Below are 71312 nucleotides of genomic sequence, written 5' to 3' on the forward strand. Positions count from 1 at the left end.
TTTGGGTCCTCACAGATCTTCATTTCTTGTTACTGAGTATGTTTTTAAGAGCATAGATGTCTAGGAATACCTCCTGAAGTACTCAATCACCAGACAAGGCTGCTTTGTAACTACCCTGTGAGATTGATTAATGGTAAGCCAGTTCTCTTATTTCAACCTAAGTACAAGGATGAATGGGGGGAATCCTCAGGGATGAATTGAACTGGACACCTTCAGAGGGCCTTTCCCCCCTGTATTACTCAGCCTACAGAAGAAAGGAGGGAGGGAATTCTGATACTTCAGTGGTGTATTGGGGTGGAGTATATTTTTGTTGGTGGGTGGATGGTTTTGGGGTTTCTCTGGTTGGTTTTAGGGTTCTATTTGTGCATTTGGGGGTTGGCTCCTGTGCTTTGTTTTGGTGGGGTGGGTTTTTTGAAGCTGTTTCAACCATACTGAAACCCCAAAGATCTGGATGTAAGCAAGCTATCCCATGTCTTTTGATAAAGGTATATAAGCTGCTCATACTGATACTGAAGAAAGGAGCTTGCAGAGCTCTGGAAGGTAATGTGGTTTTTAACCAAGGCTACCTGCCTAGCATAGTATCAGTCAGGGTTGGAAGGGATCACAAGGATCATCTAGTTCCAACCCCCCTGCCATGGGCAGGAACACCCCACACTAGATCAGGCTGGACAGAGCCTCATCCAGCCTGGGCTTAAACACCCCCAGGGACAGCACCCCAACCACCTCCCTGGACAACCCATTCTAGGGCTTCACCACTCTCATGGGGAAGAACTTCCTCCTCACATCCAGCCTGAATCTCCCTGCCTCCAGCTTCATTCCATTCCCCCTAGTCCTATCACTACCTGAGATCCTGGGAAGTCCCTCCCTTCTTTTAGCCCCCTTCAGATCCTGGAAGGCCACAATTAGGTCACCTGGGAGCCTTCTCTTCTCCAGACTGAACAGCCCCAACTCCTTCAGTCTGTCCTCATAGGAGAGGTGCTCCAGCCCTCTGATCATCCTTGTGGCCCTTCTCTGGACACCTTCCAGCACCTCCATATCCCTCTTGTAATAGAGGCTCCAGAACTGGAGCTTTTAGGTGAGAAGTTCAATTGTTGAAGTTTTATGCTTTGTTGCACTTTCTCCCAGTGAGTATTTTACACAAGGGCATGCTCCCCTGCCCCCAGTTTTCCTCCCAGCCAAAGGAGTAACTCAGTAAACTCTGAAATCCTTCCTTTGGTGGAGGAAGGCACAACACTCCTAACCTCTCCATGAAAACCCTGAGGTATTTATTCATGTCAGTTTCCACTGGAAAAAAAACAATGCTGAGATTAGAGGTTGATATTCATCTTTTACTTCTATCCAAAGTAGGAAATAACATCCCTTGGAACAGCTCAAATCTTTACAGTGATACAAGGAGAGGTTAACTACTGCAAAGTGATGAACAGCTGACTCCCAGTGCTCATGGATTAAACCTGCAGGCATGACATTCCTGTAAATCAACCTCTTTTCAGGCATTTACTCCCATGGTACAATTAAGACAGGTATCTCCAGAAAGGAACAGTTAAGATCTGTTTTAAACTCACCTATAAAGCTTAATGACCCAAAAAAAAGACAAAACTCCTAAAGTAAGTTCAGCTGTGTGAGAGGACAGTGTGCTATGGCAGAAGTTTAATAGCTGAATCTGTGGAGGAAATGATAAACCTGGAAGAGTTTGGTACATTTTCAGGCACTGCTTTTGGGTTTACTATTCATTTGTTTTGTTGTTGTTACTTATTTGAATTGCACAGCAGGACTTGAGATGCCCCCCAAAAAGTGGTTGTAAGATCAATTTTAAGGCAACCAAGTGCAAAAAGCTCAGTGTACATTAGATATATGTAAACAGACCATTTTGTAGTAGAAATTGTACAGCTGTTCCAAGCCCATAGTACTGATGAGGGCCAAACCCATTCTGCCTGGCACACAAATGCAAAGTGTAGTCACCCTAATCAAGCCAAAAAAAATGAACAAATTCCATGAGAGAAAAGGTCTTTCTTCTCTAACACACTGGAGGTGCTAGAAGAAGTGCTGTGTTCCCCACCCTCCCCTCCATAACATGCAGGCTCCCCCCAGGTTGGTTCTGTTCCGTTGAGCTATGTGCCGGCCAGCAACAGAGCTCCAACTGTCAAAAGCAGAATGCACAACAGCACAGCAAACAGATGGAATGTGGATGGACAGGTGTTGGACCTTTAGAAAAATAATACAGTACCTAGGATTCCCCATTTGAAACAGTTTTCAGCATATTGCATAGCAGTGAGTTCATCTGCTACCTAAAACTGTCGCTGCTGACCCACACGGAGTTCCTCTTCCATTCTTCTTTCAGTTTTCTTTCATACTGTACAGTGGGTCCACAAGTTTATTGTGCACATGCATTAAACCTTGGGGGGAAAGCAACAATGCCAGCTTTACATTAGTTATACTGTTTTTCAACATCATCTCCTCCTAGCCCCATTTTTATTTGGGGTTTGCTTCAAGGTATACATTTTAAACAGGTTTCATAGTTTCATTCAGGGTTGGAAGGGACCACAAGGATCATCTAGTTTCATAGTTTCATTCAGGGTTGGAAGGGACCACAAGGATCATCTAGTTCCAACCCCCCTGCCATGGGCAGGGACACCCCACACTAGATCAGGCTGGACAGAGCCTCATCCATCCTGCTCTTAAACACCTCCAGGGACAGGGCCTCGACCACCTCCCTGGACAACCCATTCCAGGGTTTCACCACTCTCATGGTGAAGAACCTCCTCCTCACATCTAGCCTGAATCTCCCCACCTCCAGCTTCATTCCATTCCCCCTAGTCCTATCACTATCTGAGATCCTGAGCAGTCCCTCCCCAGCCTTCCTGTAGGCCCCCTTCAGATACTGGAAGGCCACAATTAGGTCACCTGGGAGCCTTCTCTTCTCCAGACTGAACAGCCCCAACTCCTTCAGTCTGTCCTCATAGTCACTGAAGTGAGCAACAAGGGCTATTTAAAGTAGGTAAAACCAAGTAGTTAAAGGCAGGGGGTACATTCCTGTATCATTTCAGTAACTAATGAGCAGGATGAGGCAGTTCTCTGATAACAGAACCAAGAAAAAGCAGACCTGGAACACTTCCAAAGGAATTAAACACAACAGATCCACCCAGCCTTCTTTTGTATTAAAAGCTGTGTAGCAAGCAACATAAAATTCCTTCAGACCAGGGTTTCTCCCAAGAATCAGCTGCTCAGCTGATACTTTTACAGCTTGAATTGCAACCTTCTGGCACTGTGGCATTAGTGTCTTTAATTAATTGTCTGCTTGTGGCCCAGGACAGGGCAAAACCAAACTCAAAAGTATCCAGACTTAATGCAGATGCAGAGTTCCAGCAGTGTTTTCCCTGCTAGCTGGGCATTTTGGTCATAGCCAAGTCATCCATAGCTACTTAAAAGAAAAATAGATAGGTGGCTGTCTTCTGTACTGAATAAAATGTTACCTGCATCTAGATCTGTGTGGCATTCAGTCACTGGTGTGGGTTTAAGCTCAGCTTACCTTCAGGACTAACAAGACTCACTTTGCAGGCCCTGAATACTGATCAGTTAAGTCCCATTTTAGCACCAAACTAGAGATTAACCTCTACAATTTCTCTCTTGTTGCCTAAATTTCTAATTTCCTTGACAACCATGACAGAAGTCTGTCAGTAGCCAGACACATGGTGTTTAAGACCAGGCTGGATGAGGCTCTGGCCAGCCTGCTGTAGTGTGGGGTGTCCCTGCTCATGGCAGGGGGGTTGGAACTAGATGATCCTTGTGGTCCCTTCCAACCCTGACTGATACTGTGATACATTTCAGTCATCAATGTTCAAATACCTTTGCTACATGATGTATCTGGTGGCAAACTTAAGTGGCACTGCAGTAATTTGAGCAACTCTACAAGCTGAGGTTGGGGGTGACCACCACAAAAGGCATTTTAAGCAGCATCTGTTTCAAATGGCCATCTGATTCTTTAATATGAAAAGGAGATGTTATTGCTTCCTTCTCCATGGAGTGACAGATTCAGCCACAGCAAACAGTCAGCACACCTCTGCTCATTTTGTCCCTAGAGGTACTGACTTACTGGCACACATTTGTGCAAACCCATTCAACCTCAGAAGGCAGCATAACTAAAGAAACCATTCTTAGATTTCATGCATGATAACCACTGGGTCTATAGGGGTAAGATCAGGTCTAATATTTGGATCCAGAGTTCAGCAGCAAGTGAGAAAATATTAAGTATACATTTGATACAAAAGGCATTTGTACTGAAAGGCTAACAGCTGCAAACCCTGCTCAGGTTGGAACCACATTTGGAGCTTAAAGCTCAGCGTTTTTCCTCCTCTAAAAAACAGGGAAGTGAAAAGGAGACAATTAGCCACTTCCTAAAGGCCTGAAAAATGCTGACAAAGTATTGCCTCTGCCAAATTTAATGAAGGGTGTTTAAATCACTCTTAGTGAGACTCTGTTTTCATGATAAACAATCAGAAAGAAAAGGGTTTGGGCTTTGTCTTTTGAAGGTATGCACCAAAGTCCCTACTTGATAGATCCCAAAACAGTTATGCCACAAGTCTCACTGGGAATATGCTTTGAGTAAACAGATTCTTTCAGATGCTCTCAAAAGAGCATGCACAAGTAATGGGGGGAAAAAAAAGCTAATCTGAACTGACTTATTTGCAGACCAGTTAGGGAATTAAAAACATAACTGAATTAATTTGAATTCAACTTGAACTCATCTGCTTCATTCTTCAGGAAAGCTACCTTTCTCTTTTTCAAGAGCATTTGGGTACACTTGACTATTTTAGCCTCTAAGAGGTTTTTCAGGAAGTCAGACAACTCTGAGTGAAGAGGAGTAAGAGTTCTTCTGGTTATCAGCCAGATAAAAATAAAAGGCAATATAAATTTGGAATTTAGAACAGAATAGAGTTAACCAGGTTGGAAAAGAACTTTGAGATCATCCAGTCCAACCTACGACACAACACCATCTAATCAGCTAAACCATGGCACCAAGTGCCTCATCCAGTCTCTTCCTAAACACTTCCAGTGATGGTGACCCCACCACATTCCAATGGCCAATCTCTCTTTCTGGGAACAACTTCTTCCTAACATGCAGTCTAAACTTCCCCTGGTGCAGCTTGAGACTGTGTCCTCTTGTTCTGGTGCTGGTTGCCTGGGAGAAGAGACCAACCCCCACCTGGCTATAACCTCCCTTCAGGTAGTTGTAGAGAGCAAGAAGGTCTCCCCTGAGCCTCCTCTTCTTCAGGCTAAGCAACCCCAGCTCCCTCAGCCTCTCCTCACAGGGCTGTGCTCCAGACCCCTCCCCAGCTTTGTTGCCCTTCTCTGGACACCTTCCAGCAACTCAGCATCTTTCCTAAACTGAGGAGCCCAGAACTGGACACAGGACTCAAGGTGTGGCCTAACCAGTGCAGGGTACAGGGGCACAACGACTTCCCTGCTCCTGCTGGCCACTGTTCCTGATCCAGGCCAGGATGCCATTGGCCTTCTTGGCCACCTGGGCACACTGCTGGCTCATGCTCAGCCTACTGTCAACCATTATCCCCAGGTCCCTCTCTGCCTGACTGCTCTCCAGCCGCTCTGTCCCCAGCCTGTAGCACTGCATGGGGTTGTTGTGGCCAGTGTGTAGAACCTGGCACTTAGATGTGTTAAATCTCATGCCCTTGGTACTCTTTCATACAGTACCTTGAAGTTTTTTAAATGGTGGGAAAACTGCAGTAAATCACCTGTCCTAACTGGCAGCATTAAGAGCTCCCTAGCTGTCCCAAGGAGTCTAACCTGAAGATGAAGATTCAGAAATAATTCCAGATTTGACCCACATGAGGGGTTTCAGAAGGGGAAAATCTCACTGATTTGAAGAGGCAAAAATAAGCAAGTTTAAAGTAAACAATGTCTTTAAGAGTTCTCTTGCTCTGTGTTACAAAGTAATGAACTAGTGTGAGACAGTAGCAAACATTCATATGCTGTAGCCCTTGATGGTTTTAAAGCACTGCTCAGTGTCATTTATATCTAGCAATTCTACACCTTGTATCTTTCCAAGGACAGCTTCCTGTTTTAATATGAAATACAGGATAATGTCTACCATTTACCCAAGCAGCTGAAGTTTACCTTGGAAAATAGCACAACTACTATCCAGCAGTGTGATAAAGACTAACACATCCCCTTGGCCCTGAAGATAGAATAGAATAGAATAGAATAGAATAGAATAGAATAGAATAGAATAGAATAGACCAGACCAGACCAGACCAGACCAGGTTGGAAGAGACCTTCAGGATCATCGTGTCCAACCTATCACCCAACACCACCTAATCAACTGACCCATGGCACCAAGCACCCTGTCAAGTCTCCTCCTGAACACCTCCAGCGATGGCAATTCCACCACCTCCCTGGGCAGTCCATTCCAATGGGCAATCACTCTCTGTAAAACTTCCTCCTGACCTCCAGCCTGAACCTCCCCTGGCACAGCCTGAGACTCTGTCCTCTTGTCCTGGTACTGGCTGCCTGGGAGAAGAGACCAACCTCTGCCTGTCTACAACCCCCCTTCAGGTAGTTGTAGACAGCAATAAGGTCACCCCTGAGTCTCCTCTTCTCCAGGCTAAGCAACCCCAGCTCCCTCAGCCTCTCCACACAGGGCTTGTGTTCCAAGCCCCTCACCAACTTTGTTGCCCTTCTCTGGACACCTTCCAGCAAGTCAACATCCTTCCTAAACTGAGGGGCCCAGAACTGGACACAGGACTCAAGGTGTGGCCTAACCAGTGCAGTGTACAGGGCCAGAATGACCTCCCTGCTCCTGCTGGCCACAGTGTTCCTGATGCAGGACAGGATGCCATTGGCCCTCCTGACCACCTGGGCACACTGCAGGCTCACGTTTAGCCTACCATCAACCAGCACCCCCAGGTCCCTCTCTGCCTGGCTGCTCTCCAGCCACTCTGACCCCAGCCTGTAGCACTGCATGGGGTTGTTGTGGCCAATGTGCAGAACCTGGCACTTGGATGTGTTCAATCTCTCTAGTAGAGAACCCCACACTGAAAGAATCCAACATTAACAAGTTGTCTGTAAGTGGTGTCAGGGTGAAAATCACATTAATGCTTAAACTGCAACCTACTACATCTCTGGCCACTGGTGATGTAATGAAGTTACAGCCTTGATCTCAGACACCTCACCTACCATCTACCTAGTGAGAAAGATGGCTGATGTGCACAACTGCATGTGCTGTGCTAAGATGGTTAGGGAAAAACTGCTTTTCACAGCTTCTACAGCCTCAGTGAACCAGAAGTCACATCTAGTCATGAGGTCTGTGTTGATAGGTTGGACTCGATGATCCTTGAGGTCTCTTCCAAGCTTAGTTATACTGTGAGACTGTGAAAGTCTCCATGCCTATCAAAAATCCCAGCTCACTGGGAGTGCCTCAGTCTACCCACTACAACTAGGCAAAGTTCAGTGAATGGGTGCAGTTTCAAAGTCACACTGATTGTAATGCTAATTGCACTCTAGGAGGTGCCCTCAGGTGGCTTCAAGGTCTGTGTCACACCGCTCAAGTTTACTACACAGCACAATACAGCACACAGCAAAAGCAGCATGGAAAAAAATGCCAGGATTAATGAATGGATCAAGTTTTAAGTGAAACTTTCCAGTCATGAAGTTCAATAAGAGCAAGTGCAGGGTCCTGCATCTGGGTCGAGGCAATCCCAGGCACAAATCCAGGCTGGGCAGTGACTGGCTGAAAAGCAGCCCAGGAAGGAGAGACTTGGGGGTGCTGGTGGACAAAAAGCTCAACATGAGCTCTCAATGTGCACTTGCAGCCCGCAAAGCCAATTAGATCCTGGGCTGCATCAGGAGAAGTGTGGCCAGCAGGTCGAGGGAGGTGATCCTCCCCCTCTACTCAGCCCTGGTGAGACCTCACCTGGAGTACTGCCTCCAGTTCTGGAGCCCCTATTACAAGAGGGATGTGGAGGTGCTGGAACATGTCCAGAGAAGGCCCACGAGGATGATCAGAGGGCTGGAGCACCTCTCCTATGAGGACAGACTGAAGGAGTTGGGGCTGTTCAGTCTGCAGAAGAGAAGGCTCCGAGGTGACCTCATTGTGGCCTTCCAGTATCTGAAGGGGGCCTACAGGAAGGCTGGGGAAGGACTTCTCAGGATCTCAGGTAGTGACAGGACTAGGGGGAATGGAATGAAGCTGGAGGTGGGGAGATTCAGGCTGGATGTGAGGAGGAGGTTCTTCACCATGAGAGTGGTGAGACCCTGGAATGGGTTGTCCAGGAAGGTGGTCGAGGCCCCGTCCCTGGGGGTGTTTAAGAGCAGGCTGGATGAGGCTCTGGCCAGGCTGATCTAGTGTGGGGTGTCCCTGCCCATGGCAGGGGGGTTGGAACTAGATGATCCTTGTGGTCCAACCCTGAATGAAACTATGAAACTATGAAACATTTAGGACCAGTGCTCTGGAACAGCAGACTGCTGCCCTTCTACATACAGCTGGAGACTACAAAACTTATCATTTCAAACCACCAGAAAGTGTTGGAAGGCTCAGACTTAAACAAGCCAAATTTTAAACTGTATTGATTTGGTTTTAAACACATGTAACCCCTGGCTCAGTGCTCACCTTTAAAGTACTTCACAGTTTTAACTCTCAGTTCTAAAGTAGCATCTTCATCACACACGAAGATAGTGCGAGGGTGTTGCTGGAAAGCAGAAACTGTCCACATATGGTTGACTCCTTCTTCAATTGCTTTGTACAGTGCAAAAGCCTTATGTGCACCTGTTATAAGAATCATCACCTGCAAAACAAAGGTTTCTTTACTTTCAAGCCTATTTCCAATACCAGCTGGTCTTGAAAATAAGACACATGCAACTAGAACTAAAGGGATTCTTACTTCTCTAGCATCCATCACTGTACCCACACCAACTGTTAGCGCCATAGTTGGTACTTTAGATAAGTCTCCATCAAAGTACTTAGCATTTGCCAAAATGGTGTCCATGGCTAAAGTCTTTAATCTTGTTCTTGAAGCCAAACTTGATCCGGGTTCATTGAATGCAATGTGGCCATCTGGACCAATGCCTTTTCAAAGTCAAAAAAAGGAAATCATTCCAGACCTGCGAGTCAACAAACAGCCCCCAAACACTGGCAATTCAGACAAAGGTGGGAGGAGTCTTTTCTTGTCCTTTTCCTTTTCCTTCCCCCATTTTCAATTTTAACACATTCAAAACTTACTTGGAATAAGAGTTATTGGAATCTTGGACACCAACCCTTAGGTTCTGGTACTGATTCTTTGTTAGTCACTGAGCTTTCTTAAGGCCGTAATTGAATACAAGGGGGTTAGGCAAGTTGAGAAAAATCATGATTCAGGAGTCAGTGCACGTGTTTGAATCATAACAAACCCCAGAGCATGGCCTCATACCTCCAACAAACAGATCAATCCCCCCTGCTTCTTCAATTTTCTTCTCAAATGCATCGCATTCCGCCTGCAAGTCTGGAGCGTTCCCGTCCAGGATGTGAGCATTGTTGGGATCTATGTCAATGTGCTTAAAGAAGTTATTCCACATGTAGGAGTGATAGCTCTCTGGATGATTTCTGGGAAGCCCTGAAATCATTTAAGAGTGCAATTGATATATTGCAAGACTTAACCACACAGCTTTCATTCTAGTCTGTGCCTAACCCATGTAGAGCAAACCTCAGTCAGGTAGAGCAGTGGTTGAAATTATCTGGAGAACAAAGGTTTCCTGCTGGCTTGCCCAAGGTAACTGGGTGACATTCCCTTTGCACACATCTTACCACAAGGAGTGTAAAGCTGTCAAATAAAGTTCAGTGACACTACTGCATGACAGCACACTTCCTCCAGAAGCATTGTGAAGTGCTGTGTTTAGTCCATCCATTACTTGCACTTTTGTGGATACAGCAGGAGTGCAAAATGCTTCAGTTGGACTCCATGATCTCAAAGGTCTTTTCCAACCTGGTTAATTCTATCCTATTCCATTCTGTGCTATCCTATCCTGTCCTATTCCATTCCATTCTGTCCTATTCCATTCTGTCCTGTCCTATCCTGTCCTATTCCATTCTATCCTATTCCATGCTATCCTATTCTATCCTATTCCATTCTATCCTATCCTAATCCATTCTGTCCTATTCCATTCTGTCCTGTCCTCTCCTCTCCTCTCCTATCCTATTCCATTGTCCTATTCCATTCTGTCCTATCCTATCCTGTCCTATTCCATTCTATCCTATTCCATGCTATCCTATTCTATCCTATTCCATTCTATCCTATCCTAATCCATTCTGTCCTATTCCATTCTGTCCTGTCCTCTCCTCTCCTCTCCTATCCTATTCCATTGTCCTATTCCATTCTGTCCTATCCTATCCTGTCCTATTCCATTCTATCCTATTCCATTCTATCCTATTCCATTCTGTCCTATCCTATCCTGTCCTATTCCATTCTATCCTATTCCATTCTATCCTATTCCATTCTGTCCTATCCTATCCTGTCCTATTCCATTCTATCCTATTCCATTCTATCCTATTCCATTCTGTCCTATCCTATCCTGTCCTATTCCATTCTATCCTGTCCTATTCCATTCTATCCTATCCTAATCCATTCTGTCCTATTCCATTCTGTCCTGTCCTCTCCTCTCCTATCCTATTCCATTGTCCTATTCCATTCTGTCCTATCCTATCCTGTCCTATTCCATTCTGTCCTGTCCTCTCCCCTATCTTATCCTATCCTATCCTATCCTATCCTATCCTATCCTATCCTATCCTATCCTATCCTATCCTATCCTATCCTATCCTATTTCAGATGACTGCATAGACAGATGTCTAACGTGGGAAACAAACATCCTAGCATGGCCTTGTGCCTTCACCAAGCACTTACCAGTTTTAGTTACAGGGGAAAAAATCCTAGTATAGCACATGCTCAAATAATTAGCACATCTTACCTACGTATTCATCCATGTTGAAAGTCTTCACATACTTGAAAGAGAGATCTCCTTTCTTGTGATACTCTATCAGCTTTTTGTAGCATCCCAGAGGTGTGCTCCCTGTGAAAGAAAGTTCCTCTGTTGTTCTCTGTAGCCACAAAACCTTTGCAGTGTACTTCATCGTTAGATTTTGCTAGCATGCTTTTCCACATCAGAGTACTGCTTCTCATTTAGCATTTCTCACATTACTTCTGACACAAAGCAAATCCATCTTTAAAAGGTGGTGCAGCACTAAAGGAACAGTATTTGTGTTCTTTTACACACTGCATCTGTTAGCAACGACACAAACATACTTTAGGCTTAGTCCTTTTATGTGGACTTTGAATAGAAACTTGCCTGTTGGTAGACCAAGTGTGAAGTATCTTCCTTGACTTGGCTTGAACTGGATAATACGATTACAGATGTATTTGGCTGCCCATTCACTGGCCTGGTCATAATCTTCAAGAATTACTAGCCTCATGATGGCAGTCAGGAATTTGTGTGATAAAAATCAATTTAAACCTGGAGAAAAGGCCAAAGGTTTAAAAGTAAGCACCACATGGATAGTTGCAAGGCTCTTTAAGGTCACAGAAGACAATGAAAGAGAGATGACCTTTTATATTGATTTAGTGCTCCACAAAGAGAAGTGTGGCCAGCAGGTCGAGGGAGGTGATCCTCCCCCTCTACTCAGCTCTGGGGAGACCCCACCTGGAGTACTGCCTCCAGTTCTGGAGCCCCTATTACAAGAGGGATCTGGAGGTGCTGGAAGGTGTCCAGAGAAGGACCACAAGGATGATCAGAGGGCTGGAGCACCTCTCCTATGCGGACAGACTGAAGGAGTTGGGGCTGTTCAGTCTGGAGAAGGCTCTGAGGTGGCCTTCCAGTATCTGAAGGGGGCCTACAGGAAGGCTGGGGAGGGACTGCTCAGGATATCAGGTAGTGACAGGACTAGGGGGAATGGAATGAAGCTGGAGGTGGGGAGATTCGGGCTGGATGTGAGGAGGAGGTTCTTCCCCATGAGAGTGGTGAAGCCCTGGAATGGGTTGTCCAGGGAGGTGGTTGAGGCCCCGTCCCTGGAGGTGTTTAAGCCCAGGCTGGATGAGGCTCTGGGCAGCCTGATCTAGTGTGGGGTGTCCCTGCCCATGGCAGGGGGGTTGGAACTAGATGATCCTTGTGGTCCCTTCCAACCCTGAATGATACTATGACACTATGATACTATGATAAAGGGTATTTTACTTGCATACATATATTGCACTTCTAGCAGTGGACTGCTGGACATTCAAAAGAAAAGCTGCAGAAGCCAAATGGTAGGTTGCAGTCAAAAGAGTTACTAAAAATCCACATACTAATGCCAAGTAACTCACAGGAAAACTGAAACAAAAATGAGAACAAGCCATTGTGCACTTCAGTCTTTCCATTAGTTGGTAAAGACAGAATACTCTGCTTGAAACAAAAGCAAACAAGTAAGTAAACCAACATCAACTCCTTTTTCTTGTGACCAGCTGAGTGCCTCACGTTTCAAAACCAAGGCCCAGAATAACCCAACCCCCCGTGCTTCTGCATTCAAAATACAGCACTGGAACGAAACACAACTCCCTTCACTCCCATTCCAGCTCCCTAACAAGACTTCAGTGAGCTGAAGTGCTTCAGTAATCTGCAGAAGCACGTTAAAGCATTAGAGATGTTTCACATCTTTGCAGGTCACAGGGAAAAAAACCCACACAGCAGGGCACCTTTTTGCTTTAAACAGGAACCAGTCGCCCTTCATAGGCTCTGATTTTAAGTCCCACTGCAGCAACTGTTAGTATCTGGAAAACAGCTTTGGCTGTTGGAATTGCACAAACATCTCTTGCCTTTAAGTGAAACTCATTTTTCCCCCTCTGCTCAAGAGAGAGTGAGGAGGCAATTATCAGACAGGCTGAGGCTCTTCAGCCAGCTTGCAGAGTGCAATTTTTCTCGTCCCAGGTCTCAGCATGCTTGGCGTGAGCCAGAACGCAAGACAGCTGTCAGAAGCCTGTGGCCGACGAAGTGCCGAACTCCCCCCAGCAGGCACTCCTCTTGGCTGGTCCCAAAGGAAAAGCCAGCTTGGGGAGAAACATTGACTCAAACTCCAGCAGTGCCGAGCACTGAGGCAACTTTGCGGGCGGGCTGGTGAATCTAAGGCGGTGACATCTCTTGCTCCCACTCAACGAGGGAAGGAGCGGACACCACCTTGTGCTGACTCTGCTGCTTCCTCTGCCGGGGCAGCAGACCGGCGACGAGCCGCGCTCACCCTTGCAGCGGGAACGCTGTTCCACAGGTACCCACAAACTCAACACGGGAAAACGGGCCACCCGCAAGAGGATCCCGCGGCTGCCGGGCCGGGCAGCCCCACAGCGCTTGGAGAACAGGCGGTGATGCTCTCCGGGAGGAGCGACCCCCGAACGGCACCACACCGACCGGCGCGATTTTGGGAGGACGAGATAGACAGATCGATAGAGATATAGAGAGCTATATATCTTTTCTTTCAAGCCTTTAGCGGGGTGGGGAGGTGTCGGCGAACCTCCACAGCCAGAGAAAGCCCTACTGCCGTGCCGCCCCCATGGCCGCAAGGCACCCCAGGCCCCGCGGCCTGCCGCTGCCCACCCCCCAGCACCCACAGCCCCGGCAGCCAAGGCCCCGCCGCATCCTGCAGCGCCGGCAGCGGCGCCTGGCCTCACCCGATCCGCGCGATCGCGGCTCCGCTCACCCCCGAGGAGAGCCCGCAGCAGAAGGGCGCTGACGAGCAGGAGCAGGAGCGGGGCGGTCCTGAGCAGCACCGGCAGGCCGGGGACCTCCGCCCGCCGCAGCGCCCCGCAGCACCCGCCCCGCCGCCGCCGCCGCCCACGGAGCCCGGCGCGCAACCCGGAAGCACCTGGCGGGGGCCGGGAAGAGCTTGGCGGGCGGCAGCCAGCCCCGCCGGCCTCCGCAGGGCGAGCGTTTGGGGAAGGTGGGAGCGTTGTGGGGGGGTCTCGGGTGGCTGCTGGCGCCGCGGGTAGAGCTAAGGATAGAAGTGAAGGCGCTGCCTGCCCGCGGAGGAGGGACTGGGACTGCAGGTGGCTTGGGGTGGGTAGGGGCTGCTGCTAGAAGTGCTGACCTGCTGCTGGGACTGAGCTGGGGCAGGGCTTTTGCAGGAGGCGCTTTCGGATTAAAGCCAGCAAAAAGCGAACCGAGCAAACAAAAAAAACCACAAACAAGAAGAACAACGAAAACAGCTAACAAAACAGACAAAACCCCCCAAAACCCCAACAAAAAACCCTAAACAAAACAACGAAAAAGTGACCAAAAACCCCAAACCAAACAAAACCAACAAAACAAAAACATAAAAAATAAACCCGATAAAAACAACAAATAGAATAGAATAGAATAGAATAGAATAGAATAGAATAGAATAAGATAGAATAGAATAAGATAAAGAATAAGAACAGAATAGAATAAGAATAAGAATAAGAATAAGAATAAGAACAGAATAGATTTAACCAGGTTGGAAAAGACCTTTGAGATCATCAAGTCCAACCTATCACCCAACACCATCTAATCAACTAAACCATGGCACAATGAATGAACCCAACAAAACAAACCCCCCCAGACCAAACACACCAACCAAACAACCAAACAAACCCCAACAAAGCAGACAACAACAAAAACAACAAGGAAGAAAAACAACAAACACACAAACCCGACAAAGCAAACAAAACACCACAAAACAAACACACAAAATGAGGTGTCCTCGGAGCCTTCTCTACTCCAGACTGAACAGCCCCAACTCCCTCAGTCTGCCCTCATAGGAGAGCAGCTCCAGCCCCCTGCTCATCCTCATGGCCCTTCTCTGGACACCTTCCAGCACCTCCAGATCCTTCCTGTAATAGGGGCTTCAGAACTGGATGCAGTACTCCAGGTGGGGTCTCAGCAGAGCAGAGGGTGAGAATCACCTCCCTCAACCTGCTGGCTATGCTATGGACACCATTCTGTTCGTGTACTGGTTCTTTGTTAGTCACTGAGCTTTCTTAAGGCCGTAATTGAATACAAGGGGGTTAGGCAAGTTGAGAAAGTCATGATTCAGGAGTCAGTGCATGTGTTTGAATTGTAACAAACCCCAGAGCATGGCCTCATACCTCCAACAAACAGATCAATCCCCCCTGCTTCTTCAATTTTCTTCTCAAATGCATCGCATTCCGCCTGCAAGTCTGGAGCGTTCCCGTCCAGGATGTAAGCATTGTTGGGATCTATGTCAATGTGCTTAAAGAAGTTATTCCACATGTAGGAGTGATAGCTCTCTGGATGATTTCTGGGAAGCCCTGAAATCATTTAAGAGTGCAATTGATATATTGCAAGACTTAACCAAGCAGCTTTTATTCTAGTCTGTGCCTAACCAATGTAGAGCAAACCTCAGTCAGGTAGAGCAGTGGTTGAAATTATGCAGAGAAGGTTTTCCTGCTGTCATGTACAAGGTAGCTGGTTTACTTTCCCTTAGCACACACCTCACCACATGGATTTGCTTTACCTCTTTCCTTGGAGCCCATGTTTTGGGGGAAGCAGGTGGCAGACCTAATGAGAAAAGATCAACTTAAGTATTTGCTTGGGGAAGCTATAAAAGAAGCTGATCATAGTTAATGCAAAACCAATAGACAAAGCATGAACTGCTAAAAAAGATCAGTGAATTTATAGCTCTAACTGAGCTAAGGTGCTGGTTAGGAAAGGGTTAATACTCTTAAAGGCTGCTTCTTCAGCCCTGAGCAGGGAAGCTGGGGTAGGTGTGTGGACACGGTCTCAAGCTGTGCCAGAGGAAGTTTAGGCTGGAGGTGAGGAGAAAGTTCTTCCCAGAGAGAGTTGTTAGCCATTGGAATGTGCTGCCCAGGGAGGTGGTGGAGTCACCATCCCTGGGGGTGTTCAAAAAGGGATTGGATGTGGCACTTGAAGCCATGGTTTAGTTGTCATGAGGTGTTGGGTGCCAGGTTGGACTTGATGATCTTTGAGGTCTTTTCCAACCTTATGGATTCTGTGAATGTAAAAGAGCAAGCTGTATCATTGTGAGCATGTGTGTGTGCATGAGCTTTAGGCTCCATTGGGTCCTTACCATGCTGGGATCATGGAATGTTTTGCCTTGGAAAGGACCTTTGAACATCATCTAGTCCAATGGATTTGTTTACTGGGCAGGAGTATAAGTGCCTGAGAAAAGCCATAATGATTGAAGGCTAAAGCAGGGGTGGTGTGTGGGAAAAAAATCTGGAGTCATACTCACATGAACATAACCATGCATTTTCTGGTGACCTGACTCGAGCTACTGCAAGATAGCTTAGAAAGGTTGAGTAATGCTTTGCCAAGGGCATGAAAGGTGCACTTTCAACCTTGTGAGAAAAGCATGTCTTACTGGAATGTCTGGGGCTTAGCAGGCAACCAGTAAAAGCAGCCTTTGTTTTTCAACACCTGACTTGGAGTTGAATGTAGCTTTCAGATAACAGCAGCTTGGTGTAGCTCATGCCCAATTTTCCTATGAAGTCTTTATCCCAGGTCCTAAAGAATAGTATTTTCTCTTGCACCATTTCCTGAGCCAAGCTCTGAACCTCTGCTGCTTTTAGTGGTTTTGAGTATGCTGCAGTGGAGGTTTTTGTTTTCAGGTCCTATGTAACAAATTTTTGCCCCTAGAGTTCCATTCTGGTTCCATTCTGTGTCCCTACCTATATGGACCCTGCACCTGGTCCATGCATGTAGCAAACTAGTTGCCACATTGCTTTGGTATTACTACATACCTGTGGGGCTCAAATCACATCCCCAGAACTGTAGAGGATTATTTCCCCCCTGGTGAGCTCTATTCTCTGAATTATAAGCTCAGTGTAAGAGATCAGCTAATTATTTTCTCATGGTTAAGTATCCATCTGTGATTGTCCCTTCCCTGCTGGCCTGCTAAAATTGTCCATACGCTTTCTTTGCACCTTCAGTGTTGCCAACTTGTAGCTGAAGGAGGCAACAATAAGCTTCTCTGCTTTCCTAAACTCTGTACCAGCTACCCTGCTCCCAAGCTGGCCACTTGCTTCTGAGGATTTTTACCCTAGCATACACTTCCTGCTTTGCAAGGTAAGAGTGGAGCATCCCTGAATGGGTGATACAGCAACAGCAGCTGTTTGTGTTATCCCATTTTCCCTTGGCTGAACTTTCAGGCTTCCCATCTCTGATCCCATTCCTAGCTCTGTCTCGTAGGGATGACCCAACCATACATTCCTTACCTGTTTTCTTTGTTCTTCATCTGCACCTGAAGTTGTTACAGGAGACAGATCTTTCACTCAGGTTCTGATATATATACCACAACTTATAAACTTACTTTGTTCAATGCTACTGAAAAACTCTTAGAATGAGATAATGTTAGAAACATAGAGTTGTTAGGGTTGGAAGGGACCTCAAGGATCAGCCAGTTCCAACCCCCCTGCCATGGGCAGGGACACCTCACACTACAGCAGGTTGCTCACAGCCACATCCAGCCTGGCCTTACAAACCTCCAGGGATGAGGCTTCCACCACCTCCCTGGGCAACCTGTGCCAGTCTCTCACCACCCTCATGGGGAAGAACTTCTTCCTAAAATCCAATCTGAATCTATCCATTTCTAGTTTTGTTCCATTCACCCTAGACTTATCACTCCTTGACACCCTCAAAAGTCCCTCCCCATCTTTCTTGTAGCCCCCTTCAGATACTGGAAGGCCACAATTAGGTCTTCTCAGAGCCTTCTCTTCTGCAGACTGAATAGCCCCAACTCCCTCAGCCTGTCCTCATAGGAGAGCAGCTCCAGCCCTCTGCTCATCCTCATGGCCCTTCTCTGGACACCTTCCAGCACCTCCAGATCCTTCCTGTAATAGGGCTCCAGGTAGGGTACTCCAGGTGGGGTCTCACCAGAGTAGAACAGAGAGAGAGAATCACCTCCCTTGACCTGCTGGCTCTGCTCCTCTTGCTGCAGTTCAGAATGTGATTGGCTTTCTGGGCTGCAAGTGCTCACTGCTGGTTCCTGTTGAGCTTCTCATCCACCAGCACCCCCAGGTCCTTTTCTTCAGGGCTGCTCTCAAGCCAGTCCCTGCCCAGCCTATATGGGTGCTTGGGATTGCCCTGACCCAGCTAATAGAGTACCTTATGCTGCATATTTGTGAGGAGTTCAGAGAATACAGGGAAAGTTTAGGCTGGATGTGAGGAGAAAGTTCTTCACAGAGAGAGCTGTTAGCCTTTGGAATGTGCTGCCCAGGAGGTGGTGGAGTCACCATCCCTGGAGGTGTTCAAGAGGGGATTGGATGTGGCACTTGGTGCCATGGTTTAGTAGCCATGAGGTGTTGGGTGATAGGTTGTACTTGATGATCTTTGAGGTCTTTTCCAACCTTATTGATTCTATGATTCTATGAGCTGTATGGGGAGAAGGGGGAAGCTGCAGTGGAGACATTAGTTGTTCGGGCATTAGTTGTTTGGTGTTTTTTCTTCTCAGTGCCCTGCAAGAATGTGAAGAGAGTGGTAGCTACCCCTGGGCCTCTGCTTAATGCCCCAGGGCCAATAGGTTTCTGTTTTCCTCTGACTAAAGCATGCTGAATTTCTGGTAACTTCACTTGCCTTCTGGACATAAGCCTGAGGGAACTGAATCCACTTGGCAGCTTTGGTTACTGTTGGCAGAGACCAGAGATAGTTCTGCAGGCTCATGCATCCCTGTGCTTGTCAACAGCTTCCTTCAGAGCTTCCTTGGTTAGATCTCATCACATTTCTCTGAGCCAGGGAGTACATGGCATGTGATGTCTTCTGGGTTCATGCCACGATCCCATTGGAAGCATTTTCCAGTAAAACAGGAAACATCAGGTTCTGTGATGCCAGGAACATGCCAACAGGGACACAAATGAAGCATCTAAACACCACTTAGCACCATCTTAATTTTCACAGGCCAGGCTTTGGCTCAGTTCCTGAATCTGGGGGCAGTAACGGGTAAGAACTCTATGCACTTGCTTTCTGTTTCTGTTCTTGCCCTGTGTTCATGCTTCCTACATGGAATCTGGTAGAATCCCTGCCAAAGCAGTTGCTCAGTAGCAACTGGTTCTGAACCAAGAGTCAATTACTACCAAGTAAGCAATGAAGGTGATGAGGGGAGATGTGTGTGACTTAAATATTGTACTATCACCCTGCAATCCTGTTGCAGGTAAGCTGTTCCATTTCAGTGCTGAAGTTTGCTGGTCAGTACTACATTTTGCCGTATAGAGAGAGCTGATGCTGATCATTTTCCCAGATCTCAGGAGTTCCAGGATATTAGAATAGACTAGAATAGAATTAACCAGGTTGGAAAAGACCTTTGAGATCATGGAGTCCAACCTATCACCCAACACCATCTAATCAACTAAACCATGGCACCAAGCACCCCATTCAGTCTCTTCCTAAACACCTCCAGTGATGGTGACTCCACCACCTCCCTGGGCAGCACATTCCAATGGGCAATCTCTCTTTCTGGGAGAAACTTCTTCCTAACATCCAGCCTAAACCTCCCCTGGCACAGCTTGAGGCTGTGTCCTCTTGTTCTGGTGCTGGTTACCTGGAAGAAGAGACAAGCCCCCTCCTGGCTACAACCTCCCTTCAGGGAGTTGTAGACAGCAAGAAGGTCTCCCCTGAGCCTCCTCTTCTCCAGGCTAAGCAACCCCAGCTCCCTCAGCCTCTCCTCACAGGGCTGTGCTCCAAACCCCTCCCCAGCTTTGTTGCCCTTCTCTGGACACCTTCCAGCAACTCAACATCTTTCCTAAACTGAGGGCCCCAGACCACAAGCAGCTCTGCCTGAGCCGGCAGGGAAAGGTGCCTGCTACATTCCCTCCAGATGAGATCTTTCCTGCATTACTGGTGGGAGTATCAGCTGCTTTCCAGGTATGAGCACATAAATCGATAGCTGGCTGTGCCCCTGCAGTGTGGAGCAGCATTGATGTATGCAGAGATGTTGAGAGGAGTTTCAGAGAGTGCTCTCAGCTCCTGTTTGAGCCTGTTCCTTTCACAATGCACAGTTTCTGTCTTGTCTTATCTCTCTCCCCTCTCCTAATCTGCTCCTCCCCTGGGCTGATTGAGCCTTCCCAGCCCTTCCAGGAATGTGGCTGTGCAGAAATGTGTGCTACAGATAGTTCACTCGACTTGTCTGGTATCTTTTGTGAACTGAAAGTGCTTATCTAAAGGTCAAGGTAAAGTATCCCAAGCACAGGGTCCTTTGCAGGCTGAAGGCAAAAGTTGAGCCTCTGCTTCAAGCACTGTGTCACGAGGAGCTGCCCTATTTTTCTTGTCCCTACAAGGAATCCCTTTTTGTTCCAGAGCTTCATGGGAGCTTTATGAGTGGAGAAGACTGATATTTTATGAAGTCTTTTTGCACTGAGTGCTGTGATACCTCCTAAGGAGCTGACAAGGGATTTGCATATCATAGAATCGTAGAATCATAGCATCAATAAGGTTGGAAAAGACCTCAAAGATCATCAAGTCCAACCTATCATCCAACACCTCATGACCGCAAAACCACGGCACCAAGTGCCACGTCCAATCCCCTCTTGAACACCTCCAGGGATGGTGACTCCACCACCTCCCTGGGCAGCACATTCCAATGGCCAATCTCTCTTTCTCGGAAGAACTTCTTCCTCCCCTCCAGCCTAAACCTCTCCTGGAACAGCTTGAGACTGTGTCCTCTTGTTCTGGTGCTGCTTGCCTGGGAGAAGAGACCAACCCCCTCCTGGCTACAACCTCCCTTCAGTTAGTTGTAGAGAGCAATAAGGTCTCCCCTGAGCCTTCTCTTCTCCAGGCTAAGCAACCCCAGCTCCCTCAGCCTCTCCTCACAGGGCTGTGCTCAAGGCCTCTCCCCAGCCTTGTTGCCCTTCTCTGGACATGTTCAAGTGTCTCAATGTCCTTCTTAAACTGAGGAGCCCAGAACTGGACACAGGACTCAAGGTGTAGCCTAACCAGTGCTGAGCACAGGGCACAATGACTTCCCTGCTCCTGCTGGCCACACTGTTCCTGATGCAGGCCAGGATGCCATTGGCCTTCTTGGCCACCTGGGTACAGTGGTGGCTCATGTTCAGCTGCTGTCAATCACTACCCCCAGGTCCCTTTCTGTTTGCCAGCTCTCCAGCCACTCTGACCCTGAAGATCACACTCATCCCACCTTCCTCTCAGTTCTTCTGACTGGGACTGCAGATCTCAAAGATCACCTTGACCATGCTCTTAGTCATATGGTTTAGTTTTAGGAAGTCCTGCATGGAGCAGGGAATTGGACTTGATCCTTATGGGTCCCTTTTAACTTCCCTTATGGGTCCCTTCCAAATCAAGTTAGTCTATGATTCTAACTCAAGATATTCTGTGATTCTAAGAGGGACTGGCCCTGATGTTGACTGCTCCCTCTAGCATGGCGTATTGCCATGTGCTGCACCAAGCCAGTGAGGGAGCAGCGGAGGCAGTGGGTGTTTCTGGAGAGGAATTCATGAGATTGGGCACAAACCCAAGGAGGATGTGTTTAATACTCCACCCTCTTCCAGCTGTGCACACAGAAAATGAGTTCCCTCTTTTTGCAGCCAGCAAAAGTTGGAGTGGCTGAGCCCCAGGCTATCCTGTGCCAGTCAGCTCAGTGCTTGGTCATATCCTGGAGTCTACAGAATTTATAACCAACAGGAAGCTGTGACTCCCTAGTGCTTAGGAAAACGTGCTTGTGCAAAACTGAACCAGGATTTAATCTTGCATGCTAGGCTTTCAAAGATGATGGGAGATAACTAGCAAAAGCATGCTCTGCATTTTTTATTAGAGCTTGTAAGGAGGGTTATGTTGTATCCCTTGGAATGTTGCTCATTTTTGTGCAGTCAACTTTGCCTTTTCTTCACAAGAGCCTTGAAAGACCAGAGCAGTAAAACAGCTTCAAGAAATCATGGAATCATGGAATCAAGGTTGGAAAATACCTCAGAGATCGTCAAGTCCAACCTATTACCTAATACCAAGCACCTCCTGACAACTCCAAGTGCCATGTCCAATCCCAGAATCCACAGTCCCAGAAGGGCTTAGGTTGGAAGGGACCTCAGAGATCATCTACTCCAACCCAGGGACAGTGACTCCACCACCTCCCTGGGCAGCACATTCCAATGGCCAGTTACTCCTTCTGTGAAAAACTTTCTCCTCTCCTGGAGCCTAAACTTCCCCTGGTACAGCCTGAGACTGTGTCCTCTTGTTCTGTTGCTGGTTGCCTGGGAGAAGAGACCAACCCCCACCTGGCTACAACCTCCCTTCAGGTAGATGTAGAGAGCAATAAGTTCTCCCCTGAGCCTCCTCTTCTCCAGGCTAAACAATCCCAGCTCCCTCAGCCTCTCCTACAGCAAAAGCATGCTCTGCCTTTTTCATTAGAACTTGTAAGGAGAATAACATTGCATCCCTTGAAAGGTTGCTCTGTTTTGTGCAGTCAACTTTGCCTTTTCTTCACAAGAGCCAAGAAAGACCAGAGTGGTAAAACAGCTTCAAGAAATGTAACCTGGACTTATTCCCTGTCTCATAGTTTCATAGTTTCATAGTTTCATAGTTTCATTCAGGGTTGGAAGGGACCACAAGGATCATCTAGTTCCAACCCCCCTGCCATGGGCAGGGACACCCCACACTAGATCAGGCTGGACAGAGCCTCATCCAGCCTGCTCTTAAACACCCCCAGGGACGGGGCCTCGACCACCTCCCTGGACAACCCATTCCAGGGTTTCACCACTCTCATGGTGAAGAACCTCCTCCTCACATCCAGCCTGAATCTCCCCACCTCCAGCTTCATTCCATTCCCCCTAGTCCTATCACTACCTGAGATCCTGAGAAGTCCTTCCCCTGCCTTCCTGTAGGCCCCCTTCAGATACTGGAAGGCGACAATTAGGTCACCTCGGAGCCTTCTCTTCTGCAGACTGTACAGCCCCAACTCCTTCAGTCTGTCCTCATAGGAGAGGTGCTCCAGCCCTCTGATCATCCTCGTGGCCCTTCTCTGGACACGTTCCAGCACCTCCACATCCCTCTTGTAATAGGGGCTCCAGAACTGGACACAGTACTCCAGGTGGGGTCTCACCAGGGCTGAGTAGAGGGGGAGGATCACCTCCCTCGACCTGCTAGCCACACTTCTCCTGATGCAGCCCAGGATCTGATTGGCTTTGCGGGCTGCAAGTGCACACTGAGAGCTCATGTTGAGCTTTTTGTCCACCAGCACCCCCAAGTCTCTCTCCTCAGGGCTATCCTCCAGCCAGTCACTGCCTAGCCTGTATTTGTGCCTGGGATTGCCTCGACCCAGATGCAGGACCCTGCACTTGCTCTTATTGAACTTCATGAGGTTGGCCTGTGCCCACCTCTCCAGCCTGTCAAGGTCCCTCTGGATGGCCTCCCTTCCCTCCAGCGTGTCTGCTGCACCACACAGCTTGGTGTCATCAGCAAACTTGCTGAGGGTGCACTCAATGCCACTGTCCATGTCCCCCACAAAGATGTTGAATAAGATAGGTCCCAGGACTGATCCCTGAGGGACTCTGCTTGTCACTGGCCTCCACTGGGACATGGAGCCATTGACAGCCACTCTTTGGGTGCGGCCATCAAGCCAGTTCCTTATCCATCTAGTGGTCCACCAATCAAACCCATGTGTCACCAGTTTGTCGTGAATAAACCTTTCAAAGGGCGTCCTTGGTATATCTGAAAAGGATGCCTGGTTTTACATGCCTTTATTTGGTCAGGCTGGCTACCTGAAGCGATCCGCGCTGTTCAGCATCTATAGGGCTGGCGAGGCGGTGCGCTGCCGTGCGTGTCCAGCAGGTGGCAGCAGGGGGCCGCCGCCGAGCTCAGCCGAGCCGAACCGCCGCGCTAAGCGGAGGAGAGTGGAGCTGGTTCGTTTGGTGTTCTCATATTGTTGCCTCCGCTTACCGAGCGTTCCTCCTGTGGTTTTTGTGGTCTACTTAACCTCTGTATTCAGCGTGGCAAATCATTAGTTTAATTAATGCTGTAAGTGTTTACAGGGCGAGTGCCAGGAGGATGGGGACGGATGCTTGTAAGCGGTGTGCAGTGACAGGGGGCAGCGGACGCAAAGTGGAGCTCAGCAGGTTCCACGTAAGGATAGGGGAAACTACTTCACTGTGAGCACTGGGACAAGCTGCCCAGGGAGGCTGTGGAGTCTCCTTCTCTGGAGGCATTTTCCATACCTGGAGCCCTCAACACACGACGAACATGGACCTGATGAAGTGGGTCCAGAGGAGGCACATGAAGATGATCAGGGGGCTGGAGCACCTCTGCTCCAAGGACAGACTGAGGGAGCTAGCGTTGTGCAGAGCCTGGAGAAGAGAGGGCTCCAGGGGGACCTAATAATAACTTTCCAGTACGTGAAGGATGCCTAAGAGCCAGCAGGAGCAGGGAGGTCATTCTGCCCCTGTACTCAGCACTGGTCAGGCCACACCTTGAGTCCTGTGTCCAGTTCTGGGCTCCTCATATTAGGAAAGATGTTGAGTTGCTGGAATGTGTCCAGAGAAGGGCAACAAAGCTGGGGAGGGGTTTGGAGCACAGCCCTGTGAGGAGAGGCTGAGGGAGCTGGGGTTGCTTAGCCTGGAGGAGAGGAGGAATTTCGAACCATTGTCCCTCATCCTGTCACTCCAGTCTTTTGTAAACAAGGTCTCCCCAGCCTTCTTGTAGAATAGAATAATATGGAATGGAATGGAATGGAATGGAATGGAATGGAATGGAATGGAATGGAATGGAATGGAATGGAATGAATAGGAATAGGAATAGGAATAGGAATAGGAATGGAATGGAATGGAATGGAATGGAATAGAATAGAATAGAATAGAATAGAATAGAATAGAATAGAATAGAATAGAATAGAATAGAATAGAATAGAATAGAATAGAATAGAATAGAATAGAATAGAATAGAATAGAATAGAATAGAGCAGGTTGGAAAAGACCTTCAAGATCATCAAGTCCAACTCACCCTCATCCTGAGGCCAGTCCAAACTTCCCTCAGCCTGGCAGTGGAAAGTTCTGATCATTCTCATTAACTTGTTGGTATATTTCTGAGCTTTGAGAGGTCAAAATGGTTACAAAGTTAAACATTCCCTGTAGAAATTTACTTACATGACCTAAAGCTCCCTCGGGCTGCTTGGTTCGAGTGGTTACGTGATGACACATGGGATGAGAGAGGATGCTTGGACGTGACAAAGCCTCCAGAAAGTATCTTCCATTGTACCAAACAGAAATAGCCCATCATTTTGTTAGACCTGTCTGATTTCTCTTTGCCACCTTTCAAGCTACAGGGGACCAGTTCAGCAGGCAGAGCAGTTGAAAGACCTGAGGCCAGAGTTGTCCCTTACTGCTTCACACTTTATCTCTGTACCAAAGTCCTTGTAGAGCCAGGCTTTCCAAATACTACTTTATTTTAAAGACCTAAGAATAGCTACAGTGCAACCCATTTACTTCAAAACCTATAAAATCTATTCCTGTGCTACAGGTGGGAGAATCCTGGAACAAAAGACAGAACATGGAAAAGCAATGTGCATGTCTTAACTCACCTCAAGGTTAGTGCAGCTTGGCAGGCAAAGAAATTTGTGGTTGGTGTTACCTTGGGCTTTAAAGGCTTTGGGAAGGGAAGGGAAGGGAAGGGAAGGGAAGGGAAGGGAAGGGAAGGGAAGGGAAGGGAAGGGAAGGGAAGGGAAGGGAAGGGAAGGGAAGGGAAGGGAAGGGAAGGGAAGGGAAGGGAAGGGAAGGGAAGGGAAGGGAAGGGAAGGGAAGGGAAGGGAAGGGAAGGGAAGGGAAGGGAAGGGAAGGGAAGGGAAGGGAAGGGAAGGGAATTAACCAGGTTGGAAAAGACCTTTGAGATCATCAAGTCCAACCTGTCACCCAACACCATCTAAGCAACTAAACCATGGCACCAAGCACCCCATCCAGTCTCTTCCTAAACACCTCCAGTGATGGTGACTCCACCACCTCCCTAGGCAGCACATTCCAATGGCCAATCTCTCTTTCTGGGAAGAATTTCTTCCTAGAAGAAAGCTGCTCCCCTGGTGCAGCTTGAGACTGTGTCCTCTTGTTCTGGTGCTGGTTGCCTGGGAGAAGAGACCAACTCCCTCCTGGCTACAACCTCCCTTCAGGTAGTTGTAGAGAGCAAGAAGGTCTCCCCTGAGCCTCCTCTTCTCCAGGCTAATCAACCCCAGCTCCCTCAGCCTCTCCTCACAGGGCTGTGCTCCAAACCCCTCCCCAGCTTTGTTGCCCTCTGGACACCTTCCAGCAGCTCAACATCTTTCCTAAATTGAGGGGCCCAGAACTGGACACAGGACTCAAGGTGTGGCCTAACCAGTGCTGAGTACAGGGCAGAATGACTTCCCTGCCCCAGCTGGCCACACTATTTCTGATGCAGGCCAGGATGCCATTGGCCTTCTTGGCCCCCTGGGCACACTGCTGCCTCATGTTCATCCTACTATCAACCATTACCCCCAGGTCCCTTTCTGCCTGGCTGCTCTCCAGCCACTCTGACCCTGAAGATCACACTCATCCCACCTTCCTCTCAGTTCTTTCTCTGCTGAAGCTTTACCATGGTTGATATCTTCCTCTGGCAGGAAGGATGGGACCACAACAACACTACAGGCTTGGGAAAGGGTGGCTAGAAAGTTGTCCAGCAGAAAGGGACCTGAAGGTTCTAACCAACAAGTGGCTGAGTGTGAGCAAGCAGTATGCCCAGGTGGCAAGGAAAGCCAGTGGATTTCTGGCTTGGATCAGCCATAGTGTGACCAGCAGCAGCAAGGAACTGACTGTCCCCCTGGACATGGCACTGGGAAGTCCATACCTTGACTACTGTGTTCAGTTTTGAGCCCCTCAGTACAAGAGGGATGTTGAGGAGCTGGAGAGGATGAAAAGAAGAATGGCTAAACCAGTGAAAGGCCTGAAGAATGAGTCTGGTGAAGAGTATGCAAATGAAAGTAGGGGGTGCTCTGAATGTGAAGGATGGTTGCAGGCTGTGACTTCTAGCTGGGGGTCTGACCTGTGGCCTGAGCTGTTAGAGCTTACACCTGCCACACTCCAATGCTTGCACTCTGAAATTCAGCCTCATGCCTGTGTTGCTGCAACTGACATCTGTTTGGGTAACCTGCAGCCAGTCATGCCCATGAGGTTCTGTAATTGCTGCTGGCAACCAGCACAGCCAGGCTATGTCTAGGAGTAGATGCTCCTGCTGATTTCAATTTAGGCAAGGCATGAATCCACAAACAAGAAGCCACAAAGGGTTGGGGGAGTCATCTCTTAAGTGATTCACTGAGGCATAGAAGGACTGTGCTGAGAACAAATCACATGGACTTGCTTTTTGCATACAGATGACCTCTGGCTTAGTGCAGACCTTCTCTTTTTGCTGTTCTTTGTCAGCTGCTCTTTGGCTAACAACAGAGGGCAGTTGACTCCATGCTTTCAGCTCCTTCCACTTCACAGAATCGTCAGGGTTGGAAGGGACCTCAAGGATCAGCCAGTTCCAACCCCCCTGCCATGGGCAGGGACACCTCACACTACAGCAGGTTGCTCACAGTCACATCCAGCCTGGCCTTAACCTCCAGGGATGAGGCTTCCACCACCTCCCTGGGCAACCTGTGCCAGTCTCTCACCACCCTCATGGGTATGAACTTCTTCTTAACATCCAATATGAATCTACCCATTTCTAGTTGTTTGTTTTTTTCCATTCCCCCCAGTCCTATCACTCCCTGACACCCTCAAAACTCTCTCTCCAGCTTTCTTGTAGCCTCCCTCAGACACCATAAGGCCACAATTAGGTCTCCTTGGAGCCTTCTCTTCTCCAGACTGAACAGCCCCAAATTCCTTAGTCTGTCCTCGTAGCAGAGCAGCTCCAGCCCTCTGCTCATCCTCATGGCCCTTCTCTGGACACCTTCCAGCACCTCCAGATCCTTCCTGTAATAGAGGCTCCAGAACTGGACACAGAGCTCCAGGTGGGGTCTCACCAGAGCAGTGCAGAGGGGGAGAATCACCTCCCTGGCCCTGCTGGCTCTGCTTCTCTTGCTGCAGCCCAGGATGTGATTGGCTTTCTGGGCTGAATTAAAAAACAAATGACCCTCACAGTGCTAAATTCCTTTTTCCATCACAAAACCTTCTGCTGGGCTACATGGACCTTTAGTCTGACCCAGTCAGGCTCAATCCTTGTATTCTTATTTAAAGAAAAATAAAAATAAAACAACCAAATTGCTGCTTTGCAAACTCCTCTGCAGCTGGGGAGCCCTCCTGACACAACAGAAGCCAGCTCAGAAGAGCTTGCTGTTGGTCAATGCTGTGGAACAAACCAGTGCAAGCTGGAAATACAAGGAAAAGGTGAGGGGCCCTAAGAGCAAAGTGCAGCTGGGCTTGCAGGAGGGAACCACTGGAGGGAGGAGGTGGTATGGTGAAGAATGGTCTTACTGACTCCAGAACAGAGAATAGAATAGAATAGAATAGAATAGAATAGAATAGAATAGAATAGAATAGAATAGAATAGAATGGAATGGAATGGAATGGAATGGAATGGAATGGAATAGAATAGGGGTAGGGTAGGGTAGGGTAGGGTAGGGTAGGATAGGATAGGATAGGATAGGATAGGATAGGATAGGATAGGATAGGATAGGATAGGATAGGATAGGATAGGATGGAATTAACCAGGTTGGAAAAGACCTTTGAGATCATCAAGCCCAACCTATCACCCAACACCATCTAATCAACTCAACCATGGCACCAAGTGCCTCATCCAGTCTCCTCTTAAACACCTCCAGTGGTGGTGACTCCACCACCTCCCTGGGCAGCACATTCCAATGACCAATCTCTCTTTCTGTGAAGAACTTCTTCCTAACAGAGAGCCAATCATGTGTGGGTTGGGTGTCATCCCTCTGCACAGTGGTCCAAAATGAAGTTTGTGTCAAAGTTACATGGTGGCCTCTTAAAAAGCTTTCAGTCACCCACATGCATTTAATTTGCAAAGCCTCTCTTACCTGCAGAAGTTACAGAGACTGTGCTGCTTGTACCACCACCACCACCCCCCTTGTCTAGTGAACTTCCCAGAGAGAGCTTGCCTGGCCTCCTCCTTTTCTAGTTCACAGAATCACAGAATGTTAGGGGCTGGAAGGGACCTCGAGAGATCATCCAGTCCCAACCCCCCTGCCAGAACAGGATCACCTCTACCAGACCACAAAGGAACTCATCCATTCAACTCTTAAATATCTCCAGAGGGAGACTCCACAACCCCCCTGGGCAGCCTGTTCCAGTGCTCTGTCACCCTCACAGTGAAATAATTCTTCCTCCTGTTTCCATGGAACTTCCTATGCCTCAGCTTCCACCACTGCCCCTTGTGCTGTCATTGGGCATCACTTAGCAGTGCCTGGCTCCATCCTCATGGCACTCACCCTTTACAACGTAATCAAATTAGAATAGAATAGAATTAACCAGGTTGGAAAAGACCTTAGAGATCATCGAGTCCAACCTATCAGCCAACACCATCTGATCAACTAAACCATGGCACCAAGCACCCCACCCAGGCTCTTCTTAAACACTTCAATCAGTGTTCCTCAGTGCAAGGATGGTGAGACTCTGGAATAGGTTGCCCAGGGAAGCTGTGGCTGCCTCCTCCCTGGGGGTGTTCAAGGCCAGGTTGGATGAGGCCTTGAGCTGCTGAGTCTAGTTGAGATGTGTCTCTGCCCATGGTGGGGAACTTGGAGTAGGTGATCTCTGAGGTCCCTTCCAACCTTAGCTGTTCTGTGATTCTATGATTTCCCCCTTTCTTTCCATCTACCTCTTGATGGAGTGACATAGCAAAGATGTTTTATTAACCACCTGAGGGTGCAGGTGATTTTTTTTGCACAGCTCAGAGACCTCCATCATCGCTTTAGGAGTTTGAAGGCTCCCAGGGAGCACATGGCCGTGGGTCCAGGAGGAAAACTCTCTCTGGCATCAGATGTGCAATGCTTGTGCTGTCAAGGGCTGGGATTAAAGGGTTTGCCCTGCCATCTGTCAGGCTGTCATTTTCAATAACTGCTATGTCATGGGCATGCTATTACAGCACTGACATTGGCTCAAAGTGGGATGCACACGGCATCCCAGGAGGAGATTTATGAAGGGACAGAAAAAGTGAAACAAAAGGTTAAGGGGAAAAAAAAAATCAGGTGTGATATTGAATCCAAAATCATTGGGGGTTTGGGGAGGTTTTTTGGTGTCTTGTTTGTTTGTTTGTGTTGGTTGGTTGGTTAAAGCCATGCTTTAGTTGTCATGAGGTGCTGGGTGATAGATTGGACTTGCAGATCTCTGAGGTCTTTCCCAACCTGGCTGATTCTATGATTCTATGATTTACCTTCTGAATGCCAGCTTCCTGGCTTGCAGACAGCCCCAGTCAGAAAATGGACACCAAGACATTAGACAGCTGTGCTCTGCAGGTCTCAAGAGCCAAGGCAAGAATGGCAGAGATGTTGTGGGTTGTTCTTGTGAGTGAAGGGGGTCTGTGTTCTCCTAAATGCTTTCTCTGCCTACAACTTTTTATCTAATGTGAACTTCTGGTGCCAGCTGAGTGTGTGAGAAAGTTACACATCTCTCTTTGAGAGTGCCTTTTTAGTCCACTGCTCTCTGCTGCCAGTGCTGGCTTATGTAACTTGCAGTATGATAAGGATCCCTTCAGACAACAGCAACCCAACCATGAAATCAAGATCTTTTGATCATGTTTCAAGGAAGTGCTTGTTTTTCTTCTTTTGCCATTCTGTTGTGCTGTCCTCACTCCTCTGGTGTCATTGAAGCTGTGCTGTCACAAGTGCAGTTGCATAACAGATGAGATAAGCCACTCAGATAGCAATTAATAAAATGGCTAATAAATTCTTGACCATCCTTGAGGTCCCTTCCCACCCTACCAATTCTATGATTCTGCTCCTGTCTCTGTCACTTGCCTCATGTTCCATAGCAGGAACAAATGAGGAGCACATGGGGCTGAAGGAGACACGCTGCAAAATGTGGTGGTTGGCCTTCATGACAAAAATAATGCAGTAGACAACAGAGTGCAGGTGAGCAGCGAGGGGAAAGGTGTTTGCTGGTGCCTCCAAGTGCCAAACATGAGGTTTCCCACTTGTGGTTTTGATATGGAATGGAATGGAATGGAATGGAATGGAATGGAATGGAATGGAATGGAGCAGAATAGAGTAGAATTGAGTAAAGTAGAATAGAATAGAATAGAATAGACCAGACCAGGTTGGAAAAGACCTTCAAGATTGAGTCCAACCCATCATCCAACACCATCTAATCAACTAAACCATGGCACCAAGCACCCCATCAAGTCCCCTCCTAAACACCTCTAGTGACAGTGACTCCACCACCTCCCCAGGCAGCAATTCCAATGGGCAATCACTCTCTCTATGAAGAATAGGATAGGATAGGATAGGATAGGATAGGATAGGATAGAATTAACCCGGTTGGAAGAGACCTTTGAGATCATCAAGTCCAACCTATCATCCAACACCATCTAATCAACTAAACCATGGCACCAAACACCCCATCCAGTCTCCTCCTAAACACCTCCAATGATGGGGACTCCACCACCTCCCTGGGCAGCACATTCCAATGGCCAACCTCTCTTTCTGTGAAGATTTCTTCCCAGCATCCAGCCTCAACTGCCAAATTGATTTAGAATGATAGGGTTTATGTTCAGGGTGAGGGTTAGGTGGTTAGGTTATTATAGTTTGGATTTAAGCTTAGAGTTCTGGTTACATTAGGGTTATGGTTACAGGTTGGGGTTTGGCTGACTTTACTCTTAGGGCTTAGGTTTGCATTTAGGAGTAGCATTAGGGTTAGTGTTTAATGTTTGGGTTAGTGTTAGAGTTAGCATGAGGGTTGCTTTTAAGGTTAATGTTAGGGTTAGCATTAGGGTTAGGGTTAATGTTACAGTTAGCCTAAAGAGTTGGAATTGGGGTTTCAGTCTTGGTAAGATTTTTCTCCCTGCTTCTGTGGAGGACAAGAACAACAGCTTTCTGTTCCCATTTCTCTGCCTAGCAGCCTGTTGAGAATGTTAAGCATCCTTCACCTTTCCTGTTCAATAACCATTTGCTGTAATTTTCTGACTGAGCCCAAGGTCCATCTAACAAAGGTGTAATAGAGGCAGAAACTGCTCCATAATTGTAGTGGGAGAAAGTAGGACACAGAGGCTCTAAATGTGTGGTTTGGTTTAATGCCTAAGAAGGGGTGGTGTGTGAAGTGAAATTAAGTGCATGTGAAATCTCAGAGGAAAGTAACTTCTGCCTCAGCACTGAAGTGATTCTCTCTCCCATTGCTCACCTCCCTTCTGTGGGTTTCTAAAGAACCAAGCCAGGTTCTTGTAACATTTCTGCAAGGGAGCTGTGCTTAGAGTGCAGACAATTACAGCCACAAGAAGCTGCTTGCAAATCTGTGATAAAGAACAAGAGCAAAATACTGCTCTTGACCTTTTGCTGAAACAGAAGAGAGTGGCTTTTCTCCCTCTTGAGCTGCTGTTGATAAAGGTGTTTCAAAAAGACAACAAAGCCAGAAAAGGAGGCAAGGAAGGGAAATAAAACTTGGTGTCACTTCCTGTGACAAAGAATTTTTCATGGCTGCCAAAGAGAATCACAGAATTAACCAGGTTGGAAAAGACCTTTGAGATCATCAAGTCCAACCTAGCACCCAACACCATCTAAGCAACTAAACCATGGCACCAAGTGCCACATCCAATCCCTTTTTGAACACCTCCAAGTGATGGTGACTCCACCACCTCCCGGGGCAGCACATTCCAATGGCCAATCTCTCTGGGAAGAATTTCCTCCTAACATCCAGCCTAAACTGCAAAATTGTTTTAGAATGATAGCCTTGTTGGGGTTGGAAGGAACCTCAAGGATCATCCAGTTCCAGCCTCTCTGCCACACACAGGGACACCTCACACTACAGCAGGTTGCTCACAGCCACATCCAGCCTGGCTGCAAAAACCTCCAGGCATGAAGCTTCCACCACCTCCCTGGGCAACCTGTGCCAGTGTCTCACCACCCTCATGGGGAAGAATTTCTTCCTAACAGCCAATCTGAATCTACCCATTTCTATTCTTTTTGCCATTCCCCCTAGTCCTATCATTCCCTGACACCCTAATGGTCCCTCACCTGCCCCATTTTACCCCTTTATTCCCTCAAACCCAGAACACCTGAGCTCTGTTAGGGTCTCCTCCCACCCCAGGTGTTGCCACTTGGCCCTCCCCACCCACTCCCCTATTTAATCCCCACCAGGAGAGGCAGCAGCCCTAAGCTGAGCCCTTCTGGGCTGGAGGATCCTCCTCTCATCACTGGTGAGTGCCCCTGGTGCACACTGGGTGATGGTGGTGGTGACTACAAAGGCCGGGGGGCCTGCTGGCCCCCCGGTTGTTAGGGATAGGGCTGATGACTACTCCAATATCATCCATGGATGCTGGCTGAGCCTCCTTGCTTTGGCTAAGCTCCTCTGTGTGGTATCTTGGCTGGTGAGGATCTTACACCTGGCTCTGGGATGGGTGCAAAAATGGTGGTGGTGGAGCAGGAGCTGTTCAGCCAGATGATATTTTGCTTATTGCTGTGTTTTTACCTGGAGGCCCCTGGGGTCTGCTCTCATCATTCAATGAATCTCTGGTTTTTGTACCTCATTTACAGACCATTTCTTCCCCCTCACTGTTTCCTTCCAGAGTTAAGGAAGGAAAGGAGGGGAAAAGCAGCAATAAAGCATATCTGGGAAATGCACAAAGAATAAGAGAAAAATACTGCTCTTGACCTTTTCCTGAAACAAGAGAGTGGTTTTTTTCTTCCTCTTGTGCTGCTGAAGAGTTGATAAAGGTGCTTCAAAAGGACAACAAAGCCAGAAAAGGAGGTAAGGAAGGGAAATAAAACTTGGTGTCACTTCCTGTGACAAAGGCTTTTTCATGGCTGCCAAATAGACAGCAAAGTTGGTTCTCTAACCTTTGCAAGCATCCGTGCAAGTGACTTTAAGTCTGATCCTTCAAAGCTTTGCAGTTTCTCTCACTGTGGTGAAAGCATAGAATAGAAGGAAATGACTCAGGATAGCTACAAAGCAAGGGAAAGTAATGGGTGATGCTCAGGTAAGATGAAATCACTCATCTGCACCATCAAGAAGGGAAGCAGAACCCATTTCCAGGTCTTTCCACTTCACCAGCAGGGAAGATGAAGATGATCATGATTGAGTACTGAAAAGGTGGGATGAATGTTTTATTTCCAGAAGGATATATGAAAGAGTGCCCTTCCATCAGCTTTGCTGCTCTGAAAGGGGAGGCAGCTGAGGTTTCTGCTGGAAGCCTTTGCTATCACAAAGTGCACTGGAATGAGTTTGAGACCTATGCAGAAACAAACAAGTTCTGCTTATTTCAAGTATGCCAATAGAAATAAATCATCATCATCCACCTGAAAATGTGGAGTAGAGTCATAGCATCAATAAGGTTGGAAAAGACCTCAATGATCATCAAGTCCAACCTGTCACCCAAGACCTCATGACTAAACCATGGCACCAAGTGTCACATCCAGTCCCCTCTTGAACATGTCCAGGGATGGTGACTCCACCACCTCCCTGGGCAGCACATTCCAAAGGTTAACAATTCTCTCTGTGAAGAACTTTCTCCTCACCTTGAACCTGCAGGCACTGAAGACCTGGTCAGGGGTTGGTTCTAAAGTGCAAAATTGGTTTGACCACTGATAGCTGCCAAAAAGAGATCTGTCCTGCATGTCAGCTTATCCTACAAGGAAACTACAAATGCTCTGCTTGCCCATTGAAATAAGTTGAAGAGTAAACTTTCTGTGCCCTAGAGGTGATGGATCCATGCAAGCTGTGCTGGCTAATACCTGTGTGTGTGTTCTGCTGAGTGTACTTTTGTTGATACATCTCATGGAGTCCTTCCTGTTTAAACACAAGGCAGAAGTCCAATATTTCAGGTGAGTGCTGTGTGCTGATTGAATGATGGGCAGTTTATCACAGGGTACCTATATGCTGGGCAGTGAAGGGAGTGACCTGTGCTCAGTTTCATGAGACCTCTTTTGATCTGAGGAGTTTACATTCTCCTTGTATGTTTTCCAGGAGTGAGATGCATGCCAGCAGCTGGCCCTGGGTGGACACCCTGTGTTTCCTCCTAATTGTCAACTCCAAGCCGTCATCTCTGCACCATGCTCGGAGGCAGACATCCTCTGACTCATGTCTCGTTAGCCACAGCTTTTCTTCCTGGGAGAAGAGGAACACCAGGCTGGAACACCTCTGCTATGAGAATAGGCTAAGGGAATTGGGATTGTTCACTCTGGAGAAGAGAAGATTCTGGAAGAACCTTATAACTGCCTTCCAATACCTGAAGGGAACCTACAGGAAGGCTGGAGAGGGACTTTTTACATGGGTGTCCACTGGCAGGACAAGGGAAAATTGGTTTAAATGGAAAGAGAATAGGGTTAGATTGCCTCTTAGGAACAAAGTCCTCACTACAAGGGTGGCAAGACTCTGGAATGGATTGTCCAGAGAGGTGGTGGGTCTCCCCTCCCTGGAGATGTTCAAGGCCAGGTTGGATGGGGCCTTGAGTAATGTGGTCTTGTTGAGAGGTATCCTTGCCTGTGGCAGGGAGGCTTGATTAGATGACCTCTAAGGTCTTTTCCAGCCTAGGCCATTCTATGATTCCTAGCATGTTTTGCAGTCTGTTCAGTCTGTTGAGAACTGGGAGAACTCACCTTTGCTGTCTTCCTCTCTTTCATCTTACTGTGCAGGTCTGTAATTGCCACTGTGTGTTCAGGATGGTGCTGTGAATACAGGAATCAAGGATCAGCCAAATCACTGTCCTTAAGACCTAAGATTCTGTTTTGGAAGACTAGCAAGAACTTTCACAAGATCAACCAGGTTGAAAAAGACCTCAGAGATCATCAAGTCCAGCCTATTGCCTAACACCTCCTGACATGGCTTCAAGTGCCACATCCAATCTTCTTTTGAACACCTCCAGGAATGGTGACTCCACCACCTCCCTGGGCAGCACATTCCAATGGCTAACTACTCTCTCTGTGAACTTTCTCCTCACCACAATCCTAAACCTCCCCTGGCACATCTTGAGGCTCTGTCTTCTTGTTCTGGTGCCGGTTGCCTGGGAGAAGAGACCAACCCCCACCTGTCTGCAACCTGCTTTCAGGTAGTTGTAGAGAGCAACAAGGTCTCCCCTGAGCCTCTTCTTCTCCAGTCTGAAAGTTGGAAACCAGTATTTGAGATGGCCCAAATCACACCCTCAAGGTTGTTTGTCAGGGTTTTCCTCCCCAACTATGGCTGCTGAATACATTCAGTATAGATGGAAATCTGAAGTCTCCCACATACTACTTGAGTGCAACCCTAAACATGGCACTGTCCCTTACAATCACTTGTGTGGCCCTCACTTCTGTCACAGGTATCATGTAACACTTCAGGCTCTTCTTATGCACAGCACTGAAGGTTGGTTTTGATTTCTTTTGGATCTCTAGGCTTCTAGAAAGAATGGCACAGCTGAAGAATCCCCTCACTAGCTGAAGTGAGAGTGGGCTGATCTACCTTTCTTCCCACCCAAGCCTGAATTTGTTTACATGATTTTCTCCTGATAGCATCAGCTTTAATGACATGTGTGAGGTGTGGCAGCAGAAATCTGTGGTCACTCTAAATGCTCTGGTACAGAATAGAAAGCTGTTGACTCCTGACCAATGCACAGTAGGAAAATGTACAGTTTTCATGTCAGCTGAAGCAGGAGGTTCCAATTTGTGCTGTACCCATTACAGGCTTGAGTGAGCCTTGTAACAGCACTCTGCTGTTCATTAAAGCAGACACCTCCAAGGCAGAGCCAGACACTTGTATCTGAATTCCAGTCAGGAAGAGGAGACACTTCACATCCTTCTTGCTCTTTGCATTTCAAGACTGAAAAAAAATGTTGTGTAAGGGTACAGAGGGAGAGCCAGACATCAAATTCATTAAGCAATGCAATCATCAGAATTGAGAAATCATCCACATAAGCTATGAAGGCTATGACAATGTAAGTGGTGAGGCTGCCCCCTCCTCACTCTAGCCTCCCTTCAAGTAGTTGTAGAGAACAATGAGGTCTGCCCTCAGCCTCCTCGTCTTCAGACTGAGCACCCCCAGCTCCCTCAGATACTCCTCATAGGTCCTGTGATCCAGGCCCTTCAAGAGCCTTCTCTGGTCATCCTCCAGCATCTCAATGTCCTTCCTGTAGTGGGAGGCCTAGAACTGAACACAACACTCAAGGTATGGCCTCACCATGCTGAGTACAGAGGGATAATGACCCCCTTGTCCCTGCTGGCCACAGTGTTTCTGATCAAGCCAGGCTGCCATTGGCTTTCTTGGCCACCTGGGCACACTACTGACTTGTATTCTCCTGACTACCAACCAATCCCCTGAGGTCCCTCTCCAAGTTATAGCTTTCCAACCACCCATCCCTAAGTCTGTAGCTTACCCTGGGATTGGTTGCTCAGCTTATTATGGATAGAATGAACCAGGTTGGAAGAGACCTTCGAGATCATTGTGTCCAGCCTATCACCCAACACCATCTAATCAACTAAACCATGGCACCAAGCACCCCATCCAGTCTCTTCTTAAACATCTCCAGTGATGGTGACTCCACCACTTCCCTGGGCAGCCCATTCCACTGGGTCACCATAAAGAAGAAGCCTCCAGGGATGAGGCTTGCACCACCTCCCTGGGCAGCCTGTGTCAATGTCTCACCACCCTCATGGGGAAGAATTTCTTCCTAACACCCAATCTCAATCTACTCATTTGTAGTGTTTTTCCATTCCCCTCAGTCCTGTCATTCCCATTAGTCCTTTCATATGATCCCTTGTCAGGCTTGACAAAGTTCTGGGCAACCTGATCTAGAAGCATAGAATCAGTCAGGGTTGGAAGGGACCACAAGGATCATCTAGTTCCAACCCCCCTGCCATGGGCAGGGACACCCCACACTAGATCAGCCTGGCCAGAGCCTCATCCAGCCTGGGCTTAAACACCTCCAGGGATGGGGCCTCAACCACCTCCCTGGACAACCCATTCCAGGGCTTCACCACTCTCATGGGGAAGAACTTCCTCACCTCCAGCCTGAATCTCCCCACCTCCAGCTTCATTCCATTCCCCCTAGTCCTATCTCTATCTAGTGGAGGATGTCCCTGCTGACTACAGGGGAACTGGATGAGATGACCTTTGGAGGTCCCTTCCAACCTAAAACCATTCTCTGATTCTATGATCGGTTTGCTTGTTCGCAGCTGAAGTTCAGACTCTTTCTGGAAGGTGGCAGCATGCCTTCCCCCAGCCTTTCAGTACCGCTGCTTTTAGTGTCATTCAAAGCCCAGCAGTGTGTGCTTCTCATTTAGCTGATCAATCTGCCCCAGCCTGTGAAACAAGGAATGACTAGGCCCATTAGAGGCTTTGAAAAATGAAGCCTTTTATTTGGGAGCCATTAGGTTTCATTGCCACCGACTCGCTCCCTGGGTTTGTGGCTTACCAGACTTGATTTATCAAGACAGAGCTATGAAATATCATAGATCTTTTTTCTTTTTTTTTTTGGCTGTTGATGGCCTGAATAAGTGATGTGGCATGGCATGATTCACCTGGCAGTGGCAACAGCAAAGCAAAACTGATCCTGTCTCTTCTGCGGTGCTTGGAATGGATGCGCGCGGTGCCTGTTGGCTAGACTAAAGGAGACAGCAGTCGCTTGGCAGCACTTAGAAATGGTTTGACAGATGATAATAGATTGTAAGGACTTGGTCTCTGTAGAGCAAGAGGGCTTGGAGGTTATCCCTGCTATCAAATTACTGCAGACTTTTAGAAGAGGCTTGCCAGGGCAAACCGTTGAGCCTTGCTGCACAACAGCAAAATAAAGCGGAGGGGTGAAGGAGGGGAAGGAGATTTGCTTGAACTGTCTCTGATCCTATTAAGATGCATTCAGATTGCTAAATTCTCAAGATCTCTAAAGGACAAATCGTGGCAGAAGGTCTCCTGCTCTTCCTGTCTTTGGAAGCATGAGGTGTGTGGTGGGTTGAAATTTCCCCCCAGGATTAACTTTGCCAGACCAGCTCAGTATGGAAGCAACTGGAAGCTGCATTTGCAAGCAAACCTCCAATCTGCAATGGAATGCAATGAATATGTACAGAGTACACAGGAGTTACAATATTGACAGATAGTTACAATTCATAAACAGCACAGGAACACCCCTGGTCAAAGAGCAGGGGAAGCTACTGGCTGCCCCTCTCTGTCCCCTGTTCAAAAGGGAGAAGAGGCAGAAGCAGAGAAGTTAATACCAAAACAATGCAGCCTAGCTCAAGCAGAAGCAAGTTAGTATCTCTCCCACAGCAAAGAAGCAAGAAGAGAAGAAATTGTTTTGGTCCAACTAGTTTTAGTCACTTATCTCACCAATAGGATTGTTTAGAAGTAGGGGGAATGGAGCAAAACTGGAAATGGTTAGATTCAGATTGGGTGTTAGGAAGAAGTGACTCCACCACCTCCCTGGGCAGCACATTCCAATGGCCAATCTCTCTTGCTGGGAAGAACTTCTTCCTCCCCTCCAGCCTAAACCTCTCCTGGCACAGCTTGAGACTGTGTCCTCTTGTTCTGGGGATGGTTGCCTGGGAGAAGAGACCAACCCCCACCTGGCTACAACCTCCCTTCAGGTAGCTGTAGAGAGCAATAAGGTCTCCCCTGAGCCTCCTCTTCTCCAGGCTAAGCAACCCCAGCCCCCTCAGCCTCTCCTCACAGGGCTGTGCTCCAAACTCTTCCCCATCTTTGTTGCCCTTCTCTGGACACCTTCCAGCAACTCAACATCTTTTCTAAACTGGGGGGCCCAGAACTGGACACAGGACTCATTTATAACATACCTCAAGTGCTTGAGAACTTCCCTGCAGGCAAGGACAGCTCACAAGGCTGAAACATCTCTTTTAGGACTGAGGATTAAACTGCACAATCATACTTGTTCTCAGAGATGGAAAATGTTCTGGCAGAGCCAAAAAGCCACTTGATCCAAGTGTGAGGGTTCCTGGAAAAGAATGCCAAGTGCAGTCTGAAGAGCACCTTTGGTGTGTTTTTTTTTTGTAGTGTTGTCAGTGCAAAGTAACAGAAGCTGAAATGCTCAAAGTGCTGATCTGAAAATGGTGAAGCTCCTGAGAAGATCAGCTGGGTGGAAGTTCTGGTCCTCACTGTATGGCAGCACATGGAAATGCATCATCAGACTACAAGCTCAAATGCCAACCTGCTTCCTTCAGAAGGTATCAGGAGTGTTCCAGGAAATTGTGCAGTGTGAAACTACCTGGATGCATTCCTTCTGTGAGCTCTGGCACATGATCAGTCTGATTATAATGAAGAAAAAGACAAAGAACCATGGCATTTTGCGTGTGTCTTGGATGATGCATGGAGCCCGTTGCTGGACTAATGATTGCTTTCTGAAATATAGACTCTCCATCATCTTCTCCCCACATGCCCACAGCCAGCCATCTGTCAGGGAGGCTGATGTCAGCAAGTTTGAGAAAGATGACAGCATCCTTCCAAACACCTTCCAAACATCATCTTCCAAACATAGCTGCAGCTTTCAATTATACAGTGTGGCTCTGAGGGTGGCATAGATGAGGGACTGGGCAAAAGCTCTTGTTCCATCTGATTCTGCAGTTGTACCCTAAACACTGGAACTGATTGAATACCAGCAGAGAAGAGGCTAAATGTGACTTTCCAAATCAACCTTAATATTCTACATAATCACAGAAACAAAGAATCACAGAAACAAAGAATCATAGAATTGTCAGGGTTGGAAGGGACCTCAAGGATCACATAGTTCCAACCCCCCTGCCATGGGCAGGAACCCCTCACACTACAGCAGATTGCTCACAGCCACATCCAGCCTGGCCTTAAAATCCTTCAGGGTTGAGGCTTCCACCACCTCCCAGAGCAACCTGTGCCAGTGTCTCACCACCCTCATGGGGAAGAACTTCCTGAGAACCAATCTCAATCTACCCATTTCTAGTTTTGTTTCATTTCCCCCCAGTCCTATCACTCCCTGACACTCTAAAAAGTCCCTCCCCAGCTTTCTTGTAGCCCCCTTCAGATAATGGAAGGCCACAAAAAGGTCTCCTTGGAGCCTTCTCTTCTCCAGACTGAACAGCCCCAACTCCCTCAATCTGTCCTCATAGGAGAGCAGCTCCAGCCCTCTGCACATCCTTCTAGCCCTTCTCTGGACACCTTCCAGCACCTCAGATCCTTCCTGTAATAGAGGCTCCAGAACTGGATGCAGTACTCTGGGTGGTGTCTCACCAGAGCAGAGCAAAGGGCGAGAATCACCTCCCTCACCCTGCTGGCTCTGCTTCTCTTGCTGCAGCCCAGGATGTGATTGGCTTTCTGGACTGCAAGTGCTCACTGCTGGCTCCTGTTGAGCTTCTCATCCACCAGCACCCCCATTTCCTTTCCTTCAGGGCTGCTCTCAAGCCAGTCCCTGCCCAGCCTATATCAGTGCCTGGGTTTGCCCCGACCCAGGTGCAGGACCTTGGACTCGGTCAGTCAGTAAATTTGCTACAGGCTGGCAAAATGATGGAAGGAAATGACATCTTGAAGTGCAGCCTCTTATATTTGCTTTTGTATATTAACAGTCTTCTGCAAGTGTATCCTCAAACACATCCAACTCCACAGAAGATGAAAATCACAGTTATCATCACTGACAAGTAAAGCTGATGCCTTGTCTTGGAAACTTTAAACTCCTCATCTAAATTGTTTTAAAATAACCCTCAGAACCTCCTTAGCATCTCTAATTCCCTCCTTAATAATTAGTGCATTGAGCCAATATTGCACTTTATGGTGGTGATTGTCTTTTATCTGAGAACTGAGCTGTCAGATTAAACCTCCTCTTAATTCCGAGCTGACAGCATTTCCCTTCCTCTAATTGCCACCACGAAAAATTAAGCCTTTTCTTTGGCTTCATCTTAATGTTATATTTAACAACTTCCTCACCTCCAGGTGAGGAAGTTATTAAATACATATTTATACTCCCCCCCAGGTGGAAGAAAGAGTGTCACAGGGAAGAATATTTTCTTTCCTCTTTTATCTGCCTGCATTTATTTGTTCCTTGGCATTATTCCCTTTCTGTGTCACGATGCTCCTTCTTTCCAGCTCCTTTTTATCACCACCCAGCAATATCTCCCTGCAGAAGGGGAGCCTGCTTTAGGCTGAGGAGTTTGTGCTGCTTTATGATAAGTCAGATAACTATATGGAAAAATTAATAGTTGTACCCAACCCAGAGCCCTCTTTATCTGTCTTCTTCAGGGACAGCTAAACTGTCTCAGATGAAGATATTGCCCATAGATTAGAATTAGGGCTCTCTTCGTTAAGGCTCCATTGAATTTCACCTTTTTGATACTGGGGGGAAAAAAAAACTTGTTCCATCAGATCCATTTCCCTTTGTGGGTTGTTCATATATTGGTGAACTACGTGTATTTCCTCACGGGTGTGAGGGTGTGCTGATGGCAACAGCAAGAACCAACTTCACTTGAGTTTAGTCTTTAGCACCTTAGCCATAAATTCCTGACCACTCTTACCCAAGAGGGAAAAGACAAGTGAGCATTTGAACTAACAGTGTTCATTAAGAGCTGCAAGATAGTATTTAGAGAAGAGCCATAGAGTCACTAATAGAAAGGAAGAACCAACCTTCCCATTTTCCTAGTGGTACTGGAGCTGACAGTGCAGAGGAAGATTAACATAAGTGTTGAAAACCTGTTATAGAAGTTCTCAGAGGTCTCTCTCTCTCATCTCTATCTCTATATATCTATCTCTGTATCTCTATCATCTATATCATATCTATCATCTCTCTCTCTCTCTCTTTCATCTCTCTCTCTCTCTATCATCTCTATCTCTACATATCATGCTTATCATCTCTATCTATATCTACCATCTGTCTGTCTTTGTCTCTCTCTCTGTCTCCATAGTCTATCTCTATCATCTCCAGAATCTCATCTCTATCATCTCCAGAATCTCATCTCTATCATCTCCAGAATCTCATCTCTATCTCTATCTCTATCTCTATCTCTATCTCTATCTCTATCTCTATCTCTATCTCTATCTCTATCTCTATCTCTATCTCTATCTCTATCTCTATCTCTATCTCTATCTCTATCTCCATCTCCATCTCCATCTCCATCTCTATCATCTCCATCTCTATCTCTATCTCTATCTCTATCTCTATCTCTATCTCTATCTCCATCTCCATCTCCATCTCCATCTCCATCTCCATCTCCATCTCCATCTCCATCTCCATCTCCATCATCTCTATCTCTATCATCTCTATCTCTATCATCTCTATCTCTATCATCTCTATCTCTATCTCTATCTCTATCTCTATCTCTATCTCTATCTCTATCTCTATCTCTATCATCTCTATCTCTATCTCTCTATATCTATCTCTCTGTCTCCCTCTCTATCTCTCTCTCTGTCATCTCTCTATCATCTCTATCTCTACCCATCATGTCTATTATCTCTATCTATCATCTCTATCTCTACCTCTATCTCTATCTCTATTTCTGTCTCTGTCCCAGTGGGTGGACACAGGAAGCTGTGTATGTCATCCCATAATGTCCTGCTCCCTATAAATCTATCAGCAAAGCCTCACATTTCGTCTTTCTTCCCTCGCTGCTGCTGTGGGATATGCTCCCTATCTGGTAACGGAGGGGGAGTTATTTCAAGGCCTCTTAGGGCTGGCTGAGCTTAAAACCAAGAGGAGAAGGGGGAAGGGCAATCTCAGATCTGGCCAGTTGAGATTAGCCTAACAGTAGAGGGAGAGAAAAAAGAGCCCTGGGGGTTTTGGGTGTGCACTCAAGTGGGGAGAGGGGCATGCCCCATGGGAGGCTTCTGGGTATGCTTTGGGATCTTCTTTTGTCACAGCACTTGTGGTTCTCTGTAAAATATTCACTGCTTCTCCATTTAAACTTTCCATCACTTCTGCAATCCGTTTATGTGAGTCTCAGGTTTTTTTTGCCCTGGTGGGAGGCAAGGGAGGCTGAGCCTCAAACCACCACACTAATTGATAAAGCAACATTCTGAAGACCATCTGTACAGCACCACCAGCAATGTGTAAACATCTTCACAACACAACTCTGTTCCAGAAGTTGTGTCTCTTGAATTAGCTCCACTTGTTTCACCGTGGTGGGAAAGTGAGTGGATTGGAGGCTGCGCTCCAGAAGAAAACGTTGGCTAGGGAGTGCACATTCCCTGTTCCTCATCAAAATACACCTGGGTGTGATCTGTTTGTTGCAACATTCCAGGTCTTGAAATGAAGGCTGTGGCAGGCAGTCAGCTAGACATTATTGAAATGATTGCTGTATGCACTGCACTTCGACTCCATGAGATCAAAATTGCAATCTTTACTTTGGCTGCTGTCCAGCTCTTTCCACTGTGCCTTCCATTTCCTTTGCCATCTACCAGTCAGAGAGGCCATCTGTCTTCCCCAGTGAAAAGTTAAATAGCTGATCTATGAAGAGCACCAGCTCCTTCTCAAATAACAGTTTTTCCCTCCTCTGCTTTGTATTCCTGCAATGCTCTAGTGATCAGACTCTGTTTCTTGCTGCTGTTCCCTAGTAGAGGCAGGGTTTCTTAGCTGTTGAGAGTGTTGCTGGTGCATGTGTCTTAAACATCTTAGACATGACAAGCAAAAAGCAATAGGAATGAGAAGTGAGCTGTAATTCTTGAGCCATCTAATTAGTTGTTTTAAAGTTTTAATGCCTCAGGTTGTTTTACAGGGTATGTATCTCAGAATCACAGCATCAGCCAGGTTGGAAGAGACCACCAAGTGCATCAAGTCCAACTGATCACCCAACCCTAACTAATCAACTAGACCATGGCACTAGGTGCCTCATCCAAGCTTGTCTTAAACAGAGATTTAACACAACTAAGTGCCAGGTTCTGCACATTGCCCACAACAACCCCATGCAGTGCTACAGGCTGGGGTCAGAGTGGCTGGAGAGCAGCCAGGCAGAAAGGGACCTGGGGCTACTGGTTGATAGTAGGCTGAACATGAGCCATCAGTGTGCCCAGGTGGCCAAGCAGGCCAATGGCATCCTGGCCTGTATCAGGAAGAGTGTGGCCAGCAGTAGCAGGGAAGTCATTCTGCCCTGTGCTCAGCACTGGTTAGGCCACACCTTGAGTCCTGTGTCCAGTTCTGGGCCCCTCAGTTTAGGAAAGATGTTGACTGTGAGGAGAGGCTGGGGTTGTTTAGCCTGGAGAAGAGGAAGCTCAGGGGAGACCTTCTTGCTCTCTACAGCTACCTGAAGGGAGGTTGTAGCCAGGTGGGGGTTGGACTCTTCTCCCAGGCAACCAGCACCAGAACAAGAGGACACAGTCTCAAGCTGCACCAAGGGAGGTTTAGGCTGGATGTTAGGAAGAAATTCTTCCCAGAGAGAAAGATTTGCCATTAGAATGTGCTGCCCAGGGAGGTGGTGGAGTCACCATCACTGGAGGTGTTTAGGATGAGACTGGATGGGGTGCTTGGCATGGTTTAGTTGATTAGATGATGTTGGGTGATAGGTTGGACTCAATGATCTTGAAGGTCTCTTTGAATCTGGTCAATTCCATTCCATTCCATTCCATTCCATTCCATTCCATTCCATTCCATTCCATTCCATTCCATCCCATCCCATTCCATCCCATCCCATCCCATCCCATCCCATCCCACTGACATTGACCCACCACCTCCCTGTGGCAACAGAATGAAGAACACTGATAAAGGATAACTGATGGATGAAGCAACACTCTGAAGACCATCTGTGCAGCACCAGCAGTGAGAAGTTAAATAGCTGATCTATGAAAAGCACCAGCTCCTTTTTTTTCCCCCCACTGCTTTGTAGTCATGCAGTTCTCTAGTGATCAGACTCTGTTTCTTGTTGCTGTTCCTTAGCAGAGGCAAGTTTTCTTAGCTGTTGAGAGTGTTGCTGCTAAATAAATGTTGTTGGGGGTTTTTCCTCGGCGTGCAGCTCTCCGGGAAGGCATCAGATGGAAAAAGCTGGTGTACTTTCACAGAGATCTTTCCCTTCTGCTGGGAAAGTGACACATGTGTGGGATGAAAATTACATATTTCTTCAAGAGGATGTAGTTTCTTTTTTTAAGTGATTATATATATATTTTTTTTCTTTGGTTGTTGTTGCTATTTGAGATGGGTACAGTCTGTTCATGTTCCAGAAAAGATGAATGTAAAAGGCTTTCTTTTCGTGGTTGAAGCTCTCAGAGGAAGCCTGCACTATTCCCTCAGATCCTGCAGAAGGAAATTATGTCCCAGAAAGGTATTCAAAAGCCACATGGAACAGATTCTGCTGTGCAAGAGAAATAATCATAGGATCATGGAATCAATAAGGTTGGAAAAGACCTCGGAGATCATCAAGTCCAATTTATTACCTAGCACCTAACACCTCTTAAACCATGGCTTGAAGTGCCACAGCCAATCCATTTTTGAACACCTCCAGGGATGGTGACTCCACCCCCCCCCCCCGGGCAGCACATTCCAATGGCTAATTACAGGTAGTTGTAGAGAGCAAGAAGGTCTCCCCTGAGCCTCCTCTTCTCCAGGCTAAGCAACCCCAGCTCCCTCAGCCTCTCCTCACAGGGCTGTGCTCCAGATCCCTCCCCAGCTTTGTTGCCCTTCTCTGGTCATGTTGAAGAGTCTCAATGTCCTTCTTAAATCGAGGAGCCCAGAACTGGACGCAGGACTCAAGATGCCTAACCAGTGCTGAGTACAGGGCAGAATGACTTCCCTGCTCCTGCTGGCCACACTATTTCTGATACAGGCCAGGATGCCATTGGCCTTCTTGACCACCTGGGCACACTGGTGGCTTCTGTTCAACTGCTGTCAAGCAGTACCCCCAGGTCCCTGGCTGCTCTCCAGCCACTCTGCCCCCAGCCTGTAGCACTGCATGGGGTTGTTGTGGCCAAAGTGCAGCACCTGGCACTTGTTGAATGCCATCCTGTTGGACTCTGCCCATCTGTCCAGCCTGTCAAAGTCCCTCTGCAGAGCCCTCCTACCTTCTAACAGATATAAGAGATCTATCCCAGCTGGATTTCTGCATTCTCTTAAGTTCCATTTACATTCATCTGATCAATTCTTTGCTGTTCTGTCTGGTAGCTGATATAGTACATCAGGGAAATTACAGCTGATTTCTGAAACCTATTTCAGGGAAAGTGTTGAATGAAAAGTAGAGACTCAGCAGAGAAAGAGAGATCTTTCCTGCTTCCTCATCTTTAAGGGCTGTACTGCAAATCATTGTAAATTATTCTTTAATTACTGAATGTGTTAGAGATACTGCTTGAATGATGACACTGGAAGACTAGGGGCTAGGAAAGAGGCTTTTCTCAAGCTTTTGATATATCCAATGAAACTGAGTTCCCAAACTGATTAAAAAAGTCATTAAATATCTTTTCAGGCTCTTGTATCATACATTACAGAATCCCATAATCGCAGATTGCACCAGATTGGAAGGGAGCCTCAAAGGTCATCTTGTCCAACCCCCTTGGAGTTATCAGGGACACTTCCAGTTAGATCAGGCTGCTCAGGGCCAATTCAAACTAATAGAACAGAACAGAACAGAACAGAACAGAATAGAATAGACTAGACTAGACTAGACTAGACTAGAATAGAATAGAATAGAATAGAATAGAATAGAATAGAATAGAAATAATCAGGTTGGAAAAGACCTTTGAGATCATCAACTCCAACCTATCCCCCAACACCATCTAATCAACTAAATATGGCATCAACTGCCTCATCCAGTCTCTTAAACACCTCCAGTGATGGTGACTCCACCACCTCCCTGGGCAGCACATTCCAATGGCCAGTCTCACTTTCTCGAAGAACCTATTCCTAACATCCAGTCTAAACCTCCCCTGGCACAGCTTGAGACTGTGTCCTCTTGTTCTGGTGCTGGGTGCCTGGGAGAAGAGACCAGCCCCCACCTGGCTACAACCTCCCTTCAGGTAGTTGTAGAGGCTCCCCTGAGCCTCCTCTTCTCCAGGCTAAGCAACCCCAGCTCCCTCAGCCTCTCCTCACAGGGCTGTGCTCCAAACCCCTTCCCAGCTTTATTGCCCTTCTCTGGACACTTTCAGTAACTCAACATCTTTCCTAAACTGAGGGGCCCAGAACTGGACACAGGACTCAAGGTGTGTGATCTTGAATGTCTCCAGAGATGGGGTCTCAGCCACATCCCTGGGCAACCTGTTCCAGTGTTTCACCAAACCCACTGAGAAGAACTTCCTCCTGATGTCCAGACTGAATCTACCCTGTTCCAGTTTCAAACCATTGATCTTCATCCTATCACCACAGGCCCTTCTAAACAGTCCCTCCCAAGCCTTCTTGTAGCCCCCTTCAGACATCTTGTGTCCAAAGGTAGAATTCAATCATATAGATGCTGGTAACTTCACTTTTATCCTTCATATCTGTCCAGAAAGGCAGATTTTAAGGGGTTAACTGTTACAGAGAGATGTATGGTGCTAATCTCTCTGCCAGCTGGACTGTAATTAAAGGAAATCCATCCGAAAAATGCATCCTCATTCCACGGCTGACTTCTGAAGTGTGAGTTAACCACTCCCCTAGGCCTTGCAGTTCATGAAGACAAGAATGTGTGCTTCATTTCGAGTAAAACAGATGACACTGCTTAGAAAAGAGATGCAAAATGCTCAGGGTGTAAGATTCATCAGATTTAACACATCTAAGTGTCAGGTTCTACACGTTGGCCACAACAACCCCATGCAGTGCTACAGGCTGGGGACAGAGTGGCTGGAGAGCTGCCAGGCAGAAAGGGACCTAGGGGTGCTGATTGACAGCCAACTGAATATGAGCCATCAGTGTGCCCAGGTGGCCAAAGAGGCCAATGGCATCCTGGCCTGTATCAGGAACAGTGTGCTCAGCAGGAGCCAAGTCATTCTGCCCTGTATTCAGCACTGGTTAGGCCACACCTTGAGTCCTGTGTCCAGTTCTGGGCTCCTCAGTTTAGGAAAGATGTTGAGTTGCTGGAAGGTGTCCAGAGGAGGACAACGAGGCTGGTGAGGGGTTTGGAGCACAGCCCTGTGAGGAGAGGCTGAGGGAGCTGGGGTTGCTTAGCCTGGAGAAGAGAAGGCTCAGGGGAGACCTTATTGCTCTCTACAACTTCTTGAAGGGAGGTTGTAGCCAGGTGGGGGTTGGTCTCTTCTCCCAGGCAAGCAGCACCAGAACAAGAGGACACAGTCTCAAGCTGTGCTAGGGAAGTTTATGCTGGAGGTTAGGAAGAAGTTCTTCATAGAAAGAGAGATTGGCCATTGGAATATGCTACCTAGGGAGGTGGTGGAGTCACCATCACTGGAGGTGTTTAGGAAGAGACTGGATGGGGTGCTTGGTGCCATGGTTTAGTTGATGAGATGGTGTTGGGTGATAGGTTGGACTCGATTATCTCAAAGATCTTTTCCAACCTGGTCTGGTCTGGTCTATTCTATTCAATTCCATTCCATTCCATTCCATTCCATTCCATTCCATTCCATTCCATTCCATTCCATTCCATTCCATTCCATTCCGTTCCGTTCCATTCCGTTCCATTCCGTTCTTTTTATTCCAGGATTTTCCTGAGTTTCACAGATTCCCCAGTAAATCAAGACTTGGGATCAAGGTTTTACTCTAGAGAGTTAATCAGTCACAAAAGTGCAGTTGGACAGAATTTTTATTGCTACCATTCCTTATAGAAGTAGATATTAATGGAGCATCCTAAATAGCGTGATCTGGCCTATTATAGGATGCAGAGAGCAATTAATAATTTACCCCTAACTTAGTGCCAGATTAACTGTTAAGAATATTATTCTTTACACAGACAGTCAGTCTTTGGTTTCCAGCTCATATTGGCACTCATTCACAGAATCAGAGAGTCACCAAGGTTGGAAGAGGCCTCAAAGATGACCCAATAGGGGGAGGAGAGGATATTTATGCACCACTAAATTAAATGAAACAAAGTGGAGGCCCCTGGATTTTTCTCTTTTAATATATTCTCATATATTGCAACTCAGTGCATACCATTAGATTGGTTTCCCTCCTGGTTTGAACAAGATTGATGGGATTGTTTGAACTGGAATCAGTTATTGTGGTTTGTGGCTTTTTTTTTTTTTCCCCCACAGATATATTATATAAAAAAAAATACTAGAATAGAAGCTAGAATAGAATAAAACAGGTTGGAAAAGACCTTCAAGGTCATCACATCCAACCTATCATCCAACACCACCTAATCAACTAAACAATGCAACCAAGCACCCTATCACTTCTCCTCCTAAAAGCCTCCAATGATGGTGACTCCACCACCTCCCTGGGCAGCCCATTCCAATGGGCAATCACTCTCTCTGTGTAGAACATCTTCCTAAAATGCAGCCAAACCTCCCCTGGCACAGCTTGAGACTATGTCCTCTTGTTCTGGTGCTGGTTGCCTTGGAGAAGAGACCAACCTCCCCCTGTCTACAACCTCCCTTCAGGTAGTTGTAGAGAGCAGTAAGGTCTGCCCTGAGCTTCCTCTTCTCCAGGCTAAGCAACCCCAGTTCCCTCAGCCTCTCCCCATCCTGATACAGCCCAGGATGCCATTGGCCCTCTTGGCCAAATGGGCACACTGCAGGCTCATGTTCAGCCTGTCCCCCATGTTCAACCAGCACACCCAGGTCCCTTTCTGCCTGGCTGCTCCCCATCCACTCTGACCCCAGCCTGTAGCACTGCATGGGGTTGTTGTGGCCAAAGTGCAGAACTTGGCACTTAGATGTTTTAAATCTCATGATGTTGGATTCTGCCCATCTGTCCAGCCTGTCAAGGTTCCTCTGCAAAGCCCTTCACTGGGGTTGCTTAGCCTGGAGAAGAGGAGGCTCAGAGGAGACCTTATTGCTCTCTACAACTACCTGAAAGGAGATTGTAGCCAGGTGGGGGTTGGTCTCTTCTCCCAGGCAACCAGCAGCAGAACAAGAGGACACAGCCTCAAGCTGCACCAGGGGAGGTTTAGACTGGATGTTAGAAAGAAATTCTTCATAGAGAGAGTGATTGCCCATTGGAATGTGCTGCCCAGGGAGGTGGTGGAGTTGCTGTTATTGGAGGTGTTTAGGAATATACTGGATGGGGTGCTTGGTGCCATGGTTTAGTTGATTAGATGGGGTTGGATGATGGATTGGACTTATTCTTGAAGGTCTTTTCCAACCTGGTCTGGTCTATTCTATTCTATTCTATTCTATTCTATCCTCCAGGAGATGTGAATCTTAACCCAAAGGACAGAAAGGATGAAGTAGGATTTCTGCAGCCAGCATCTGAGTTCTCCTCAGGAGGTGCAATGACATTTTTGGTTATTTTTTTAATCACTCATGCCTAATGGGTGAAGTGAGCAAAATGAAATTGCTCTCCATGGAGAGCTACAGGGCCTTCCTCAAATCTCAGGGAGCAGCAGGCTGTGGTGCTGCTTCTGAGCACCATCTGTTCTTGGGGTTTGAAATGATTTATGGGAGCTGGAGTGCTCGCCTTTCCCCGTTGACAGTTCAACTTCAGCAGTGTGCTCTGAGGCAGTAAGGAAAGCAAGCATGGCAACAAATGCATGCTGCCACTAGAACTTACTCTCCTGGAAAAGTTAGGCCCTACATTGAATATAGAAACCTGACTCAGTAAAACTTTATTCACCTCAGTTGTGGTGAGTTGAGATTCCCTCCCACCCCCCCCCGTCGGCATTAACTTTGCCAGACTGGCTCAGTTGGAAGCAAATGGAAGCTGTATTTAAAGGGCAAAACTACAATCCACAATGGAATGCAATGTACAAAATACACAGGATTTACAGTATTGACAGGTATTTACAATTGACAAACAACATGAGATCCCCCCCATGCCAAGAAGCTGTTCCTCTGTCCCCCCACACCCTGTCCAAAAGGGAGAAATGAGCAGAGAAAAAGTAGCTCTTAGACTTCACCAAACCAATGCAGCCAAGGTCAAGCAGAAGCAGATTAGTCTCCCTTCAGAGCACAAAGCCAGCAGAGAAGAGATCAGAAGAGAGCAAACTGTGTTGGTACAAGCAGTCTTAGAGCAGATATATCTCCAATGAAACTGTTGAGAATTATCTTTGGTTTTCCTTTTTACATCCAATAGAGATTTATTTACATTTCTCTACTTTTCTGCTCAAAATCTGCAACAAAATTTTAAAGGCATAGCCTAAACCCACCCCATCAGTATGTGAGCATATTGAAAAGAAGCCAATGGACCACATTCTGCATTCAAAATAGAATGGAATGGAATGGAATGGAATGGAATGGAATGGAATAGATTTGAATTTATTAGAATAGAATAGAATAGAATAGAATAGAATAGAATAGAATAGAATAGAATAGAATAGAATAGAATAGAATAGAATAGAATATATTCGATTTTAATTGAATTGAATTGAATTGAATTGAATTGAATTGAATTGAATTGAATTGAATTGAATTGAATTGAATTGAATCAAATTAACCAGGTTGGAAAAGACCTTTGAGATCATCAAGTCCAACCTATCGCCCAACACCATCTAATCAATTAAACCATGGCACCAAGGGCCTCATCCAGTCCCCTCTTAAACACCTCCAGTGATGGTGACTCCACCACCTCCCTGGGCAGCACATTCCAATGGCCAATCTCTCTTTCTGGGAGGAACTTCTTCCTAACATCCAGCCTAAACCTTCCCTAGCACAGCTTGAGACTGTCCTCTTGTTCTGGTGCTGGTTGCCTGGGAGAAGAGACCAACCCCCACCTGGCTACAACCTCCCTTCAGGTAGTTGTAGACAGCAAGAAGGTCTCCCCTGAGACTCCTCTTCTCCAGGCTAAGCAACCCCAGCTCCCTCAGCCTCTCCTCACAGGGCTGTGCTCCAGACCCCTCCCCAGCTTTGTTGCCCTTCTCTGGACACCTTCCAGCAGCTCAACATCTTTCCTAAACTGAGAAGCCCAGAACTGGACACAGGACTCAAGGTGTGGCTCGCTTAATACTCACTTAAATTGTTTTTAGAAACTCTGAAAACTTCCATCAAGCTTTGTGGGAAGAGGGTTGAGCCAATACTAAGCACATGGGAATCTCTCTGTTCTCTCCCATTCCTCTCAAAATTCTTTTCTAGAAAAACAAAAGTAATTATTGCCAACCATCAGCTGCTCTCTATTGACCGAAATAATGGATGTAAGGAAACACTGGACACTGGAGCAGGCTGGACACTGGAGCAGGCTGCCCAGGGATGTTGTGGAGTCTCCGTCTCTGGAGACTCTCAAAAGCTGCCTGGATGCATTCCTGTGTGACCTACTCTAGGCAGGAAAGAAAACCTAGAAATGGGTAGATTCACTTTGGATGTTAGGAAGGATAGGATAGGATAGGATAGGATAGGATAGGATAGGATAGGATAGGATAGGATAGGATAGGATAGGATAGGATAGGATAGGATAGGATAGGATAGGATAGACCAGACCAGGTTGGAAGAGACCTTCAAGATCATTACGTCCAACCCATCAACTAATCCAGCCCACCCAAACAACTAACCCATGGCACCAAGCACCCCATCAAGTCTCCTCCTGAACACCTCCCATGATGGTGACTCCACCACCTCGTTCTTCCCCATGAGGGTGGTGAGATACTGGCACAGGTTGCCCAGGGAGGTGGTGGAAGCCTCATCCTTGGAGGTGTTTGCAGCCAGGCTGGATGTGGCTGTGAGCAACCTGCTGTAGTGTGAGGTTCCAACCCCCCTCCATAGCAAGGGGTTGGAACAGGATGATCATTTGAGGTCACTTCCAACCCCTAAAATTCTGTGGTTCTGTGAAATCTACCCTTCAATGACAGTCACAGGTTCAAATCCTCTTTATCTTCAGCAATATCATAGTATCATAGTATCAGTCAGGGTTGGAAGGGACCACAAGGATCATTTAGTTCCAAGCCCCCTGCCATGGGCAGGGACACCCCACACTAGATCATGCTGGCCAGAGCCTCGTCCAGCCTGGGCTTAAACACCTCCAGGGACGGGGCCCCAGCCACCTCCCTGGACAACCCATTCCAGGGCTTCACCACTCTCAGGGTGTTTAATTTGTGCTCCCATTTAACTTCCCTGTGAGCTCATGCCTGGTCTCTTTTCTTAGACTTCAAGCCCTGGGTGTTTATTCAGAACATGCAGTCTGTTGAGAGCACATCTCACAACACAGTGACAGATGATGCTCGTACTTCCAAAGCATCAAATGCAACAGCTTGGTTCTGCTTAATCATCTGGCTTTTTAAAGTTCAGTTCTCATCAAGCTGTAATTACACATTGAAAATAATATAATCTACAAACCTGATCTAATAGCCAAGTGAAAAAAAAGAGAGAAATATTTACTGAAGAAACACAGATCACAGAATCATGGAATCATAGAATTGTCAGGGTTGGAAGGGACCTCAAGGATCATCCAGTTCCAGTCCCTCTGCCATAGGCAGGGACACCTCACACTACAGCAGGTTGCTCACAACCACATCCAGCCTGGCCTTAAAATCCTTCAGGGTTGAGGCTTCCACCACCTCCCTGGGCAACCTCTCTCCAGTCTCTCACCACCCTCATGGGGAAGAACCTTTTCCTAACATCCAATCTGAATCTCCCCATTTCTAGTTTTGCTCCATTTCCCCCAAGTCCTATCACTCCCTGACACCCTTAACAGTCCCTCCCCAGCTTTCATGTAGGCTTCCTTCAGACACTGGAAGGCCACAATTAGATCTCTTTGGAGCCTTCTCTTCTGCAGACTGAACAGCCCCAACTCCCTCAGTCTGTCCTCATAGCAGAGCAGCTACAGCCCTCTGCTCATCCTCGTGGCCCTTCTCTGGACACCTTCCAGCACCTCCACATCCTTCTTCTAACATAGCCTCCAGAACTGGACACAGAGCTCCAGGTGGACTCTCACCAGAGCAGAGCAGAGGGGGAGAATCACCTCCCTCACCCTGCTGTCTATGCTTCTTTTGCTGCAGCCCAGGCTCTGGTTGGCTTTCTGGGCTGCAAGTGCTCACTGCTGGCTCATGTTCAGCCTCTCATCCACCAGCACCCCCAGGTCCTTTTCTTCAGGGCTGCTCTCAAGCCAGTTGCTGCCCAGCCTACATTAGTGCTTGGGATTGCCCCGACCCAAATTTATATTTGCCATATTTGAGAGGCACAAAAATACATGAATCATATGCAAAATAATTTTTGTTGGTCAGGAGCTTCCCCATTTCCAGTTCATCAGAATCTAGCTTGGCTGCTTAAAAGGAGAGCAGCAAGATGGGTTTTCTCCCTACCTGGTTATTGGGGGGAAACCAAACCAAACCAAACCAAACCAAACCAAACCAAACCAAACCAAACCAAACCTCACCTCAACCTTCTAATACCTTCTACTGATCCTTCCTGGATGACTGCATTAGTCATATTTCTCCTTTTCCTGCAGAGGATTACAATTACATGAGCTTGTGTGGGATGGGATGATATAAATAGGAAAATAGGAAACACATGTCTCAGTGTGGAAGGATACTAGATTAAGTGCTGAAATGTAGCCTGCAGCCTCCTCAAATGACCAGGACCAAGTTTCTGTAATTTAAGAGTGCAGAAGCAAACCTAAGTAACTATCTAACATGCAGTGAAGCTTCAAAAATGGTTTGAAGCTGAGGGGGAGTAGGGTTATACTGGATCTTAGGAGGAATTTCTTCGGTACAAAGGTGGTGAGACTCTGGGACAGGCTGCCTAGGGAGGTTGTGGATGCTTCTTGCCTGGAGGTGTTCAAGGCCAGGTTGGATGAAGCCATGGCAGGAGGTTGGAACTGGATGATCCTTGAGGTCCCTTCCAACCCTAACAATTCTATGATTCTGTAACCCTTGAGTAGCTGAATCTATTTGAGAGGCATCCCTGCCCATTGCAGGGTGGTTACAGTAGATGATCTCTAAGTTGCCTTCCAACCTAAGCCAGTCTTTGATTTATTAATGTGATGGTGAACTGTGGATTCCTCTTTCCAAGTGAGTGAGCCCTGGAGAAGGCACTCTAGCAGGCAGGAGTAGCACCATTTCTACAAGCACTGACTCTCTGGCTGTTGTTCAACTTGAAGCAATGTGCACCAGTTTTATTAGTCATTTTCTGGTCATAACCCCTAGATGGGATGGGATGGGATGGGATGGGATGGGATGGGATGGGATGGGATGGGATGGAAGAGAAGAGAAGAGAAGAGAAGAGAAGAGAAGAGAAGAGAAGAGAAGAGAAGAGAAGAGAAGAGAAGAGAAGAGAAGAGAAGAGTAAGAGAAGAGAAGAGAAGAGAAGAGAAGAGAAGAGAAGAGAAGAGAAGAGAAGAGAAGAGAAGAGAAGAGAAGAGAAGAGAAGAGAAGAGAAGAAGAGAAGAGAAGAGAAGAGAAGAGAAGAGAAGAGAAGAATTAACCAGGTTAGAAAAAGACCTTTCATAGTATCATTCAGGGTTGGAAGGGACCACAAGGATCATCTAGTTCCAACCTCTCTGCCATGGTCAGGGACACCTCACACTAGATCAGGCTGGACAGAGCCTCATCCAGCCTGGTCTTCAACACCTCCAGGGATGGGGCCTCAACCACCTCCCTGGACAACCCATTCCAGGGTTTCACCACTCTCATGGTGAAGAACTTCCTCCTCACCTCCAGCCTGAATCTCCCCACCTCCAGCTTCATTCCATTCCCCCTAGTCCTATCACTACCTGAGATCCTTTGAGATCCTTTGAGAACCTTTGAGATCATCGAGTCCAACCTATCACCCAACACCATCTAAGCAACTAAACCATGGCACCAAGCACCTCATCCAGTCTCTTCCTAAACACCTCCAGTGAAGGTGACTCTGCCACCTCCCTGGGCAGCACATTCCAATGGCCAATCTCTCTTTCTATGAAGAACTTCTTCCTAACATCCAGCCTAAAAAGATGAGATGTTTGTAGGCATTTCTACCCCCTAGCCCTGCCTGTGAATCCCAAGGGGGTTTGAGCAGGAGCCATTCTAGGACTTTATGAAAAATTAAGAAAAAAGTAAATAGTCTTGCAGGCTTTCAATCTAATTCTGAGTTTTGAGCTGAGTTGCACAGGGCTCAGCTCCTTAAATTCCTCAGCACACGTAGAACAGCATTCAGGGAGCACCTGTAGCTCCTGCGCTCCACCACGCTGCAGTCTAACTCCAACAGAAATCTCAGGGTAAGTTTAGGACTCAGACCACCTGCTACTCCTTGGAAACACTTTTTCACTAAGCTCTCCTGAATCATCAACAGGCTGCATGAATAAAGCCAGGACTCCTCCCACAGCTTTCCTAGTCCCTGAGATAAAAGTGAAAACTGCACAAACTGCATTTTCCCGAGAACAGCATGACAGATTTCACAGCTCACCACCTAGGTGAGCTCTGTTTGGGTGTGGAACTCAGCTCTCTCCATCCTGCACAAATACATTTCCTGCAGATTTCATTAGGTTATCACAGGCTCACAGCATGTCAGGGGGTGAAAATGACTCAAAGAGATCATCGAGTCTAAACCCCCTGCCAGAGCAGGACCATACAATCTAGCTCAGGTCACACAGGAACACATCCAGACAGGCCCTGAACGCCTCCAGAGAAGGAGAATCCACAACCTCTCTGGGCAGCCTGTTTCAGTGCTCTCTGACCCTCATGGTAAAGTTCCCCCTTGTGTTGAGGTGGAACCTCCTGTGCTGCAGCTTACATCCATTGCTCCTTGTCCTATCCCCAGGAGCAAGTGAGCAGAGCCTGTCCCCTCCCTCCTGAGCCCCAGCCCTCAGATATTTATAAACATGTATTAAATCCCCTCTCAGTCTTCTCTTCTCCAGATTAAAAAGCCCCAGGTCCCTCAGCATCTCCTCATAGAGCAGTGCTCCAGTCCCCTAATCATCCTTCTAGCCCTCTGCTGGACCCTCTCCAGCAGGTCCCTGTCCCTCTTGAACTGGGGAGCCCAAAACTGAACACAGTACTCAAGATGAGGTCTCACCAGGGCAGAGTAGAAGGGGAGGAGAACCTCCCTGTATCTGCTGGACACACTCCTCTTAATGCACCCCAGGATCCCATTGGCCTTCCTGGCCACCAGGGCACACTGCTGTCCCATGGATAACTTGTGATCCACCAGGACTCCCAGGTCTCTCTCCACGGGCTGCTCTCCAGTTGTGTCAGACTGAACCATAATTCCTGCTCCTAAAACTAATGAATCCTAGTTTTATTGCCTCTGTTTTAAGAGTTCTGGTGTCCAAAACTGTCCCAAACTCAACAAAGTATTTAAATTCCTAAGTCCTGCCCAGTTTTGTCCCATGGAGAGCGAAGACTCTGCCTAGTGATGGATATTTCACTGGTATCTTCCCTTTTTATTCCCTTCTCTCAGTGGTAATGGAATAACTTTGTGCAGCAGATCCACTAGGGCATCTGTCTCATTAGTTTTCCATTCCACTGGACTCAGCTGACTGCCTCTGACTCGAGGAAATAATTTTGCAAGTGGAGAATTGCATTAGTGGGGCAGGACTGCACCACTAAGATTTCTGGCTGAACAAGGATGCCAGTGACCTCTCTCAGAAAATGGGGAACTGTAGAAAAATCCTAGAGGAGAGGCTCCCTGGAAGGGGAAAAAGATAATAGCACAGAGACAGGCAAGGGGAGGAAGAATTAGGATTCAGTACCAGCAGTGGAAGAAATCAAGAGCTTAAAGTTAGAGGCAAGGGGACTTTCATGCTATCTCCCCAGAGGTTATGGCTGGAACATCAGTTCCTGAATGTGAACTGCATGAATATGAACAAGATCTGTGCTGAACTGCTCAAAGGCATGCCAACACCTCCCAGGGGACTGTCTGCATTGCAGCCTTCATATACACAAGGGTTGCTGCACAATCCTCCTTTTCAAAAGCCCAAATGAAAGCGTGCATTCATCACCTCTTAAAAGCAAGAAACTGCAAATGATGCTTCTCTTTTGGGGGGTGGGGGAAGAGAGGGAAGAAAGAAAAGAGAAAGAAAATGAAAGGGGGAAAAAAAGGAAAGGAAAAAGAAGGGAAAAGGGAAGGGGAAAAGGGAAGGGAGAAGAGAAGGGAAAAGGGAAGGGAAAAGGGATGGGGGAGAAGGGAAGGGAAGGGAAGAGGGAAGGGAAGGGAAGGGAAGGGAAGGGAAGGGAAGGGAAGGGAAGGGAAGGGAAGGGAAGGGGAAGGGAAGGGAAGGGAAGGGAAGGGAAGGGAAAGGGAAAGGGAAGGGAAGGGAAGGGAAGGGAAGGGAAAGGGAAGGGAAGGGAAGGGAAGGGAAGGGAAGGGAAGGGAAGGAAGGGAAGGGAAGGGGAAGGGAAGGGAAGGGAAGGGGAAGGGAAGGGAAGGGAAGGGAAGGGAAGGGGAAGAGGGAAGGGGGAAGAGGGAAGGGGGAGGGAAAAGATAAACCCATAGCCCCAAAACAACCAAGTAAAAACAAATGGAGCAAGCAAACAACCCCCCACCCCCTTAATATAATAAGCTCAGCACACAAACTGACTGTTTCATATTATTGGCAGCTTGTGACAGAAGAAGAGGTCACAGTCTCAAGCTACACCAGGGGGGGTTCAGGCTGGATGTTAAGAGGAAATTCTTCCCAGAAAGAGAGATTGGCCATTGGAATGTGCTGCCCAGGGAGGTGGTGGAGTCACCATCACTGGAGGTGTTTAGGGAGAGACTGGATGGGGTGCTTGGTGCCATGGTTTAGTTGATTAGATGGTGTTGGGTGATAGGTTGGACTTAATGATCTCTGAGGTCTTTTATTCCAAACTGGTTCATTCTATTCTATTCTATTCTATTCTATTCTATTCTATTCTATTCTATTCTATTCTATTCTATTCTATTCTATTCTATTCTATTCTATTCTATTCTATTCTATTCTATTCTATTCTATTCTATTCTATTCTATTCTATTCTATTCTATTCTATTCCGTTCTGTTCCGCTCCGCTCCGCTCCACTCCACTCCAATTCTATTCTACTCTACTCTACTCTACTCTACTCTACTCTACTCTACCCTACCCTACTCTACTCTACTCTACCTCTACCCTATTCCTATCCTATCCTATCCTATCCTATCCTATCCTATCCTATCCTATCCTATCCTATCCTATCCTATCCTATCCTATCCTATCCTATCCTATCCTATCCTATCCTATCCTATCCTATCCATTCTCTGGTTGCAGACCTACCATGGTGGTGGTTTGGTGACTGCTGCCTCTCACTTGTTTAAAAGGCTCACTGCTGCCACAAAGCATTGCTGCTCATTTTTATTTCTCACAGCCAAATGAATTTTGCTCCTCCCCCAAAATTCCATTAGTGCCATTCCTGCAGGAAATTGCTTATGGGTTTAGAAACATGGAAGTTGGAGAGCTTGTCTTACACCCTTCACAGTCTGACATCCCTGGTAATTTACATATTAAACCCAGGCTATATAAAGCAAATGTCTGCTATTCTCATCTGCAGGGAGAGCATGGTGTAACTCATTTTTACTCTTCTTTTTTTTTGCCTTGACAACCTAAGCCTTGATTGCTCAGTATAAATTCTAGTTACTAGGGAAGATGACAGATTCAGGATGGAGAATAGAAAGAAGAGGCCAAAAGCAAAAGGCTATTCCCAGGATAAAGAAGCCATCAAAATGTGAATAAGCCCTGTTCCAAAAGGGTATTATTGTGTTTGGGGTTCTTTTTGTGTGTGTGTGTGTGTGTTCAGCTTTATTTATAAACACTCATCTGAAGCAGTGGTTCCATCTGCACAGACTGAAAAGCACTGTGTCCAAAATAAACACTGCTCCAGAACCTACAGAGAGTAAAAGCAAAGCTGAGTTAGCTTTCAGAAAAAGCACTGGACTGAAAAAGAATTACAAAGTCTCCAGAAATCTAAAGTTTAGGTGGAAAGCCTTCTTTGTACAGAAGTGATTCTGATTCAGATAGACAGGAGAGAACTGAGTTCTGTAGCTGCTCTCAGTCTGGTAGAGGTTCCAGTGAAGGGAGGTCATAGCCTAACATCAGTCTTTATGAGGTGCCAGAAGAAAAGAAAGCCATCTGATATGTCTGGTTGGCTGATGGACAAGAGGACACAGTCTCAAGCTGTGCCAGAGGGGGCTTAGGCTGGATCTTAGGAAGAAGTTCTTCCCAGCAAGAGAGATTGGCCATTGGAATGTGCTGCCCAGGGAGGTGGTGGAGTCACCATCACTAGAGGTATTTAAGAAGAGACTGGATGGGGTGCTTGGTGCCATGGTTTTGTTGCTTAGATGATGTTGGGTGATAGGTTGGACTTCATGATCTCAAAGGTCTCTTCCAACCTGGTTAATTCTATTCTATTCTACTCTATTCTATTGTATTCTGTTCGGTCACATTACTCTGCTCTGGTGAGACCTTACCTGCAGTACTGTGTCCAGGTCTGGAGCCCTCAATACAGGGACCTGGACCTGATGGAGTGGGTCCAGAGGAGGCCATGAAAATGATCAGAGGGTTGCAGCACCTCTGCTACGTGGACAGGCTGAGGGAGCTGGGGGCATTCAGCCTGGAAAAGAGGAGGCTGCAGGGAGACCGAATAGCAGCCTGCCAGTACCTGAAGGGGGCTACAAGAGGGATGGGGAGAGACTGTTTACAAAGGCTTGCAGTGACAGGATGAGGGGCAATGGCTTCAAACTAGAGAGGAGCAAATTTAGATCATAGTTTCATAGTTTCATAGTTTCATTCAGGGTTGGAAGGGACCACAAGGATCATCTAGTTCCAACCCCCCTGCCATGGGCAGGGACACCCCACACTAGATCAGGCTGGACAGAGCCTCATCCAGCCTGCTCTTAAACACCCCCAGGGACGGGGCCTCGACCACCTCCCTGGACAACCCATTCCAGGGTTTCACCACTCTCATGGTGAAGAACCTCCTCCTCACATCCAGCCTGAATCTCCCCCACCTCCAGCTTCATTCCATTCCCCCTAGTCCTATCACTACCTGATATCCTGAGAAGTCCTTCCCCAGCCTTCCTGTAGGCCCCCTTCAGATACTGGAAGGCGACAATTAGGTCACCTCGGAGCCTTCTCTTCTGCAGACTGTACAGCCCCAACTCCTTCAGTCTGTCCTCATAGGAGAGGTGCTCCAGCCCTCTGATCATCCTCGTGGCCCTTCTCTGGACACGTTCCAGCACCTCCACATCCCTCTTGTAATAGGGGCTCCAGAACTGGACACAGTACTCCAGGTGGGGTCTCACCAGGGCTGAGTAGAGGGGAAGGATCACCTCCCTTGACCTGCTAGCCACACTTCTCCTGATGCAGCCCAGGATCTGATTGGCTTTGCGGGCTGCAAGTGCACACTGAGAGCTCATGTTGAGCTTTTTGTCCACCAGCACCCCCCAAGTCTCTCTCCTCAGGGCTATCCTCCAGCCAGTCACTGCCCAGCCTGTATTTGTGCCTGGGATTGCCTCGACCCAGATGCAGGACCCTGCACTTGCTCTTATTGAACTTCATGAGGTTGGCCTGTGCCCACCTCTCCAGCCTGTCAAGGTCCCCTCTGGATGGCCTCCCTTCCCTCCAGCGTGTCTGCTGCACCACACAGCTTGGTGTCATCAGCAAACTTGCTGAGGGTGCACTCAATGCCACTGTCCATGTCCCCCACAAAGATGTTGAATAAGACAGGTCCCAGGACTGATCCCTGAGGGACTCCACTTGTCACTGGCCTCCACTGGGACATGGAGCCATTGACAGCCACTCTTTGGGTGCGGCCATCAAGCCAGTTCCTTATCCATCTAGTGGTCCACCAATCAAACCCATGTGTCACCAGTTTGGAGACCAGGATGTGGTGTGGGACAGTGTCAAAGGCTTTGCTCAGGTCCAGGTAAACGACATCAGTTGCTTGCCCCTCATCTATTAATTTTGTCACCTGCTCATAGAAGGCCACCAGGTTGGTCAGGCAGGATTTGCCCTTGGCAAAGCCATGCTGACTGTTCCCAATCACCTCTTCACTATTCTTTTGAGCGAGTAGTGACTCCAGGAGGATCTGTTCCATGATCTTTCCAGGCACAGAGGTGAGACTGACTGGCCTGTAGTTCCCTGGTTCCTCCTTCTTGCCCTTTTTGAAGATGGGGGCAATGTTTCCCCTTTTCCAGTCTGTGGGGACTTCACCAGACTGCCAGGACTTTTGAAATATAATAGAGAGGGGTTTAGCAACCTCATCTGCCAGTTCTCTCAGTACCCGTGGGTGTATCCCGTCGGGTCCCATGGATTTGAACACTTTCAGGTTCTTCAGATGATCACGAACCTGATCTGCACTTACAATGGGCAGATGTTAGGAATGAGTTCTTTACCATGAGGGTGGTAGAACACTGGAACAGGTTGCCCAGGGAGGTGATTGAGGCCCCATACCTGGAGATAGTCAAGGTGAGGCTTGACAGGGCTCTGCACAGCCTGATCTAGTTGAGGATGCTTCTGCTTACTGCACAGTGGGTTGGACTGGATGACCTTTGGAGGTCCCTTCCATCCTAGAGCTTTCTATCATTCTGAATTTTGGGAAGGGAAAGCACAATCCAAGCAAGTTCTTGGTGCATCATTCTTAAAAATTGTAAGGACAGGAGTAAAAAGGAATGGACAGGCAAAAGAGAGGGAAAAGCCACCAACTAAAAACCCAAGCAAAAGGAAAATCAGGGAAGAATTACTCTCAAGTGAACAGAGGAGCAAGTTGAAAGAGCAGCTCTAACTCTTGCCTCAAGGAAAGTTCCTTTAACTTTGGCTGCAAGAGCAAAAAAAAGGGAGCAAGATATTCTTACTGTTTGTCAGAGTGGCAAGCTCACAGCAGCATTGTATGCTCAGTAGTTCTCTTTCTCCTCTTCTTAAAGAACAGTTGTGCCCTTGTAAACTTATTTTAGTCAGTTCTACTACTGCTAACAACAGTGGTGTCACATCCAGCTGGAGGCCAGTGACTACTGGTGTCCCCCAGGCATCAGTGTTGGGCCCCATCCTGTTCAATATCTTTATTGATGATCTGGACAAGGGGATTGAGTCCATCAGCAGTAAAATAGCAGATGACACCAAGTTGGGAGCAGATATTGATCTGTTAGAGGGTAGAAGGGCTCTGCAGAGGGACCTTGACAGGCTGAACAGATGGGCAGTGTCCAACATGATGGCATTCAATAACTCCAAGTGTTGGGTGCTGCACTTTGGCCACAGCAACCCCAGGCAGTGCTACAGGCTGGGGTCAGAGTGGCTGGAGAGCAGCCAGGTAGAGAGGGACCTGGGGGTACTGGTTGACAGTAGGCTGAATGTGAGCCAGCAGTGTGTCCAGGTGGCCAAGAAGGTCAATGGCATCCTGGCCTGTATCAGGAATAGTGTGGCCAATTAAATCATAATAATATAACAACAATCATAAATACAATAATGACATAAACCCCATAAAGAACAATGATAATAATAAGAAGAATTAGTTTCTGTTGCACATACTTCCATCTTCCCACATATGAAACACGTCATTTTCTCTCTTTTTCCTCCAAACTTTTAATCTCATACAGTGCACTTGACTGCACTTTTAAAATGGATCTGGTTATATTCTAATCAGACATCAAATAAATCAAGGACTTCCAACTTGTGACAGGGCTTCATCAAACACACGCCACACTTTCAGTGAGAGCCTCCATCTTTGTGTTTCATTGGGGAAAGAGCACTGATATTTATCAAGATGATGTGTGATATGCTTGATATAATGTACTTTTCTGAGCAAAAGTTCTGCATGGAGTTTCTGAGTAGACAGAGGAAAATAATACGGTTGCATTTGCTGTGATGTGGAAGGAGTGTTCATGTCCTGTGCTCCCAGTTCACTCCCTTGGCCACAGGGCACTCATGTCATTTGACTGTGGGACTGGGGAATGGGAAGGGCTACATATGGTAACAAATCATCTTAGGTATAGTTTGTTTTCAGAGCTACAGGCTGGGGTCAGAGTGGATGGAGAGCGGCCAGGCAGAGAGGGACCTGGGGGTACTGGTCGATGGTAGGGTGAACATGAGCCAGCAATGTGCCCAGTCAGCCAAGAAGGCCAATGGCATCCTGGCCTGGACCAGGAACAGTGTGGCCTGCAGTGTGACCTCAGAGATCATCAAGTCTAACCTATTTCCCAACACCTAACACCTCATGACTAACTAAACCATGGCTTCATGTGCCACAGCCAATTCTTTTATGAATACCTCCAGGGCTGGTGACTCCACCACCTCCCTGGGCAGCACATTCCAATGGCCAATCTCTCTTTCTGGGAAGAATTTCTTCCTAACATCCAGCCTGAACCTCCTCTGGTGCAGCTTGAGACTGTGTCCTCTTGTTCTGCTGCTGGTTTCCTAGGAGAAGAGACCAACCCCCACCTGGCTACAACCTCCCTTCAGGTAGTTGTAGAGAGCAATAAGGTCTCCCCTGAGCCTCCTCTTCTCCAGGCTAAGCAACCCCAGCTCCCTCAGCCTCTGTCAGCATTTCTTCTGAAGGAATTGCTTAACACCTGAATTAATTCTTTTCAGATGAAAACACCTGTGTTCTCTGCTCACTTTAGAAACTCCCAAGGCAAAGGATGTTCCAGCTAAGTCCATCCACGGGAACGTGGCGCTGCGAGGAGGCTGTGTCACTGTCAGATCACATTCTGATAACGTGTATGTCCTCTGAAAGGAGATGGTTGCTTTCTGCTTTGTTTTACTCAGTCCAGTGCAGCCAAGCATCACTGGAAGCACTAACAATGGAGAAACTCCAAAACACTCTTCCCAAGGGAAAGCTTTGCAGGCAGCCTAGGTAGACTTTTAGATGGAACTAGGGGGAATGGAACAAAACTAGAAATGGGTAGATTCAGATTGGATGTCAGGAAGAAGTTCTTCCCCGTGAGGGTGGTGAGAGACTGGAACAGGTTGCCCAGCCTAAACATCCCCTGGCACAGCTTGAGACCGTATCCTCTTGTTCTGGTGCTGGTTGCTTGAGAGAAGAGACCAGCCCCCACCTGGCTACAACCTCCCTTCAGGTAGTTGTAGGCAGCAAGAAGGTCTCCCCTGAGCCTCCTCTTCTCCAGGCTAAGCAACCCCAACTCCTTCAGCCTCTCCTCGTAGAGCTTGTGCGAGTCCCTGCCTACAACAGGGCGTTTGAAACTAGCTGATCCTTGAGGTCCCTTCCAACCCTAACAATTCTTTGATTCTGGAAACAGAAAACTAGGAGTTAAAAAAAATATTGCTGGAAGTTTATATCCTAATTTGCCTGTGGAATGGTAGTGGAGCCATCACTATGGGCCCTACACCGTGCTTTGGAGTTCATTGCCTCTCCTAGTATTTTATTCAGTGCATGTCTGTACTTTTTGCCATGTGCCTACATTTTTGCCATGTATTTAGAATCACAGACTCATGGAATTGTGAGGGTTGGAAGGGACCTCAAGGATCATCTAGTTCTAAACCCCCTGCCATGGGCAGGGACACCTCACACTACATCAGGCTGCTCAGAGCCACATCCATCCTGGCATTCAGAACCTCCAGGGATGAGTCTTCCACCACCTGCCTGGGCAGCCTGTGCCAGTGTCTCACCACCTTCATGGTGAAGAACTTCCTAACATCCATTTACATATTTGGGTCCTGTCTATCCTATTCTGAACCTATTTTTTGGGGGGGTGAGATGTCCTTTGTATCATTCCTTCTGTGCAGTGACTGAATGTAATGCAGTTAGAGCAGCATGAGCTGCAGCTACCCCATTTCCAGTCACTGCACATCTTACAAGGGAGACAGTAGATCTTTTGCAGTTAACTACCATCCCTCTGAATGTGCCACTGTTACTAAGCCTGTTTAAAAAGTGGTTTTGCTGCAACAGCAAATAGGAATAGGAATAAAAAATAGCACTGTGAGGCTCTTAGTAGGATATTGAAGCAGTGCAGATCAATATGAGACAGTTGCCTGTTGTGAGCAGGCCCTTTTTCCCTGGGAGGCTCTGGAGAAACAGATTGCTCAGCGTCTGATGTTGCAGCAGAAGTGAATTATTTACCAGTGAATATATGAAAGTGGTATTTTTAGTCCCTTCCTATTAATTGTGGAGAGAAGAGGGAGTGCTTTTCTTTCCCTAAAAGAAGAGAGAAGGTCATCTCTGCAATAGCACGTGTCTTAAGATGCAGATTTTGTTGTGTGCTCACGTATTTGTGCACCCAGGAAGGGGGCTGATAGGAAAAGGTTTTTTTTGAGGACACTTCTATAGCCTTTGTAAAATACAATTGTCCAGAGAAACATCTGCAAGCTCCAGCTTGCTTGGAAATGTTTTGCAGTGTGTCTCTATTAAATGTAGCTTCAAGTCTTTGATCCAGCAGTGTCAGAAATGTAGTCTTCAAATGCAGAATTATCCCCAGGAGGTTTGAGGAGTGTTAAAGGCAGTTGTACCTTGAAATCACAGAAAGATTCAGGTTGGGAAAGACCCTCAGGATCACCAAGTCCAACTGAGAACCCTACTCTACGAGGCTCATCCCTAAACCATATCCCCAAGCACCACATCCAAACCACCTTGAAACTCATCCAGGGCCGGTGACTCAACCACTTCCCTGGGCTGAAGTGGAGTTAGAAATTGCCATCTGAGTGTTCATAGACTCATGGAATCAACAAGACCTCAAAGATCATCAAGTCCAACCTGTCACCTAACACCTCATGACAACTAAACCATGGCACCTAGTGCCACGTCCAATCCCCTCTTGAACACCTCCAGGGATGGGGACTCCACCACCTCCCTGGGCAGCACATCCCAATGGCTAGCGACTCTCTCTGCAAGGAACTTTCTCAGCTACCTACCTGTGGCTGCTCCCAAGCAATGGAGAGAACTTTCTTTGACACCATAACCTAAAGGCTGAGAATGTGGTTAAAAAAAGGGCATGAAAAAGAGGTGGCAGCTAGTTTTGGTGCAGGCATGGGGCACTCTGGAAACTACTCAACATCATGAAGGCTGAAGTAAAACTGGAATAATCCTGGAGAACTGAAAGATAAATGGACTGAAATATGTAAAGAAATGAAACACCTTTAGGGTCAGACAGCATCTGAGCATGGAAGGTTGCCCAAGTCCATGCAAGTCTAATTTTTAAATCCCTGCCTGCAGTTCCATTTTGGATCTGGCCTTTAGAATCAATTTTGTTTTATCTTGCCTTTTTAAAGGACATAGATCAACTCAGGAGCAGCTAGAAAAGCTGCTTGGCACTGCATATGGTTATCATGTTCTGCAGAATTATTTGGCAGAATGGAATGGAATGGAATGGAATGGAATGGAATGGAATGGAATGGAATGGAATGGAATGGAATAGACCGGACCAGACCAGGTTGGAAGAGACCTTCAAGATCATTGCATCCAACCTATTATCCAACACCATCTAATCAACAAAACCATGCAACCAAGCACCCTATCAAGTCTCCTCCCAAACATCTCCAATGATAGTGACTCCACCATCTCCCAGGCAACCCATTCCAATGGGCAATCACTCTCTCTGTGTAGAACTTCTTCCTAACATCCAGCCTAAACCTCCCCTGGCGCTGCTTGAGACTGTGTCCTCTTGTTCTGGTTGCCTGGGAGAAGAGACCAACCTCCACCTCTATACAACCTCCCTTCAGGTAGCTGCAAGAAGGTCTCCCCTGAGCCTCCTCTTCTCCAGGCTAAGCAACCCCAGCTCTCTCAGCCTCTCCTCGTAGAGCTTGTGTGAGTCCCTGCCTATGACAGGGGGTTTGAAACTAGATGATCCATGAGGTCCCTTCCAGCTCCCTCAGCCCCTCCTCACAGGGCTGTGCTCCCAACCCCTCCCCAGCCTCATTGCCCTTCTCTGGACACCTTCCAGTAAGTCAACATCTTTTCTTTTTGAGCAGTATCTTCCTGAAGTATCAGTGAAGTCACTGCTGATAGATTCCCGTGCTTTTATTCTTCTAGGCATACATTCTGACTTCTATGCATTAGCTCAAAAACATTTACAAAACCTCTTTTGACCTACTTAGTCTCTTTTTAGCAACTCCACGGTGCCCTGCAGGTTTTAAAGCAGACTGTCACCTACATTGAATACATATGAGCAAAAATATTATAGTAGCATGTTGAGCCATTGGTGACTTGAACCTCAACATCCCAATCACTCTTCACTGTCTAACAGGACTCACTTTTTCTCCTGGGGTGCATGTTTCAATGGTTTCTTTGATATTTAAGTCCTGTTTCCCATTCAGCTTCGTTTCTGTGATTGCTTATACCCTTTGGCACATATTGTTAGCATGAAAATCAGCACATTCAACAGGATGGAGAGTGACAGAGCAAAAGAGAGGCTTTGATAACTTTGTGTAACCACTCTTTGCCTCTGTCATCACCTGGGAATGCTGAAAAATGATTTGCCTGCTTTGTGGTTGTGCACCCAAGAAAATGTAATGATTAGGAGGCACTTGGGTGCTGTGCTGACTATCCCTAAAGGAAGCTGTACAAGCAAGTTGTGTGGCATCACAAATCCAGAGATAGAATAGAATAGAATAGAATAGAATAGAATAGAATAGAATAGAATAGAATAGACCAGACCAGGTTGGAAGAGACCTTCAAGATCATTGCATCCAACCCATCAACCAATCCAACCCACCTAAACAACTAAACCATGCCACCAAGCACCCCATCAAGTCTCCTCCTGAACACCTCCAATGACGGTGACTCCACCACCTCCTCAGGCAGCCCATTCCACTGGGCAATCACTCTCTCTGTATAGAACTTCTTCCTAACATCCAACCTAAACCTCCCCTGGTGCAGCCTGAGACTGTGTCCTCTTGTTCTGGTACTGGCTGCCTGGGAGAAGAGGCCAACCTCCGCCTGTCTACAACCTCCCTTCAGGTAGTTGTAGAGAGTATCTTAATGCAGAAAATGATGGCATAGACCTATTGCCTGCATGATAATCAATGTGGGTTTTAATGCATATATTTTCTTTTGGAGGCAATAAAAGAAATAAATAAAGCAAAGGAAATGAAGGGGGAAAGGTTGACCCAAGCTTCACAGGGGTTGTTTATCATTGATTCTTTAATAATTGATTTTGATTGAGTGAGATATAGATATAGATATAGAGCTATGGATATATACACCTATACACACCTTTTGATGAGGGAACAGAGTGTCTGCTCAGCAAGTTCCTGATGACACCAAACTGGGAGGCTTGGCTAATACAGCTGAAGGCTGTGCAGCCATTCAGTGAGACCTGGACAGACTGAGATCAGGGCACAGAGGAACCAAATGAGGTTTAACAAGGACATCTGCAGAGTCCTGCACCTTGGAAGGAATAATAAACTGCACCAGTACAGGCTGGGAGGAGATCTGCCTGGTGGAGTCCTGGTGGATCACAAGTTATCCATGGGATAGCAATGTGCCCTGGTAGCCAGGAAGGCCAATGGGATCCTGGGGTGTGTTAAGAGGAGTGTGTCCAGCAGATCCAAGGAGGTTCTCCTCCCCTTCTACTCTGCCCTAGCGAGACCTCATCTTGAGTACTGTGTTCAGTTTTGGGCTCCCCAGTTTGAGAGGGACAGGGATCTGCTGGAGAGGGTCCAGCAAAGGGCTAAAAGGATGATTAGAGGACTGGAGCACTGCCTGGTGAGGAGAGGCTGAGGGACCTGGGGCTGTTCAGTCTGGAGAAGAGAAGACTGAGAGGGGATTTAATCAGTGTTTCTAAATATCTGAGGGCTGGGGCTCAGGAGGGAGGGGACAGGCTCTGCTCACTTGCTCCCTGTGATGGGACAAGGAGCAATGGATGCAAGCTGCAGCACAGGAGGTTCCACCTCAACACAAGGGAGAAATTCTTTACTGTAAGGATCAGAGAGCACTGGAGCAGGCTGCCCAGAGAGGTTGTGGAGTCTCCTTCTCTGGAGCCTTTCAAGGCCTGTCTGGATGTGTTCCTTTGTGACCTGAGCTAGATTGTATGGTCCTGCTCTGGCAGAGGGGTTGTATTTGATGATCTCTTTGAGTCATTTCCAACCCTGACATGCTGTGAGCCTGTGGTCCTGTAATTACAATTCTTGAAAACAAAAAAGCTTCATCACCTCATTTTGTGTCTGCACAGTCCTTGCTTTGTGTAAAACTGACAGGCTCCTAGGAAGAAATAATCTGTGGCAGCGTTACATAAATTCAGCTGAACAACTGAGACATTTTATTCTCAGAAGACACCAGAAGATTCTGATATGATAAATGATATGAAAGAGGCTTAAAAATAGAATCAAGTCTTAATACCTAAAATATTTCAAATAATAGATCTCACAAAGAAGAAAAACTTTTTCTTCTGAGTTAAACATTTGAGTTTCTCTACTAATAAATGTTACAGAAGTGTTTTATTGAGTGTGATCCTAAAGAACTGGCATATTTGAACATAGAATCATAGAATCAATAAGGTTGGAAAAGACCTCAAAGATCATCAAGTCCAACCTGTC

At 47.2% G+C, this 71312-nt stretch overlaps 1 protein-coding gene across 3 annotated transcripts; it reads right to left on the reverse strand.

Moving 5' to 3' along the window:
- Window positions 1–1307: 1307 nt before the first annotated feature.
- On the reverse strand, window positions 1308–13791 carry GNPDA2 (glucosamine-6-phosphate deaminase 2). 3 transcript variants are annotated; one of them, XM_068137634.1, is made up of 7 exons: window positions 13668–13777; window positions 11326–11490; window positions 10948–11049; window positions 9417–9599; window positions 8892–9076; window positions 8621–8795; window positions 1308–2393 (listed from the first exon to the last, which is right to left on the reverse strand). In XM_068137634.1, the coding sequence occupies exons 2-7, from the start codon at window positions 11447–11449 to the stop codon at window positions 2335–2337; spliced, it is 828 nt and encodes a 275-aa protein (XP_067993735.1). In that variant the 5' UTR covers window positions 11450–11490; window positions 13668–13777; the 3' UTR covers window positions 1308–2334. The 3 variants fall into 3 exon arrangements, with proteins under 3 accessions (XP_067993735.1, XP_067993733.1, XP_067993732.1); XM_068137632.1 differs by having other exon boundaries at window positions 8621–9076; window positions 13697–13791; XM_068137631.1 differs by having other exon boundaries at window positions 8621–9076; window positions 13668–13788.
- Window positions 13792–71312: the final 57521 nt, after the last annotated feature.

This window comes from Melanerpes formicivorus, unplaced genomic scaffold (genome assembly GCF_026170545.1).
Source record: "Melanerpes formicivorus ecotype bairdi unplaced genomic scaffold, bMelFor1.0.p_v2 SCAF_4, whole genome shotgun sequence".
Lineage (NCBI taxonomy): Eukaryota > Metazoa > Chordata > Aves > Piciformes > Picidae > Melanerpes > Melanerpes formicivorus.

What these genes read in the sequence shown, in the direction of transcription:
- GNPDA2 (XM_068137632.1), bottom strand. Translation starts at nt 11,449, where the DNA reads ATGAGGCTAGTAATTCTTGAAGATTATGACCAGGCCAGTGAATGGGCA. An exon ending in GATTGATCTGTTTGTTGGAG is followed by an intron (nt 9,077 to 9,416) that starts GTATGAGGCCAT and finishes GACTTTGAAAAG; the next exon opens with GCATTGGTCCAGATGGCCAC. An exon ending in AACTGTGAAGTACTTTAAAG is followed by an intron (nt 2,394 to 8,620) that starts GTGAGCACTGAG and finishes TTTCCCCCCAAG; the next exon opens with GTTTAATGCATGTGCACAAT.